Genomic DNA, 65491 nt, shown 5'->3' with positions numbered 1-65491 from the left:
AACCCACAGTTTTGTCATGGATGGTTCACAGGTGCTCTGGCTGACAAGAGGCAGAGTGGATTTGTAGTACTGGGACACCAGTTAAAATTAGTTTATCCACTGTGTGCAGTGCTATGTAATCACAAAGCTGCTCCCCCTCTGTTCTTGAGGTAGAACAAAGCCAGTGCTGGTTTAACTGAGTGCTGTGCTGCATGATGAAGCAATTTGGGAGCTGCTTCAGCCATCTGTGAGTCCAGGTGAACAGTTCTGGGGATATCCTAACTGGTTCATCCTTTGCAAGACATTCCTATTGTTCAGAACAGCCAAGTATCACATATGCACAGATTAATCCAGCCTGGATGGGGCCCTGAGCAACGTGGAGTAGGGGGAGCTGTGCCTGCCCATGGTGGGGGACTGGAACTAGATGGTTTTAAGGCCCCTCCTAACCCAACCCAATCTAAGCTTCTATAAAGAGAAATGTTTCAGGCTTTAACAGCCTATGAAATGATGAACTACAGACAACTTTGTCTCAAACTGCTACCTCACTTTGACTTGCTTCTGCTAAGGGCACTTTCTCTTTCCCTTCCTTAGGGTTTAAGGCTTCCCTACAGGTTTTGGGGTTCAAAGTTGATAGGTCTAATGTACCATGTGCATTTATTTCAGGTTACAGTAGGCATGAAACAATACCTGTTAGACTGAAACTATTCAATTTATTTTGCATTCTGCAGTAGAATAGGGGATTGTGTCCATAGCGAGTTTGCAGGTAATTTAAAGCAAAAAAAAAATTTCTCAAACCTTGAAACAATTTTTTGATATTATGCCCTTTTATGGCCTCCTCCTTCACTGACTAAGCCCTTTATTTCCTGTAATTTAGGTAAATTCATGGATAGACTTTTAAAGTTGCAAAGGGCTCCCAACATAAGAGCTAAAGCTGAATAGCTATTCTTCAGGAGATTTTCCTCATGTATAACTTCTAAATTTTTACAGATGATGCAAGCAAGACTATAATCTAAAAATGGGTAGCATAAGCCTGAAACTAATATTGTTACAGAAATGTATTCTAGAATAATATTCAAGCCACATCTCTCAAGTTCCTCCATTTCCTTTGCTTTTCTTTGATACTTATTTCTCCTTGGAATTCAACAGCTTTGGAGGACCCTCTCTTAGATGTAAATGCAGCTGAGATTTGCCTAACAGACTTAACACAGAGGGGTAAATGCTGCAAACTGACAGGAAATGAGAAACACCTATCATTTGTTTTGCCATAGATCAACACTGTGAGACAGCTGGTGAAAAAGCATGTACAACTATTATTTTTTGCACAATAATCTAGTAAAGGCATATTTCTAGGAACACTTGTGCTTTAGCTATGTTTTCATGTGAATAGTGACTTAAGAACAAATTTCATTTGTTTTAAGAATCAAAGTCCCACCTTTCCAGCAAGTATTTTTGGTAACCAGGTTAAATACTGCAAACAAATCCTGAACCTTAACAGAGTATTTCGACCTCATTTCTATTTAAATAAAGCACGACTGTTTTATATTGTAATTGGAACATAAAAAACACCCAAACCAATAAAATAGTGTAACATCCTGCTATTATCTGTTTTAAACAGAGCAAAGATGAAAGGATATTTTTTATTTTCTTGTTTTGATTTCACTTTAAAATATCACACATATAACCTATCTCCATAATTCCCACTATCTGAATTTCTTTCTATCTTGAGATTTTTTTTATACAATAATATTGGTATGGTAATGAAAACATATTTTTCCTTCATACTTTCACAACCAATACTACACACATCTCTGTAATGTGCCAGTCTCTGTATGTCTCCTCCTGTGTCTCAGATTTTTTCTTTATTCTGATCTCTTTATTTCCTCCAGAAGCAATCTCCTAACCTGCAGAAGGACCACCTATTTCATCTTTTCATTCTAACCAAATGGACCATCTCTTTCATCTTTTCCCACGGATTTCTTCTTTCATGCATTCTAGTCTGTACTTTGAATTCTCAGGTAGGCTTGGAGGCTGATTCTGGAAACATTCCTGTACTCTGTGAAAGCACCCCTTCACTCTAAGTTACAGAGACACATAAACACTTGCAGAATCACATTTCATCCCAGCAGTCCTTTCCTGTCCTTAGCTCATCTCTATGCACAACAGTCTAGAGATGAGGACTACTCAGAATATATCTAAACCCCCTTTTTCTTTCCCTGAGGCTCAAACACTTATCCAATCAATTCATGTTCTGATTGTAGTATCTTCAAACTGGTAAAATTCACAACCTCTCCTCGACAAAATCAACATCTTAGCTGATTTTAGGTCTGAGCTTGTGATGAACTGCAATTGGGTATAATTTCCCTGAAGCCCTGCAAACCCCTCTAACATGAGAGTTTTTGATAGTGCTGTTCAGGCTAGTTTTACTTTTCATTATGCAACATGTCTTCTATGGTAATATCTGAATAATCACATATCTACTTCCATAACAGATCAAAGTTGAAGATATTAATTATTAGACATATTGTTAATTAATCTCAAGATAAACATATTTACCATGTCAGAAAAAGATGCCTATGATATTAAATCACTAATTGAACTTGAATATATTAATTACTGTATTATTAACAGATTTTATTTGGTATTTACTTGATAAATTATATTTAATCAGTAGTATTGTTTATGAGAGAATTTTTTTCCTGTCTGAGCTTTTTGCATGAACTTAGATACTCTTGTATGCCAACTGATGTTTAACCTTTTCCAGCATTCTTTGATAAGGTTCAGCCATGCCCTGTTGAGGTTCAGCCTTGCCCTCCCCTGAGCACCCCTCAGCTGTGACTGCTGACACTGTGACAGCTGAACTGCTCTGGAACAGCGTGGGGACACTGTGCACTCACATGGTGACTGCAGGGCACTCTGCTCTGGCCACTGCTTCAGCTCAATACCAGCTCTAAGCAAAACCAAGCCTGGGGGAAATGTGTATCAGAATCTGTGCTACCTCCTAAACCATTCTAAACTGGGAATCTTTAATCATGAATACCTTTACTTTTAAAATGCAACCACTCAGTGTGACATGTCACAGTCCACAACAATTTAACTCCATGGGAACAAGGATAAATTTTGCCTCTCTGCCTTGGGCAAAACACCTGCTCAAGTTACCCAAGTCAGAACTGGGGCTGGCAGCTCACTCAGAACTCATGGAACCGTTCATCCATCTTCTGCATTTTAAAAAATTCTTATTTTTGTTTGTTTTCTTGAGATAAACTTTCCAGCAGTAAAATACAAACTGTGTATTTTATTTTAATTCCTTTTTTAGTTGCACTTCCCGTTTCTATGAAAACTTAATAAAATTCAAGTCTGTATTTTTATGGTACGCTAACTGAATGTAGAAGCAAAAATAAAATAATGTTACAAAACCTGGTCACCAACTGGTTCAATAAAACATGTCCATTTTATTTTGCTTTATTTCCATGAGGATATGACACTAGGAAAAGTACTTATGTTCACAACTGTTTGAATACAATTCCACTCCATTGCTTCTGAAGACCACCACTGGTTTATAGTCTGTATATTTATATTAAATTCATGTTGGTCTATGGAACAACTTGAGTTTTCAACCAATAAGGTGTAGAATAAACCACATATACTTAATTTCTCAATGATTTGATGAATTTGTTAGACTGGGAACCAGTGCAGAAAAAAAATCATTATCAGATCTCAATATGCTGTTACTGTTTGTAAATCCTTTTAGATACTGGGGACATCCCAAAGTCATCTATGTCAGTGCATAAACTCAAATTCGGTTGCATGCAGGGCTGGATACACTTCCTGTAATTCTTCAGCTTTTATGTCCAAATGAAGTTCTTCCCAACCTTCTCAAAAGGCATCAGTCAGCATGGATGTCTTGCATCAAAAAGTGGGGTTGTTGGAATGATGGAAAATCTAAATGTAAAGGGTAGATAAGCCCCGAGCTGAGATGAAAGACAAAGGAATTGAGCAAACAGAAAAAGTGAAAGCCAGCATGCACTACTGACATCAACTCCTGCTCTGTGCCCACAAATGCCAACGCTGAGAGGCTGCCCAGGGCTGTTTTCTCTCATTTGCTCTAGAAGTCAAACACTGTAAATAACAAGTCCCTCCTGTCCTTTGCTTAGTTTTTTAATGTAATGCCACACGGTACGGAAAATCCCTTTGGTTAATTTGTGTCAGCTGTCCCAGTAGTATCTCTCCCAGGATCTTGCCCACTGATTGTCGCAAGGACAGCGCTGATGCCGTGCACACCCCGGTGTGTCACCAACACCTTCGCAGGCACCGATGCAAAGCCGTGAGGGAAAACGAGCTCCGCGTCAGCCTGATCCAACACAGGCACACGGCCCGAGAACTGGCACTGACCGCGGCCTGGGAAGGAAACTCGGGGCCCAGGAAGCATCTGCTTAAAAGCGGCGGTTCCAGGCAGCCGCACGGAACGATTTTGTTGTGCAACCAGGTCGGTGCTAAATTTCTGACACAACGTCAGCGGTTAAAGGGAACCCCGTTACGCTCTCGTTACTGAAGCGCTTCCACAATGCGCTTTCATCTTGCCACCACAAACGACTTTTATTCCCCCGCGCAACCTCCTGATCGCTGCCAGCGAACCCTCTCCGAAGAACCCACTGAAGGAAGCAGGTGAGGGGAAATTTAACCAGAGAAGGGGGACCCCCCGTGGCGCCCTCAGCCCGGGCCCCGCCCCTCAGCCCGGGCCCCGCCCTCAGCCCGGGCCCCGCCCTCAGCCCGGGCCCCGCCCTCAGCCCGGGCCCCGCCTCTCAGCCCCGCGGCGCCCTCAGCCCGGGCCCCGCCCCTCAGCCCGGGCCCCGCCCCCTCAGCCCACCAGCCCCACTGCGCACGCGCGCAGCCCTGACGCCCCGAGCGCTGCCCCTCGCCCCGGCCCGTGACGTCATGCCGCCACCTGCCCTCGCTCTACGCGCCTCCCGGAAGCGTCCGCCCGGGCAGCAGAGCCGGTGGGAGAAAGGTTCCGGGCCGGTTGGGTTCCGGGGCTGCCGCGCTGAGGCGCGGCGCGGCCCGCGATGATCCCGGTGCCGGTGGTGGTGACCGTGCTGGGCGGCTGGTGCGCCGTGTACCTGGCGGACACGCTGCTCAAGGTGAGGGCCGAGGGCGCAGAGCCGGACGGGGCCAGGAGGAGGCAGCGGCAGCCCCGTTCCCCCCGCGCCGGGCGGCCCGGGGCCCCGCTGCCGAGCCCGGGCTGGCGGAGCGGCCGCGCCCGGGCCGGGCCCGCTGCGCCCCGCGGGCTCTGAGGCGATCCCGGCCCCCGGCGCCCCTCCCGCCCCGCGGGCCGCCAGCCCCTGCTCCGCTTCTCCCGGTGCTGGGCTCCAAACGCCGCCCGGGAGAGTGCACGGGCTCCGGTCTGTGCTAAAGGACCGGGACCGCGGAAAGTTGGGGAAAACAGCTTTTAATAGACTGCTTAAGAGGCTCCGTGGCAGTTTAACGTGCTGTCTGGAGTTTATTATTAATTAAACCTAGCATACAACCTTGTAAGTTTGCGGTGTAGAGAGTATGTGCTATATAATGATGATTTTCCTAAAAAAATGTAAAAAGCAATGCATATTTATTTCTTTTGGATGTCTTTAGTTTTACTGGAGAAAATTTGAGACAGCACTCGATACAAATACTTCTTTAAAGAAATAAACTTTGGTCCTCGGAGAGTATTCGGAGACTCATTCTTTTCCTTCTGATATAGAGGGGAAGTTTTAAAAAGAAAATACACCAAGACATCATTTGTTAAATCTGGGATGCATCTGTGCATTGCTCAAATTTCATTAAGTGGTGTGGCATTGTTTTGGGTTCTTTTTTTTACAGATTTAGAGGTATGATTTCTAAGACATGACCGAAATTGCAAAGAATGCATACAAAGTAGGCTGTGTGCTGGTTAAATATGAGGAAAAATTAAATGAGAGGTTTGATCTGTAATTCTTAATTTTACAGTCCAGGAGCTGCATCTGTTTCTGCCAAGGCAGATAAAGCTTAGTGATACGAAAGTACAAAGTGTGCATTTTTTCACTCCTGTAAGATATAGGAAGACATACAAGAAAAATCAGGTGCTTAGAAAACTTGGAAAAGTGTCTCCCCCTGCAGCTAATTGGGGAGCAAATGTAGCTCTGTTAGTGATGAAAGCTGATAATTGCAAAATACAGTTTGTACATAATGACAATAACAAATGCAGTCATTTACCTGAAGACTTCTCAAATTTTCTTGCAGCAAATCTATGTTAAGTATTAAAAAAAACAAAACCAAAACAGCATTGTTTTGAAACACATGAGGTTAGCCAGGTACCAGAAGAACGTGCTCTGACTGAAGGTCAGCCAGGAGGCTGCTGCTTCTCTTTTGGCTGCAGCTTTGTGTCTGGTGGAGGCTCTTGGGCTGTGAAGCAAGAACTGAGCTCAGGTACCAAACCAGCTGTTGTGCCATGGTGCTGAGACCATTTGCATCTCTGAGATTCTGAAGATCTCTTTCTGCATTCGACCATAAAATCATTCTCTTCTGTACATAAGGAGAGCCACTGCATTTCTTGCTGCAGCAAGAGAAGGAAAAAAACCCGCTGCACTGGAGCCTACTTAATGCCTGATTTATGTTGAAAAAGAAGGGGGCATGCCTAGAATTATATAGCAAGCATGAGAATCCAGGAGTTAAATTTTAATTCTGATCTTTTAACTAAAAGTTGACCAAGGTTATTAATCCTCAGGAATTATGTGGGAGCTGTTGAGTTGCAGTGGTAGATCTCCTGTTGTACGTCTCAGTTGTAGGTTTCACTGTGAGTACCACAGTTGGAATGGAATTTGGATTAAATAACCAGATTTATATCATTAGGAAGCTCAGGTTGCTTGTTTTTCTGCTGGTACTGTGAATCTCCACCACCGTCGCAACCCAAGGCTGCCAGCAACCACAGCAACATTGTACTGTTTAATTAATTGGACTGTTTGAATCTCAAATCACTTTCAGTGTAATTACACCAAGAGGATATACAGAGCATGAGTGAAAAGTAATGTGGGAGCACTTTTCCATGAGTGATCCTGTTGATATTTTTGGCAAGAGAAGGATGTGTACTGTAACTTGAAGTTAATGTTTATTCTGTTTATTCTGTAAACCTGTTCAATGTGCAATTTTTTTTGCTCAGTTTGTTCCCTTACTGGTTTTGTTCAGATTTTCAGTATTTTATTTTGGCAGTCTCACTCCTAGACTACAATATAGAAATTATAATTGTGTATAAATGTATTTTTGTCCAGCTAAATCCACATTTTATAATATTGCTAGAACTAAAAGATACATGTGTGTCAGGAAACTAAAGCTATGCCAAATCAAGCTGGAATTTTGAATGTTAAGTCTCCCTTGTTGCTCCTCGTTGTACTACTGCCACCAATATTTTCACTGAAGTTTGGATTCTGTAAGAGAGAATCACTCAGACCCCTAAATTCCTTCTCCCCAGCATCCTAAGTCATCACATTTCATCCTGCCTGAAAGATCAGGAGCAAGTGAAGTGCAGGAGGTTGTCCCTCCTTCTGCTGTGGGAAATAAAGGATGCATTAGACACGTTCAGTCAAGGTTGGCTCTCAGCTTTTAAGGTCAGGAAGCTGAAATGATTCAGAGCTCTTGAACAGATTTTGCTAGCAGAGAAGAATGTTAAGGACTCCTGCTTGCTGGCAGGTACCTGTGGAGCTCCTGTGTCCAGCAGGTGTCCAGCATTTTAAAGGCTGCATAAATAAATAGGTGTAGCCTTTATAGTAAAAACTAATCTATCAAATTAACTAATCTCTTAGATCTCAAAGAAGCAGGGCCAAGGCCTGTGTGGAAGCAGCTTGAAATGAAGCATACAAGGGCATGAGGGTGTGTGTTTAATGTGGTGATCCCACTGAGATCAGGACAGAAGTAGCAAAACTTTGAAAAGATATTTTTAACATATTTTGCAAAAGTTTGCAGCCATTTAGTGATCATGAATAACATTTACACAACATATGAGGAAAATACAAAAGAAAAATTTTTGGTACTTTTCCACATTTGACAGCTGTGTGGTCAGTGATTCCATATTCCTCATGGAAAACTTTGTACTTATTTATGTCTTGCTAGGACAGTGAAGCTGTGATGTTGCTGGAATGAATTCTAAGGGATGAATTTTTGGCAATTCTAGGGGAAAAAAAGTGGGGTTTGCATGAGATAGAAGGAACACATTTTCAAGTGTCAAATCAATGTATCTGATTAACTTTATTAGGATAATGTATTAGGGTTGTTCTGAGGGTTTTTTTTGACTGTGTGAATGAATAGGACTTTGTTTTGTATTTCACAAAAGACAGTTTCTCATATCAGGGATTCTTAATGATGTATGTATTTTTGTTCTTAATTATCTGGTAGATTATGTGAGGTCTTTTTCTTTGTTTCCTTGGCTTATGTATCACTTATTGTGTACAAGTCTAATCATCTTTGTGATCTCTTCTGTTATCATTAGCAAAGGCTGATATGATTGTGGACACTAAACTTAATGATACCACAGGTAGTGAGTGGTATTGATGGGAGTGCATTACAGTGAAAATTTCTGTTGGTGTCCTCAGCTGACAGAATGAAAATGTGGCTGAAATCAGTAGGGTGAAGAAGAAGGAAATGATACAGAAATATATAGGCAGAAAGGATAAATGGTGTAATAGGTGGTACGTGAACAATGGCTCAAGTAAATGGGTCTCACAGCTGAGGAGATTTGTTATTTGAAATCAACTTTTAGTGTTCAAGATTTAATTAATTTGACAAAATGAGAAAATTTGACAAAATGACAAAATGAGAAGTGTGCAGTATGAGATCCTCAACCCCTAGCACCACTGTGGTGCAGGGCAGGAGGAATGCAAGGAATTGGCAAGTGCTAAATTTGTTCAAAGGACCACAGACAAGAGCCAGAAACTTGTGGAGTTCCTTGTTGGGGAGGAGAAGGGAGCCTGTTGTGAACTGCACATTCTGGATGTCTTCAGTAGGTGCTGCTGCTTGTGGGGATCCTTGGGAACAGTGCTCCAGTTCAGACAGCTCCAAAGACTTGTCTGGATTTTATCAGAGACACTCCTGCCTTGGGAACTGCCCAATGTCAGAAGGCTCAAAGCTCACGTGTGCTTTTCCTGAGCTCTGAGTTCCTCGAGGAAAGCATTCCTTCACCTGGGTTTCTGACACAAGCTTCCATGAAGCAGGTGACTAAAGCCTATTGAGAATGCAGGCACCATAAAGTAAAGTTAGCAATTGCAAAAACCATGTCTATTGGTCTATAATTTAAGGTAATGCTGCAGATAAGTATTCATAGGTCACATTTCTCATCAAGAGAAATCTTTGGAATTAGCGGAAGTGTCTTGAAATGCTGTGAAGTTACCATAATGAAACTGCTATTGCAATACAGGTGGAGAATTTTAAATTCCTTGTGGTTTTTTGTTAGCCTGATCAGATATTCCAGATCCTCTTTAGGCATAGTATTTGTATTTGAAAAATAGACCTTCTTTTTATCCTTACTAACAGGTATCTGCAATACTGAGCCATATCTCATCTGTATTAGAAAGTTTTTTTCAGCTGGAGACAAAATGTTTCATTATAGTGGTTTTTAAAATGTTTATTGTAATATAATTACATGTTGAAAGAATACCATCAACAGTCTCTAACCTTCTAACCAGAAAGTAGAACTACTGAAAGGGATTTAACACTAGGAAAGATGATGCAGGACCTTGTTTGTCACATAACTCTGGATACCCAATCTCTCTCACAAACCTACAGATGTTGGAAATAACATCAGAACAGTGACATAACTTTTATGACGTTACATGTGACATAACTTTTTCACATTACATGTCACACCTACCTATATGTCAAAATGTAAATAAGGTGTAGGACATTTACTTGAAATTATGTATCTGTTTTTATATAAACAGATCACCTTTACTGCTTGGTCACATTACAAAATCTTCCTAGAATGTTTTGGTCAAACTTGGTTTTCTGTTGTTTTGCAGTCCTCCAACTCTCTGAAGGCGTCCTACGAGGACTGGCTGCTGACGTACGGCCTGAGCGTCTCTCCCTTCCACCTGCGCTGGCAAACCGCGCTCTTCAACCGCCAGTTCTACAACTGGGGGAGATGGAAACCCAAATTTCTCTACTTATGGTACCAATTCAGCCTCCTTTTTCTTCTGTCAGAGTCAACAATTGAACAGTTGTGCCTTTCAGCATTAGAAGGGCAGTGGGTAGACATAGATATTTTAATAGGCTAATGATTAAACCACTTGGAGTGGTTGCTCTAATTGTACTGTGCCAGTATAAGTATTTAACCTCTTCTAAAAAATACATAAATGTAATACAGGTTGCATATTGAGATTCTATAAAACTAGAAATCCTTAAACTATTTTTATGTGTGGTTTGAAGTATGCATAGTTCTGAAGAGTACTGCTGTTACATGCAATACTGCAATACAGAAGTAGGTCTGAAAGCAGCTGCTCAGATCCTAGATCATTCCCAGTGCTGTAGATTTAGCTCTCCCAGTCGCTACAGTTTACAAAGTATTCAGAGCCAGCCATGTACCTGTAGTTAATCATTGCCCAGACATTCAGCAATGATACCTGCTCAGGAGCACCTTGCTTACCTTCTGTCTTTTATCTGCCTACACCTTTCCCTGCAAAGGTGCACAGTGCTGGGAATGGGTAGATAAGTAGGGTGGTCTAATATGGGTGCTCCTGGACTAGTATAGAAACTATTCTTCAGTTGCCTTCCTAGCATTACTTTGTATCTGAAAATATAAAATTAGTAAGGTTTGAATTTATTTTCATTTCCTGTATTGCTACCCTCAGTGAGATAGTAATAAAAGAGAGGTCTGCTTCAAATTGGTTTCTCTAGTATGTAATGATTTTGTAATAATCAGTCTGAAATAGCTCTATATCAATTACAATTTTTAATGTGTATAATTTATTACAGTATAATGTTTCCACTAGTCTCTTTAATTAACATTACAAGTACATGTTGCTTAAAATAAATCTACTAATTCCCAGTGAGCTTCATTAAGGTTGATACGAGAATAGTTGAGCTGTTAAGAGAGGAGGAAGGATTGGTAGTGAGGTGTATGTGCTGGATTTGCAGCATGGAAGTTTTTTTAGTTAGAAAAAAAAAGAGTTATCACATCCTTCAGCTATAGGACAGTGTAAAATAAAAATAATAATATTAATGCTGAATAAAAATTTGTCACTAGGCAGAGTGACATGAATTGAAATTATTTTCAACATTGATTTTAATGAAAAATTGGTGAGGAGAAGAACAATGTAGCTTAAGAAATTGGTGTTAATGTGGTTTTGCAGTTGTACTTTTTTAGTTGCTCTTTAATAAAGGTTCAGTCTCATTTATTGTTCTTTAGCCCGTTTTATTGTTTGTTGGAATGATGCAAAACGTACTGAAGAACATAAGCTGCCCCGTAATTTGATCCAGGTCTGTATTTATGTGATGCTGTCATGCAGCATGGCAAATTATACATTGTTAGTTACAAGTTTCTATATTCTTATAAACTTATATATTCATTGCTGCAGGCAAGTTACATGTATTGGGTAACTGAATAAAAGTATTTGAAAATTGATCAGGATATGGTTTGGAGGTAGAACATTTATTAAACAAGGAGAATATAAGTTACTAGTGTTATTAGTGTATATTATTGTTGATAGTTTCCTTAAGTGTTTTTGTACTAGATTGTTGGTGAATTGTGGTAGCATCAGGTAAGTTTTGCCCTGTGTTTTGTGCAGTAGCTTGTGCTGTAAAGCAGAGATTTACATAGCCGGAGATGACACCTTTTTCTCTCAGCTATGCATTGCTGAACTCTTTGCTTCTCTGTATAGGTTCAGCATAGGAATGGTGTTTGGAATAGTTGCCATGTTTGGCTCTGTTATTCTGCTTGGGAAGACCCTGCTGCAAACACTGACCCAGATGCTCACCGAGGCTCCAAAAGCCCAGAATGATCGAATGTTGCAAGTTGTGGTGAGTGTTTGCTCCTCAGGTCTTTGTTTGAGAACTGTGTACAGATATAAAGCAGCTTCTTAAGGGGGTATGGGATGCTAAAATATTCCTATGCAAGAATGACCCAGCTCCTGATGTCCATCTACATGAAAATGTGCTGGTTTTTTACCAGCCTTAAAAATGGGAGAGTGGGTATAGAAAAAGTGAAAATGAAGGCAAACATGTGGAAGAGTTTATGTTAAAAATCCTCAGGAGTGGGAATTGGATAATCATTTTGAAAAGCCCTAAATTATAGTACTAAGAATAAAATTATAGTACTAAGCATATAAAACTGAGTTAAGAACTCATTTCCTGCAAGCTGTGCAGTAGGCTCTGGTGACCTTACAGTTTGCAGAGCTCATACATAATTGACAAGAGGAGACAAGTTCTGTTTCTTTTAATACAATTGAAAACAGCAGTGGAAAAGGAAAGAAGGGCAAAAAACTTCATGTGATAGTAGAAGCAAAGAATCATTAGTGAGGAGGTATTTTTTGATTCTTCAAGGACTTGTGACTTAATTTACTATGTGAAATTTCAAGTGCTGTTTCTGGCAGTATCAAAGTTCAATGATATATTTAATTGTTCTGTGCATTTCTGGTGCTGGACAATATATTGTGTGGTTTTAGAATGGAATGTATTTCACAGGATAGGGGAGATTGCAAGTACTGTCTTTTTAATCTCTTTGCATGGCAGTAGTGGAAGAACTGACATTGCTTTGCAACAGTTTTAACCTGGAAGGATTCCTAGTCACCTTTATTATACCATGAGTGCAATGTGGCCAAAATGTATGGTCATTTTCCTAAAATTCAGAAAGTGTTATTGGGTTGCTCTGCCTTTTGCTACATGGCTTAGAGCAGAGGTGCCCAGCCATGTTACTCTATTTAAGTACTCAGCTCTTCAAGTTACCACATGTTGGGAATTGTGTGCAGACACAACTGACCTTCCTGTAAGCACTAAACTGACTGCATGCAGCTAGACTGGCATGAGTGCACGAAGCCTGATTTAGCATGTGCCATAAACGCAGTGCCTTTGGGTGGCTGGGTCTGTTTCCCACAGGCAGAGTGAATATACAGAGTTCAGTGTGTGTTGGAAAAAGCAGACAGTGAGACCTGAAGGGGAACCACTGTCACTGCCACTGCTATCCCCTGTCCAGAGCCTGCTCCTGAATTACCTCCAGGGGCAGACAGGAGTGGGCAGTCTGTGCATCTGGGAGGGCATGAGCTGAACATGAGACAGAAAATTTTGTAATTTACATTCCTACAGGATCTGTCCTAACATTTCTGGAGTTCCTTTACATCTTCATTTTCTGAGGTCATTGTATGGATCCGTCCACTTTTGTGACCCCAGAGTAAAGTGGTCATTGACAATATATTGCTCTTTGGAGAAAATAACACAGACACAACCAAAGTAAAGATGAGCCTTTGGAATTAATCTGGTGTAAACTGGAACAATGAAAGTAGAAAAGTAGGATAATGTTCACAATTTCAATGTGGACTTGTTTCCTCAGTGACTGCCTCCTGGCAATATCACTGCATTCAAACCAAGGATTGACTGGCTCTGAAAACAGTTTAATAGATAGGAATAAAGTCATGCGTGGGGATAAGGTTACTTCTCCTAAGTTGTGGTTCTCTTCCTTTCTTACCTCATTCTTTCATTTTTGAATGGTCACGGTTGTACAATTCTGCCTTTAGCAAGTTTCAGGTTTTTTTTAAGGGGAATGTGCTAGTGTAAATTGCCACCAAAAAGAGATTTATGTGGTTAGAGGTGAAGAATGACTTAGGAGGATCTTCCCATTAAAATTGTTTACCTGTATTTGGCTGCCTGGAAGAGAGCAAATTAGTTTTAAAAAACCCAACAAAACCTCACTTTTTCTTTGTAAACCTAATTTTAGCCTGTGGCTTAAAGCTGTTTAGCCTTTACCCTCTGGGTGTGGAGAGAGGGAGAAACAGTTGTACTTATATTTTATTAAGATTTTTATATGCTTCCTCTTTTGTTCAGTCACGTACTTGATGTAAAATACCTGTTTATAGGTAACTGGGCTCTTTCTCTTCAGCTGCCCCCTCCTGTGTTGGTTGCCTACTGACAAAAGTAGGAAAGAGGCAGATTAGTTACAAGCAAAGGATCTTCTTTTACTAAAGGCATTTCCAGAAGGCCATAAAATACAAGCATGCTTTTTAACAAAATACTGCTATTGATTGCAGAACCCTTCATGAGAGGTAACTTCTGTTTTAGGTGAATCTTAAAATAGTTTCTTTGACGTAAAGTCTGAAAGCATCTGGTTCTGGTTCTAGCAGGCTGTAGTCATGATGGAATGGAGATGGCAGCTCTTGCTGCTGCCATCTGTCCTCCCACTGCAGAGGCAGCACCACTGAAGTGATGCATTAGTGCCACCAGCTGATGCTGTAATGCAAGCAATGATGTTTCAGAAATGAAGTGTGGCTGTCTTTCATGCTGTGAGATACCAAGCTGAGCCAGTTAAGGTAAATTCCTTGGTCACCATCACACTGGACAGAACTTGTGAGGTGATTAACATTAATAAATCCTTTTGAAGGATTTAATTTAGCTAGATTGTCTCAACCAACTCTTGTAGAGTTCTGCTACATGAGTAGGTAAATGTATATAAGTGAAGAATGTGCAGGACTGAACAAAGGTAGAATACAGCCTACCTAGTTGGATGTGCTGCCTTTTGTTTTCCATGATGCTGGGTTTTACAGAGTTCTGTAGACAGGCCAGGAGTTTTTGCCCACAGCATCTCTTTTGTGAGGCTGGATTGCAACTGATGTTGTGTTCACATCACAGCATACCGGAGTGCAGCCTGCCTTGAGTAGAAAAAGCTGTAGATCTGACAGGAGAAATGTCCCAGAGCAATCCCGCTGCAGCTCAGCAGCTGAGGGTGATGGAGCTGAGCAGGAGGAAGGAGGAGATGGTTCCTCGTGCTTTGACTAGTGACCGCTTTGAAGCTTGTCTGGAAGCAATTGGTGTCTCATGACAAGCACAGTGAAGGACCTGGGAGTGGTGGGAATCTACAACAATGGGAAGAATATGAGGGGCCTGCATATTATGTCTTAGGTAAATTAAAATAGTATGCTCATTTCAATATGGGTTTTTTTAAGGTTAAATTGCCATGTGTAGACTACCAAAACCTGAAGAATAGATGAAAATTACTTTTTTTTTCTGATGCTGTAAACTGCAATAATTTTGTGATTTGTATAGGAAGAGAGAAGGAAGAGACGGACTGTTCAGCTGTCAACTCATTTTTGAATTTTTCATGTTCATACTTTTTGGAGTGCCTTACAATTTTTATTATTTTCTTTTGAAAGGTGGATCTCTTCTATAGCTATGTGACTGGCTGCAGGAAATTGTAAACTAATGCTCACAGTGTCAAACCTGTTTCATTTGAATGGAAGCCTGTGTACAATTTTATAAACTTCTCGAGCTTGATATAGAGTAGGATTTGTTTGGTCAGAGCTGTGGGGAATATATAGGGCAGAGAGAAGGCTTTTGTGCCTGGAGAGCTTTTTAATGTTCCACAAAAGAATATATATTTAATATACTTTAAAACACAGTGAATAAGTTGGTAAAAGAGGTGCAAACTGATCGTGCTGCATTGAGAACAGCCCCTGTTCTACCATGGGTGTGAAGAAGTGAGTGAGAGCAGCAAATTTAGGAGCAGAATGATTTGTTTTTGTACCTCTTGTTTTCCTCCTGTGTTTTGTTTTGTTGTCATGCCCACATCAACAGGTGCCTGGTGTCAATTTGCCCATCAGCCAGCTGACCTATTTCTTCTCTGCAATCCTCATCAGCGGTGTGATACATGAAGTCGGCCATGGGGTGGCAGCTATTCGGTAATTTGTTTTGCTTTTGTGCTACTCTGACAACAAAGCCAAATATTCCAGAGCAGTTACCTAGCCGTGAATGTTGTTAGCCCTGCTTTGTTTTATCTAGAGAGTCTGTTTAGTCTGTAATTCCTTCCTTAGATTTGAAGTTTGGAAGGGTGTACAAATTAGGGATAGAGTTTTAGTACAGTGTCTATTATACAGATCATGAGAAGGGACTTCTGCTGTGCAAATATAGCATCAGGTTTAAAACTATTTTTTTTTTAAGTGGCCCTGTTTCTTATACAGCAATTTAATTTCTGTGCTTGTGGAACTTGAACTCATACTATTGCACAGTGATACTTTAAAACAGATTTTTAATTGATTTGTTTAAACATAGCTCATGAAATATGGTATGAACAGGTTGAAGCAATAACTTAGTCAAATGTGATTTGTCCCTGTTAACCTCAGTGATTTATTAGCTTTGATCAAAAATTATATTATTAATGTCCTTAACTATGATAATTACTTCACCAAAATTATTTGACAGGTTAGTCATTACTGTTAAATGCCACTTTATCATAAGAAGGTTAAGCAGTGATTACTGGGATCCTCCACATTTCTCCTGGGCAGTGTCATTCTCTCTTCTTTGAGCATAAAGCCCTAAATTGTTTCTCTGATTTTCCTGAATATAGGAAGTCATGACTGCATTTTAACCCATATACTACCTTTTTTGTAACCCCAAAGGTTCTCACTCAAAAGAATGGTTTGAGAACCTCTGTGTTTCATACGCTCTGCTTGTCTTTCAGCTTTCTTCCCTCAAATATTCACAGGGAATTTTCTGTGGAGGATGAACCTTTTGCTTATGCCATCACAGGAAGAAGCAACAAAATTTTCTTTCTAGTGCATGTTGCTGGCAGACTGCAGAGAAGCTAGGAGTTACTACATAGCTCTTTTTAAGCAGAAAGAAAGAATAATTCTTGTATCTTAATGGTGTGATATCTTTATTCAAGGTCTAGAGCAAAGGCTTTGAATATTCAATTTTGGGTTATATTTTTGTCAAAAAATTATTTTTCCAGCTATTTCCAGAGGAGAAATTAGTTGGTCCAATGTACATTGGTGGCCAATGTTGCTGCTGCTGTTTTCTTCTTGACTTTTTTATTCTCTTTCTGGCACAGGTTGGGTCTATAGTGCTGTTACTGTAAATTCTCAAGGTTTCAACTTCACTAAAAAGCTGTGCTCTGGACAAATTTTAATATTCTGGCAAGTCACTTAGCCTTCCTGAAATCTAATACATTTTTGCCAACTTCAGTTCTAGAAAGCAATACCTGTGAACTATAAGGGCTTAAATATTTGAGCCTTAGCTTAGTCAAGGTTCATACCAAACAAGTCTTTTTCTTCCTCCCTGTGTATCTTCTACCCAAGTCATGAAATCCTGAACAGGCATTAAACTGCCTATTATTAATTGGTAGCATGATATGAGTTAGCTCCACAGTATTAGTGTGAGACTTAATTCTGAATAGTTTTGTATAATTCTTTGTCTTCTTTTGGTGTTTATACACATTAAATAGATAAATGTAAACAAGGAAAAGGTTAGATCCAGTATATTGTCTTAAGTAAAGATAGGGGATGAGCTGATCTCTGCCTGGTTTGTCTTGGAACATGATTTTGCCATGACTCTCTTAAGTCCCTTGTACAATTTCTAGCTTCAAAAAACTTTAATGTGTATGTTCCAAAAATTCCATTTAAAAGTAATTGCAAAACCCTTGGAAAAAATATTATCTGTATAGTAGTGTCAGCTACTAATATATTTCAATAGAATCATGGAGTGTTATGGTTTGGAAGGGCATTAGCATATGTCCTTTTAACCTCTTGACTTGTTTTCATTTTTTCAGATGACATTTCCCTCATTTTTGTTAGTTTACAATGTACTCTAAGGTCCGTTTAGGAGAAACAGAGGAATTTAAATTTCCAGAACTGTGGAAGTATTTCTTTAAAAGGAAAGCAATTGATTCTTGCAAATATTTTTACATAGATGAGTTTGAAACTGCTTTTTACAGGCTACCATTTTTTTTCCTTATAAGAGCAATTACCCCAAATTTTGAAATATATGTTAACATGGAAGTTAGCTAGGTTTTTAAAAAGTATTTTGTATGTTACTGTTACCGGGAGACAGAAAAGAAGTTGAACTTGCCCTTTATGTTTTTACCAAACTTAAAAATGTGTAGTGCTTAGAAGTGGCAACTACTGCAGAAAACGTCCTTTAGTTTAATTATCTGTGAATTACTAATAGTATAAAAAGTAAATTAGTTTTATAATTATAATTTAGTCATTCTTGTTGTCAAAAACTGTGTGCTTTGTAGAATCTCTCAGTTACTCGTTTGTTTGCAGTTACATCACTTCACTTTTCTTCTTTTAAGAGAGCAAGTACGATTTAATGGATTTGGAATTTTTATCTTCATTGTCTATCCTGGAGCATTTGTTGACCTCTTCACAACTCACTTGCAGTTGATATCTCCTGTTCAGCAGTTAAGGATATTTTGTGCAGGTAATAGTTTGTGGATTTTTATTAAATCTTTGCTTAGCACCATTCTAAGGCATCATTGTGAATCTTTGATTGAATATTTAAGGTTTAGAATGAGTAAGTACCAAAGCTTCTCTTTACCTAATGGTGATCCTTCTGTTCTTGACCTGTGTTGGCATCTCAGAGAATCATTTGATCATTTCTGTCCTTATTGAGCTACTTTCTGGGCTAGAGATGTCACTTTCTGGGATCTTAAATGATTGCAAATTTCCTGACTTGAAGAACTTTATTCTATTCCAGATCCAATTCAGAATAGCTGTGCATAAGAAATTCCAGTTGTGTGGTTGGGGAAAAACCGGTTTCTGATGTTCCTCTCATTAGAAAGAGCTCTTGCATTAGGTGTAGGAGTTCCTCTGTGGTTTTTGTTTCTTTCTTCTTTGGGATGTTTCTGCACATTGTATTGCCTAAGTAGCAAAGCCTTGGAGCACACAAGCTGGGAAATACCGAGCCAGAATGGTGCTATGAGAAAAATGACTTCCTATCAACACAGGTCAACGTCCTTGAACAATTCACTACTGTTTTCTGCAATAGGAACAATCTATTTTTCAATAGTATTGTGATTTTCACTGACCTGTGAGTTGTGTTATTGTACAGGTCACTGTGTTTTGATGTTGCCATCAGGAGGAAATAAAGGTTAAAACACAAACATCCAAAGAGGGTCGTAGCTTATGGTTCCAGATAACCTCCAGATGTTTTTGAATTGATGTTTTCTGAAGTCTCTGGCTACTGTTGAGTAGAGCCTCATTGCTGTGAAAAGTCCAACTGAGACGGTGTTGTTCTGCCTGAGCCCCTTGTATGACTATTTCTAGAGACAAGGTGGCTCCCAAAAAACTGAAATAGAGATAGAAAAGTTATCATCTTGGTTCAGTTCTTGATGCTGATGTTTTTTCTGTTGCAGGCTACTAGCCAGCCTGTTGTAATGTTTAGTTATTAACTTTGTTTCTTGAATATTGTATCTAAAACATCATATAGAGGGTGAGCATACAGAAACCTTTAGTATGCATGTTTTCAAGCTTTCATAAATCAAGTAAATAATTACAAATGCTAGGTAAGTAAATATATCTGTATTCCAAATACCCAAATCAACAAAAATCATTCACATAAAATAAGCTAACTTTTAGGAAGCCCTGTTTCTCAAATTAATCTGTTTCCATTTCCATCTACTGGGAACAGAACTGAAAGAAAAGGCATACTGAATTTCAAAATGGTTTCCTTACATAGATTCCTGAGACATTAGCTAGAAAAATAGAATTCTAAGGCGTGATAGAAAATAATTGTTTGCGTGTTTGATGACAAGCAAACACCTGTAATTGTTTCTCAGGAAACCTGAAATAGGGGAATACAAGGCAGGAGCAGACATGTTGCAAGACTGGTCAGCATGAATGGCTTGCTTTCAGTTAGGTATAAGAAAAAAATGCATTTTTTCACAGTTTATGATAGATATACTTCAGAACTAGGATGTTTGATAATGATAAAATGCAATATTCAGTAAACAACCAATTTCTTTTATTTGTCAGAACAGTTGAATGAACCTATTCCTGGTGTTCAGAAATTTGAATTTAGGGAGATACGCTGATATTTTTGTATAGCAGCTAAGTAACAGAGCTAGACTAGAGGCCAATACCAAATATTCTTTTTGTAGTCCAGCTATAGTCTGGAGATTAAAGATATATTTTTTGTACAGCAGATGGCATCATATCTTCAAGAATAGGAAATGAGTGTTCTTGTAAGATTTGTGATATTTATAGCATAATTCCATGCCTATTAGATAGATGAAAAGGGATTCTGTGCAGCACCTTCTCGTAATTAGTTCAAATATTTGTTTTACTTTTTGAGATAGTTTTTAATACATTTAATCTTGTCTTTAACAGGAGTTAAATGTTTTTGGTTTTCTTAATTAAATAATAGTTAATAAATTATTTTAAGGTGTTTTAGGGTTGTGTAAAGTGTCTCTTCTCAAATGTAAGGAATTAGATGTCCAAGGATGAGGCTATTTTAGCAAAATGAAGTTGAAGGTAGACTGAGCAGTGTGCCTCTACAGGTATTCTGATTTAGAGCATGTTTATTTTTCTGTGGATCACCTGGGATGAGCTTATAAACCTTTCTATTTTAGACTTCTTGCCGTATTCCACGCAGCAAATGGTGTCAATTTTGGTAGCAAGGCCCTTTTTTCCTGTTTGAAAATATTCCTTGTCACTCTCTAGCAGTCCCATCACCTCTTGTTATTTTAAGGGTTGGGATTTTTTTCAGTTTACTCTGTGTAGCAGCCACACTGTTGAAAATAATTTTGTTTCCATTTTACATTTTTTGTCTTTTGTTAAGCTGAAAAAATATTTTTAAGACAAAAAGGTTAAAACAATAAAGTTAAAATATTTGCTCACTACTTCTAGATTTGTTGCAAATAAATGTGTGTATGTGAGATAAGGAGAACGGATTACAAAAACATTTCCTCTATCTGAGTGCCTTTCCATGAGATACAATTAAAACTATAGAAAAAAATTACTTTAAGAAGCATGTACCAGTGGAAATGGCAGCTTACTTCAAGGACTCCAAAAATGTTTCTCATTTCTCCAGCAATACAAGTGTGAAAGAAGATGAGGTTAGATGTGGAGATAGACAGGGGACATAAGTCTGCCATATGCTATGATTTCTGTGTTATAGACACTGCAGGAAAGATAGGTTTAATACATTTGTTAATGTATATTTAGTTGAATTCCTGTGCTGTAACTGCGCTGTGAGTACAGAATTGAATCAAACTCCTCACAACATGATGAAGGAAGAAGGAAATAAAGACTCTTCAACACTGAAAAGCGTTCCTGCATTGTTCATACAAAACTGTTTGTCCGAGAACACAAACTAATGAGAAAATTTGTGTAGTGCTGAATGTAGAAAGCCACAAAGCTTTGATGATGAGCACCAGCTGTGTCTTATAATAGTGGCTCATTGCTTCTTATGGAGAACCACATACTATAAAGATGGCAATTGCAAATATGTTCCCCAAAACAACGTGTCAGGAAGTGCTGCTGTTTGGTTTCTTGATGGGATTTTAGGTCCATATTTTCTTGTAGAAGAAGCTATTTTTTTCAAATAGTTTCCTAAATTCATTTGGCACATATACATGTAATAATTTTAATTTAAATAATATAGGTTACCATCATAAATACTGAATTACAAGTAAATTTCAGACATCTTGCTCTCTAGGACAAACAGTATTTATTCAAAAATAAGTCCATTTATTGAAATTCTTAATTTCAACAGTTTATTGTGGTAGAAGGTAACATGTAATTCCACTGGGTTTTCTTTAAATATTTATGATTGAAGACAACTCTGTATTTTAATAATTGATTCAGAAGCCCAGTTTCTCTTCTAGGTACATTACCCTCTCATACTTAAAAAAGCAGTGGTACATAAATCTTAATCTGGTGGAATGACACCTTAGAAATGGATTTACTGCTCTCCTGTCTTTTTTGATAGTATAATTCTCAGGGGCTTAAGAGTTTTCTCTAAAACTCCCTTACAAAGGGGCATTATAGAAACTAAAGTTTGTAATCTATGTACTCTTCTTTTATGCCTATGTTCACAAATTAACTTTTCATTTATTCTCGAAGTAATAATTTCAGGAAAGTTAATCAGAAGGCAGCTGTAGCATCATTTAAAAAACAGCTTTTTGTTATTAGTGTTTATTTAGAAACTTTTTTTGCCTTCTTTTTAGGGGTGTGGCATAATTTTGTTCTTGGTGTTGCCAGTTTCATGGTGTTGTTTCTGCTGCCAGCCATTCTTTTCCCTTTCTATTACACGGGTGTTGGGGCACTTGTCACTGAGGTAGCAGAGGTAAGAAGGATATTTGCTGTTTCCATGTTATATGCTTTGTGATCTGAAATGTACCTGTATCTCTGATTATCACAATCAGAATTGGTCAGTGCAGCTCTTTGCAGAATCTGATATACTGAATTTCTTGCTTAAAGGGTTTTCTTTCAGTCTCATGTATCTTAGTATTAGTAAATAAAGGAACATGATGTGAATAATCATAGACTAGTTAGCATACTATAAAACTGTTGAGACTTTTGTGATGAGTTTGCAGGTTTATTTCTGGTTTTAACTGTTTTTCAGTGTTGGCACAAAGCAAATCTACTGGAAATTGTGTTATCACTCCAGTTACTGCTATCTTTTTTCAATGTTAAAGATTATTTTGAGCTGATTTCCTTGTTTGGTCAGCTGGAAGCAAAGTAGAGATAGACTTCTGGGATTCTGGAAAGGAATGATTTTTTTTCTGATGTAAATACAGCACAGTTGAACAGCAGACCTGAAAGGTTTCAGTCTTTCTTGGACCTAAAAGTCAGTTGATAAAGCTCAGGAGAGAGTGGCATTTATAATGCTTTATTACCTTTGAAAATATAGTTACACCTGCTTTCTTGAAAAGTTTAGGGTATTAATTTAAGTTACTTGAACTTAATATGTTGTGAGTTTTCTTACCATTTTGACCTACATGAAAATACTCAAATTTTAAGATGTGTCCAGGACATCTGAAGACTTCCCTTTCCTTCCCCCCCATTTTTTAGTGTCTTAACCTAAAGATTTCATAGTATACACAGAACAGTAAACTAATCCTTGTTTATCCTCCCATAGTAATATGACTGGCTTCACTGTTCTTCTCAGGATTCTCCTGCCAATGGACCGAGAGGTCTTTTTGTGGGAGACCTTGTCACTAACCTACAAGACTGCCCAGTTTATAATGTGGAAGACTGGAATTCCTGTCTGGGAGACATTTCAGAGAAGTCACAGGTCGGCTACTGTGTAAGTGCAGCCACCCTACAGCAATTAAGCTTTCCAGCTAGAGGTATGACTTAAGGTGCTCTCCTCATTATTTTGTATGTTAATTAATCTATATTTTAATTTAATCATGTCTTAAAGACTATTTTGGATTTAGAATTTGTTGTTGGGGTCAGATTTATTGTAAGTCAAATCTGGTGTCCTGTCTTAAGCAATTACCAATGTGTCATGCTGTTTTGTAAAATCTGAGAGGGCTACACTTAGGAATTTCTCTTGTCTTTCAGTCATCTTGTACAAATATCCTGTATGATCTGAATAATAATATTTGCTTCTTTAGGATATTGCAGAACTTTGTTCTTAGCAGTAGTACAATTATCTCCTCTGTTTTAAGTTCTGTAAAATGGATCAAATCGGTGATCTTTTGCAGATGTAAATTTCATGTTACCTCACAGCTTTGATCAGCATGACATTGCAAATTATATGATTTAACCCAATGATGTGCTTTATTATGGCCATTTCTTCAGATGTGTCTCCCTATAGGGTTTTATGTCATTGCCCATAAACTCAGTTTTGTCTGGGTTGCACATACTGCTTCTGGAAGTCAGTCTGCTTCCTTCTGTTTCCTTTTATACATTAGAGTGCTTGTTACTCTAAGGGCTTATCCCCAAGAAACTGGAAAAAAAAAAGAACTGAACTAGAACAATAAACAAAAATTGAGTAGAACAAAAAAGAACAGTCAAGTTAAATTAGCTGAGTGTCTTGTGACATGCCCTGAAGCTCTCTAAAGTTTCTTTCATGCAAGCACTCATGGAAGCTGAATTCCAGAAGTAAGGGGCTGCTGCTGAGCAAAGCTTGTGGGAGGTTATTCCCACAGCTTGAAAATTGTCACTGCATTTTTCCATCATCCTGGAAATAAACAGGAGGTCTGGCAACTCGACTGTCTTTGGTTTTGATGCACTGTAGAATTTCTGTGACTCTGAAACAAAGTTGGGGTTTTTTTTTAATTATGCAAAGAAAGTGATCATATAGCTGATACTGAGATAAATATTTGAACTGGAAACTAGTGGAGTATGGGTAAGAACCTGCTTTTAGAGGTCTGACACTTTGAATTATGCCTCTGAAGAGGAGTGCAACTTTGGCCCATGCTTTCATCTGGGCAGGGATGGCAAGAACCAATTCTCAGATGTTGTAGGTATATATATCCTCAGATTCTGCTGTTCTCTGAAGTGCAATTTTGGAGTCATGGGTAATAAAACTGCATATTTTGCAGATGAACTAGTCCTATTTAGATTGGAACACTAGAGGCTTAGTGCTGGAGATTCAATATTGCTTCCCAGCCTGGTTGCTGTATTGTGTTAGCAGTCCATTGTCCCCATTGCTGCCTTCTAATCAGACCAGTCTGTCTGCATTTTCAGAGTCATAAGCCTCCAGCAGTGAGAAATATTCCTCTGAAATTAAATGAATTCTGTTTGGTCTTGAGCAGCTGTCATTTATCAAAAACTTGACAGTTCACAACTTGACATAAATACAGAGTATTGATAAAAATGTATATAGCAAATGGACTCCATCTAGTTGACTATAAAACAAATGGAGAGTGAACTATCTGAGTATTGAAGCTAGAGAGAAAACAATGCCCTAAGGAACTTTTTTAAATTAAAAGAAAAGTGGTTTCAATGTAGTTTATAAGAATACTAATTTCATGGTCATTTGCTATTCAAAAATATATGTGGTTTCTTAGCCTCAGGGTAATTGAAAAAAGGTTTGTACGGTACAGTGCTTGCACCTGTAAGCCTCAGGCATAAAGTTCCATGTCAGTGGATTGCAGGTTGTGCAGTGATAAATCAGCAGCCAGTATCACAGGCTTGATCTGCCTTGCTGTGATACAGGTCCTTACCCTGACCATTCTTCTGCATCTGTGTGTGTTTAAGCGGCACAGCAAGTTAGGCTTAATTCATTTCAAGAGCATATGTACAAAGGTTCTTTACCAGGCTAATTAAATCAAGGTCTAAAACATCATTTGTTCACTGCTGCAGCCTTCAAGGCTTGGAAGGCCTTCATGATGTAAAAAGTATGTTTTGAGTCTTGGCCATTTCCACAGCCAGGCAGTGAAATCAGTACAGTGGTAGCTAACAAATTTCTAAGCCAAATATTGGTGCAAGTTAGGGGCAATGGATATGGAAGTGTTTTGCAACTTGTAATATTCAAAATAATGCAATGTTAGATCCCCAGTATCTCAAGGAGATTTATAAAGGTGAAAAAATCAGTATGTCACGTGACTGAAATCATGGGACATTCACGTGTTGGTGGTGAAGCTTTATTTGTAGTTGTGACTGAGCCTCAGCTAGACTGTGAATTAGTGTAATTCTATGAAGGCTGCAGGACAATTAATAATAGTAATAATAGTTTTACTTCATTCAGAGACTAATTTTTTCAACAAATAGTATTGATTATTTGCTCTATGCCTATGTTCTTTAGTTTACAGAAGACTTGATGGCACAGTAGAATGTTGTAGTAACAACAGCCTCACAGACATTTGCTTTTCATACAGCAATAAGTTGGACAGCCATCTGGTAAGTTACTTAAACTGCTAATTCTCTTTGGCAAATCTATTTTTTTTTTAGAATTTAATTAGTAATATTTGCCTACACCTATACAGCATACTCAAGTGTTTAAGAATATCTACAGTTTGTAATAGAGCTGTGCATGTATACAATTTTCCCAATTACAGCTTAAAAAACTACAAAATGCTAGTTACAATTTTTCCCATAATCAAACAGGAAGTCTCTGGAAGAATCATAAAAAATCTTAGGCACCTCATTCCTTTAGGCAGAAAGACACCTCAGTCATTTTCAGTATTCTGAATGCACAATACTGGTGGGAAAAAAAACTTTTGAGAAGTTGAAATTGCTTATTTTGGTGTTTCAGTCTTTTAAAAGTATTCAGCACTACAGGGAAAGCAAAGCCCTGTACTGTCTGTTCAGTTATTTTGTCTGAAGCCAGCAGCACTGCTCCCTAAATTTAAATAAAAACATGCAGGAGAAGGTCCTAGAGATTGTCCAGTTTCTCAACATAAGGGCCCATACTTAATTTTTTTTTCACTATGTTGATTTTCTTGTCGCATAGAAACCAAGTTTCTCAGTAGGATTTTGCCTTACTCCCTTAAAAAAGGGTTTAGCAGCATTCCAGTGCCTAAAAGTGTGCCTACAACAAAGCTGAGGAGAGACTTTTCACAGGGGCATATAGTGACAGGACAATGGGGAATGGCTTTAAACTGAAAGAGGGCAGATTTAGATTAGACATTAGGAAGAATTTCTTTACTGTGAAAATTCTGAGCCACTGGCACAAGTTACCCAGAAGAACTGTGGATGCCCCATCCCTGGAAATGTTCAAGGCCAGGCTGGATGGAACTCTGGGTAACCTGGTCCAGGAGTAGGTCCCTGCCCATGACTGGGGTTGGGAATGGGATATCTTTAGGGTGCCTTCCAACCCAAGCCATTCTATGATTCTGTGAAACTTCATCAATGTTTTTTAAAATATGTGTTCCATACTGACAGTGATGGAATATTTCTGTTGGTTCTTTACAAGCAGAAGAACACACAAATCAACTGTGTAAACTTTTCTACACATACCAGTTTGTTATTGTTCTGACTCTAGTGATAAATATCTGAAGAAATTAAAATAATTTTTTTCCAAATCTGCTATGTTTACAGTTTCTGCAGTGGTAAACTTCCCACTCCAGGGTATTTAACCACTAAGAGCTGAACACATTCCAGTGGTTCATTTGAAATAAGGCGGTGTCAAGCAAGATTTGATAAATCACTATTGCATTGAGCCTGGGCGTTCTTAAGCTTGTGGTTGCTACTTATGAACAGGGAAGAAATAAAAGCATCAGGAAGCTTGAGACCTTGTGACTTTCAGGTGTCTTTAGACTGGCTGCAAGTTTTGAACATTTTTTTTAGTGGTCTTTGCAGTGCTATGCAGCAGTTTTTGAAAGTGTGTCTTCTCCTTCATTAGAGTAGAAGGAATTTGTATCAAGGTTAATGGTGAGGGTCTGACACGTGTTATGGGGAGTGCAATGATCAGGCTGAGAAGGTAGAAATTACTTTTGCTTTTCCTCCTAAGGCAAATAGTAGATTATGATTCCTTGCTTCTATTTTTAGAACAAAAGGAAAGGTGTCACTGAGATTTTCCAAGAGACATGAAGGGGAAAACTAATTTCCTGTTCCCTTCTGCTGTACTGTCTTTGGCCCATGTGGAGCAAGAAAGATCTGGTCTGTCAGACTTAGGGAGTGGAAGAGTGTTACAGGCAGGGGTTGGGGCACAGCAGTGCGTAGAGTCCTGTGTTCATCTTAGTTGAGAATGATTTCTTAGCTACCACACACCAGGTAGGTTTGTTGGTTTATTTGCTGAAACTTCATTTTGAACAGATCAGTCACTAGGATGTTGATACAGGCTCTGTCCATTAGAAATCACTGACCTATGTTTAGATGCCATGATTTTTTTGTTGTGCATATATGTACTTTGCTAGAAATAGTTTGCTTTTATTTTGGTACACGTACATACCCTCTCTTCCACACTACAAAATATGGAATGACAGGTTGAATATGCGTCAGGTAGAGATTTGTGAGGATTTCACAACAAAAAACTAGGGGAAAAAAAATCAGATTTTAGCTCTTCATGGGCTTGTATCAGTGAGGCATTTCTTTGCTTAAAAAGGAATCTTTTGTTCCCTTTATTTTGATGTGCTGGAAAATAGCTTACCTTTACCTTTCATGATGATTTTAAACACCCTTTGCAGTATGCCTGTCTGCCAGCACGAAAAGTTATTGAAGCCAGCAAAGTTTGTCGAACCAACATGGACTGCCATAAGGACTTTGTTCCAAGCTTTTGTGTGACTCCTTCTTTGGAGAACCAAACAAGGCTCATCAGGGTAAAGCATCCGCCCCATATTGACATGCTCTACGTAGGACACCCCATGCATCTTCAGTACACAGGTTGGTATCATTTATTGGAAGTTTAGCAAAAGCAATCTCTAATATTGTTTCCTTTGCCTGCCTGCTTAAACAAGGTCTTAGAGTGCTTCTCAGTTAATTTGTTTAAAGCAGAATCCATTTCTTGTTACAGCCAGTGGAGAGACATGGACTACTCAGACCTAAAATAAAATGTTCACAGTGCAATGAGTTATGAAGGCAATAGAAACCATATGTGATATGAGATGGTTGTTTTTTCAGAAAACTATGAAAGGGCTATTTCTGGAACAGATCTTATGCAGGTTAGTCATAGGAACCAGGTGCATGCATTTTCCTAGCACATAAATGTCTCAAAATGCTATTTTAAAATCTCTAGGGCACCTTGCTCCAATGCCTTGCCTGGAATATTAGCATGACTGGTTAAATCACACCTAATATCCAAGTATCTGTGACAGATTCCCGTGACTACTGAGCCACAAGTGTTATCACAACATAGTTTTTTTCCTGATTTATTTTTTCATTTGACTGCCCTAAATTAAGTAACATATAAAATTTCAGTTCCTTTCTTTGAAGTTCACTGTGACTCTCCTTTGGGCATCTTATATAAATAAAAAGTTATTCTGCTCCTGAAGTGAGTATGGAAAGAATGAACAAATTCATCAGCATCCGACTTGATAGCTTGAGTGGCATGGTGAAAATTAGCTGCAGATGGGCTTTAAGAAATTTGAAGTGTTAAATTACCGTCCCTTCCTGTGAGGAAGGTATCTGTTCCTCACAGGCAGCTGAAACTCTTGGGGTGATTTTAGAAGTACTGCCTTGGAAGTATCTCCTTAGGAAGGCATTGTATTTTTCTGAATAAGCACTGAAATTAGGTACAAAAGAGTTTTAGAAACAGTGATGAAATCTGATGAGGTAAATCCAATAGCATTCTTGGATACCATATTTTTAACTAATCTATCAGTCTTTATTTTTCCATACTGGTAATTTGATACTCTGTGAGGAGTTACTTATTTCAACTTTTTTTATAATATACTCTAATTTAAGCCCAAAATATAATCTCTTCATTTCTTACTTCTGGCCTTATGCTATTTAAGAGGAAAACATTTTTGACTTGTGTGTTACCAACACACACTACTGTATCTGATGATATTTATTTCAAATGCAGCAACATATTTTAAGAATAGAATTTTATAATTATTCAGAATTCCTTTTCTTGGACTTTAATAATACAACCTATTGGTACTGAAGAACAATTGATGTTTTTCCCTTTTCAATACATTGGAGCAATGGAGTTTTCATTGGTGTTTCCCACTGTAGTAATTCTTCATAAGAATTGAACCTGCCAGTCTTTCAGAAGTTAGAAAAGAATGTTATTGCATTTAAAGGGGTAGTTCTTCTTTAAGAAGTTATTCTGTAAAAATACTGTTTGCATACACGTGTAGGAGTAGAATTTTAAAGGGATTTACCCTTGGAATTGTGCACTTAATGTATTAATTTGAAAGCTAGAAGTTTAATTTTATTACCAGCTTTGCTGCAAATGTAATCTATGCTCTTATGTTCCCTTTGGAAAAACACTAGACCAAAATGATAGGATGCTGGCTTGGGTAACAAGCAGTCTGCTGTGCCATTGTAGAGTTTCATTCCAGTGAAACAACTTCTAAATATTTCAGGCTTAGCATTGCACTGTGCAGGACTGGCTGGGGCCAATAGGTTTGGTGTGGCTTTTTGATTTTTTTTTCCCCAAATGTGACTGATCAAAATGTGGTAACTGGTTTTTACAGTTAAAAAAAAAGAAAATAATTTCTTCCTGTACTGTATGAGCTTTGAAATAGGAATATGTTTTAATGAAATGCCTTATTCTGTAGTGTGATCTTTCTGCCTGCAGGAAACATTACTTTTTAGAGTGGTGCTATATTTAACACACAACATAATATGGGAGTTGTAGTACTAGTGTGTACTATGACTATACTTTCTCTAGAAATGTCACTGAAGCAATGTTTGAATAACATTCTAAAATTATGCAGGCATTATTTTCTGCTTAGGCTTGTATTGTTGTCATGGCAGTCCTGATTCATGGAAAAGCAGTAATTATTTCATATTTTCATTTGAAGGTAACTTCCAGGTGACATATATTTTTTTAAAAAGTATATCTGTATTAGCTACTTAGAAGAAATAAGAAGAAATAGATACTTAGAAGACTATTAGAAGAAATAGTCTTAACAGTGTATTTCTATTAAATCTGTTGCCTCAAATTTAAATATCCTAGCAAAAATATTTTTGTTGTTATGGAGGTAATAGATACCACTTGTTTCCAGTATTTAAAAATAGCAAAATTTTAAAGAATTATAATCCTAAATGAACTTGCAGGGATGGAGATTTGGCCAAAACTAAAACAGAAGCATGATTAGGAGTGCATGTTGTTTGGGACAGACACATTAATGCTTTTAATTAGCATTCTTTCTGTAAAAAATATTATCTAATATAAACTCATACTGCCAGTTCAATACAAATGGTATTAAGTCTTTTAAACTCTTCCTATTGCAGGCCAGTTATGTTCTAAAGTCCCTTCCTCTGTTGGACTGTTGCTATGTAAGGTTGAAATGGAGAGTCCTGTCAGTACTGCCATGCAAATTTGCAGTGTTTCTTCTTTATCATGTATGAGGGGTTTTATTCCCTCATGTCGTTTCTAATAGTGCAACATTTTTGCTTCCTTCTCTGGCCCTTGTTAGTTGGGAAGAATCTAGTGACTAAGATTTATATTAGGAATTCACACTACTTGAGGAAACATCATATCCCTGAATCTCTTATCCATCTCTTATCCATCACAGACCAAAACTGTAAGATTTTCTTCACAAAAAGAAGGAACTTACCTAGAGATCATTTCCTCAAGCTTGACCAGCCTCCTACTTCTGTTATATCCAAGTCTTTTAAAATAAAAAGGCACTTCCTGGCTTTGGACATGTTTAGGAGCAACAGCAATCCATGGTGAAGGTCTTTCTGGTACAGCCTGCTCTCTCAGTATTTCCATGCTTGTTTACCCTTCTAACTGAGGATGGTCCTTCATTGCTTTTAACCCAGGTTTGAAGGATTACACATAGAGTTCTTTAGGAGACCACACAGAAATATCTCATGCCGTGCTGTCTGTCTCCTCCATGGCATACATGCCCTTTCCCCAATGAAGAAGTTTTGAAAATCTCTTTGGTCAACCTAGTCTCCAAGTCACTTCCAATTAAAATTGTGTCTGTTGTGAATCCTTCTCAATATTTGCCAACACCATCTAGCATGAGCCAACAAAAGAAACATTATTTCCAGGTCAAAGAATTGTTTAATTAGAGTGGGAAAACAATGACTGTTTTCTCTCACCCAGGCTCATTGCTGTTCACCTCTTCCCAGCAGTGTCTTTGAAGACAAGCCTGTAGAACATAATTTCTGTAATTCTTTTGTTATTCTTCAGTGGACAGATTTGCCCACTACCATTAGGTTTGATCCATTACAGCCACAAAATTCATTGCTTAATATTACAGTCTCTAAAGGTCAGTCCAGCAACTTCCTGAAGAGTTTCTCTGTGTTTGGAGCTTGCTTCAGCAGCAAGGTTTGGAACTTAGTTCCATTTCTAGTGGCTGTCAGTGATAACACTTTATTGTAACAGAGAGGGAAGAAGAGCAATGATCCATTCTCAATGTAGGCATAATTTCAGGTTCAGGATGGTAGTGGCCATTAGGTGTTTGTCAGGAGACAGTCAGGCTTTAAAACTACAGTGTTTTGCAGTGTGTGTCTTTTGAAACCTTTGAATACACTGGCTGTCTCAGACATTTTGCTATTTTGGCTCATGAACAGGAGTTTTGATCAGATGTTCTGATACCAGCCTTCAACTTGACAAGTTGTTTGCTTTGGGTATCACTTGACCTGTGCATACAGACAAACTGGGTAATGCAGGGCTGGAGAGCAGCCCTGCAAGAAGACATCTGAGTGTCTTGGTGAGTGGCAAGCTGAACATGAGGCAGCAGTGCCCTGGCAGCCAGGAGGGCCACCTGTGTCCTGGGGCCATCAGGGGCAGCATCGCTGTCTGGGCAAGGGAGGGGATTGTCCCACTGCTCTGCACTGGGGCAGCCTCACCTCAGGTCCTGGGGGCAGTTTTGGGCACCACAATATAGGAAAGATATAAAGGCATTAGAGTGCATCCAGAGGAGGGCTACGAAAAGGGTGAAGAGTCTAGAATGGAAACTGTTTGAGGAGCGGCTGAGATCACTTCCTCAGCCTGGAGGAAACTTCATCATGGTCTACAAACTCATGAGGGGAAGTGGAGGGGCAGGCATTGATCTCTTCTCTCTGGTGACCAGTGACAGGACCCCAAGAAATGGCCTGAAACTGTGCCAGGGGAGGTTTAGATCAGATATCAGGAAAAGGTTCTTCACCCATAAGGTGGTCAGGCAGTGGAACAGGCTCCCCAGGGAAGCAGTCTTGACTGTCAAAACACCAAGCTTGACAGAGTTCAAGCAACATTTGGACAATGCTCTCAGGCACATGGTGTGTCTCCTGGGGATGTCTTGTGCAAGGCCAGGAGTTAGACTTGGTCTTTGTGAGTCCCTTCCAACTCTGGATATTCTGATACTATACAAATACTTGTGTGAAGACTGTCCCTTTTATTGAGACAAAAAGCCAATCCCTGAAGCTGTTGGTTGTGTTTCTGTCAGCCCAGCCCCTACCCTGGCAGGCCCACCTTCAGCTTTGTCCAGAGGGCTGGGCCAGCAGGTTTGGGGGTGGAAGCGGCAGTTTCTGTTGTGGCTGGGGCTGGGCAGTTCCCACAGCTGCTTGAGGGCAGCCAAGGAGGGGCAGGGGAACAGGGACAGCTCCAGGATTAGATGTGTGAGTTTCTTAGGGCTACTGCAGTGGCAGGGGAGGTTCAGGTGAACTGGTCTGGCTGTCTGAGTGTGTGATCAGGCGGGCGCGTTCCTGCTGGTCTCCAGAGAGTTCCCTGTGGAGAGAGGAGGTGGCTAAGCTGCGGGTGAGACACAGGGACTCTCCTCCACAGCGGGGCCCAGACCTGGCAGAGCTCACTGCTGTGAGTGAAGCTGCTGGCACACCAAGCAGAGGGACTCCTCCAGGCAGGTTCACTGGTCAGCAGGAGATGCCAATGCATCTCTTGCTTTCTAGAGCAGTATTACCCCCACTCTTTCTCATCCTGACTTTGTTTTGCCTCTGCCTGTCACTCATGCGAGCTGCTCTTATCCAGGCAGGCTCAATTTGAGCAAACACTGGCTCCAGTCCAAGTAGGCTCCCCAAGAGAAGACCCAGAAAATAAGAGGCCAGTTAAAGCTGCTGACAGCTGCAAAAGCCTCAGCAGGGTTTTTCAACCAATCACTAACTTGCTCCTGCACAGCAGCCTGACTAGAAGCACTTTGTGGCTGTGAGCTGCCTTTGAGGGAAGCAGGAGCTGTGAGGGGATTGATGACTCACCGTTTTCTCCCACACCAGCAGATTGCGAGAGAGCACATCAGTACCCCAGCTGTCACAGCAAGCACGACTATCACTATGCCTACTATACAGCCTGTTCCACGACAGAAAACACTTTCTATGTGCTCGTGGGCATTAGGAGCTTGTTTGGTTGTTTCTCCAGCCTTTTCTGCAGAGCAATTCAAAGTGTTAGCCTGTCTGCTGCCAGTTTACCACTTGTGAACTTGCAGCATGTTTGATACCACCAGAATGTTCTGTTTTCCCCCCAGTGCAGGTCCTGGAGGCATACTCCCACCCTTTGGGGATGGTTGCCCCTCTGAACAGATCTCAGATGAGCAGGAGTGGGGAGCACTGCTGCTTGGCCAGTCACTTCTTCGGCAAAAACTCATCAGGAAGTTCCACGTGCAATTCTCCCTCTCTGGGCCAGCTCCCACACCCCAAGGGGATGGAGTCAGGCCTTCACAGGAGACACTTGAGCCTTGCTCTCCCTGTTTGCCCTTTCCCCAGCATTTACACCCCTTGCAGCCACTCCCAGGTTTCTGGATGTGTTTCCCCATAAGGGACCCCAGCAGGACTGCTCAGTACCTGAATGCTTTTGGTCTGCTTGAGGAGATTCACCAGCTTTCACATTCTCTTTTTTTTCTCCAGACTTTGGTAGTACTGCCAAAGAGCAGATACAAGTAAAGCCTCAGCATGGCACAGGCATGGAGGATGCAGGAGGGTGGGGAGGTTCCCTCTAGCTGCCTTGCCCAATATATGAGTCTGAACGCTAATGTGGATCTCAGCTCATGAGAGGGATCCTGCCTGGGGCTACTTTGGTAGCTTTGGTCATCTAGATACTCAGGGCAAGCTCTGGGATGGAGCTGCAGGGGAAGCTATGTTTGTGCAAGAGTCCTGTTTTGCATTGTCTCTGCAATGGGATCCAGATGTCTTGAACCTAACACACTTTCAGCTTAGTTGCTGATGTGACATCCAAGAGTAGGCACTGGGAAAGAGCCTGCTGCCACACAGCAGTCCTGTGCTGACCATAGGACAGCAACTACCTGGCCATGCCAGAGGCTGGCATCGGCCTTGGGATGAACGAGTTGCATTTGACATGGAAGGAAGATTAAAAGGTAAATGTACTTTCTTCTAGCTAACTTACCTGTGGGATTATGCATATGCTTGGTGGCTGGAGATTTCTGCGAGCCGTCAGCCTCAACATCTTAAAGAAAATTGCTCATTAGTAAGCTATTGACACATTAGTGATAATTACTCTTTCAAAGGAAGGGACATTGAGAACTTACATGCTCCAAGCTCGCCCAAGGGCTCCAAACCATCTTTCTTCCAAGCTGCCAGAGAATCTGCTAGAGAATCAGCTAGAAGCAAGCACAGAGACGTGTTTCCATTGTGTGTTGGGATCTTCTGCTCTTGTGTACAGAAGCACTGGATGGGGGTCAGGTAACAACGTGGGAGCCAGGTGTCAGTGGATTGCCAGAGCTACAGAGGACCTGGGGACCTCTGAGCTGGCAGTTCAACACTCTTCAAGCACAATGTGCAACATCCCTGGAGGAGAGATGAGCCCTTGGGACTCTCTTAACAGGAGAGTGCTCACACAGAGGAAACCCTCACTAAAGCACTGGAGAGAAGACCCCCCTAGCCCATGAAAGGCTGGACCAGTGCTGGCAGCTTACCTGCTTCCTGTGATATCTGTCGAGCATAGTTGGCAGCCAGAGAATCCAGGACCATAAAGAGAATGAGGAGGGAGAGGAAAAGACGCTGGACAAGGGCCATGGTCCCCCTTCCACCACACTGCTGCTGCTGCAGTTGGGGATGGGGGCTGAGCAGTTGGTTCTTATGGTCAGTGCAGTGCCATGGAGTTCTGTGACCTCATGGTCTCGTGCAGCCAGGGCAGGGCTGTGTGGGGGTGGCACGCAGGGTGCTCATGGAGAGCTGCTGGAGCACCATGGGGCTGTGTGACCTCATGGCCCTGGAATGAGCGGGCAGCCAGGGTGGGCCTGTGTGGGGCTGGAACTTGGGGTGCTCCTGGGAAGCTGCCCTCCCAAGCAGGGGAGCACGTCCCATAGGGCAGCCCCACCCAAGGGCTGGGACATGGCCTCTCCACTGCAGGATCAAGTACACCTTCTACAAGTCTGCAGACAATACCAAGCTACGTGGTGCAGTTGCCACACCTGAAGGATGGGAAGCCATCCAATGGGACCTGAACAAACTTGAACCCTCATGAGGTTCAATAAGACCAAGTTCAAAGTCCTGCACCTGCACTGGGGCAATCCCCTGTATCAAGCTGCAGCAGGCTGTAGTGTCTGCTTGGTTAACCAATGTAATTTTTAAAATAAGACTGAAAGAGTATTTTAATAAAATATTGCATTTAGTTGAGTAATTCTGTATGTAGAATAGGTATAAGAGAAAAAAAAATTGTATCTTTGGGGCTTTTTTGTGGTTCAACTATTTTTTTACTGCAATGCCTTGGTACTAAAAACTGCTCAAAAAACACATAGAATGTTTTGAAGAACTTCCCAGTTGTATCTCTGATAGTCAGTGGCTTATCATGCAGGCTTTCTTCTAGAAAGAGATTAGATACAATGAAGAAATTCTTCACTAAACACGGTGAGGCACTGAAACATGTTGCCCATAGAAATGGTGGCTGCCCCATCCCTGGTAGTGTTCAAGGCAAGGCTGGATGGGGTTTTGAGCAACCTGGTCTAGTAGATGTTCCTGCCGATGCCAGGGAGGTTGGAACAGAATGATGTTTAAGGTCCCTTCCTACCCTAATCATTCTATGATTCTGTGATTGACTTGACTTTCTGACTTTCTGAGCTGGGTGGTGTCCAGGATTTCTGTCTGTTGTGGTCTTCACTCTGTCATCCAACAGACTTATTTTCTCTCAGTTCCCCTAAGTCAAAGGTCAGTCTTAAGCTTTAAGCAAAAACATGGCTTTCAAGCATAGGTAGTTTGGATACTGAATAGCTCTCTGCTTGCTGCCACACCAAGCCCATTCTTTTTTTGGTTCTCCTTGCTGTCCATATCTTTCCAACCCATGGTGTGTTTGTTGGCTGGACTTCTCAGAAGAGCATCTATTAACAGAAGAAAATGTCTTTATGTGGCTGAATGGACAATAATTCTCTGCCTTATGTGACTTTAGAACTGCTTTCCCCTGCCTTTGTTACTGTGTCCTTGAATTCTTTAGTGAACCTGAAGAAGTCTGATCTCACTCTTAAGGCAGACATACTTAGCACTACTTTTGGTATGTTATGTTCCCAGTGTTCTCTTAGCCTATGGTTAAAATTTCTCCAAGGGTGGGTTAAACTGCCCTTGGAAGTTCCTTTCCCAAGGGGTGTTTGTATTGAGTGGGATTTGAACTCTTGCCTTTCAATATCTCTGTGAGGTATGTATTTCTTATGGTTATAACTATTCTCCACATAGGTAGGGAAAATTCAGGCCATCGTGGCTGGCAACTCACATCTAAAGTTATTCTTTAAAGACAGAGAGTATTGGTGATTCTCTGCAAGTTTATTCTCAAGGTGGTTTTCTAATTCTGCATTAATTTACCCTAACCTCTTTCTTATGGGGATAAGAGTCTGCTGTGCCTTCCTTTTAGTATGAAAGGCATTTTTCTTGCAGCTATCACAGAATGGTTCTCAAATGGTCCCTGGTGCTGGCAGACCCAGAATGGGTGGAACATCCCTGTACTAACATAGTGCCTTCTGGCAGGTGTCAAACTACTGCACTTGACTTGAAGAATCTCTTAGAAACATTTGACATGCAGTCTACTGAAGGTTCATGTACACCTTCAAAGACCAGTGTGTACAGTAATAAAGTATTCAAGATCATGTGGTCCTTGACACTGCAATTTTCCAGTCACTATTTTTGAGGATGCCAAGTCCCACCTCCAGGTTTTTGAGTTGCACCAAGCTATATCTTGAAGTCACCATCTGAACACAGAAGAGAAGCTACTTATGTACTGACTATGATGCCTTGTGGAGGCTGACCTAGAACAGAGGTTAGACAGAGTTAAAGAATAAAGTAGGGATTTATTAAAAGGCCTCAATGGATACACCTTGGGCAGTACAAGAGGCCAGCCAGGGCTACACCCAAGAAGAACCTAAAATGGTCACAAAATGGATGACTGGTTACAAGGTCTCTCACTTTTATGAGTTCTGGTCCATTGGCATATTGGAGTTAATTGTCCAATTATTTCTTTAGGTTATGAAGTCCCATCCTTCTTGGGTTATGAAGTCCCATCCTTCTTGTTTGTCCCTCTTGATTCCACCATTGTTTATCCTCTTGGGCCTGAGATTTGGTCCTTGGTCCCCAGCTAGAGAAGGAATTGTTTTGTCTACCTACTCTGTGAAGAGAGCTTACCATCCCCTAATGTGAAGCCCAGACCCACACACTAAAGCAGTACAGAATCTGAAAAATATAAAAATAAAACCTGAGGCATCAGCTAACTGGTATTGTGTGATGCAGCTGTGAATTCCCTCGTAGCCTTTGCCTTCTCAGAGGGACTCCAGGATTCTGCTCCCCATCTCCCCCTCTCCTGTACAGCATGAGCTCAGCCTCAGGTTAGGGGGATCTTCTGCAGGTACCGCCAGAGAAAATTTTTTCTGGCCAAAAAATACACCCACTGTGTGCACCTGCTGTATGCATGTGGACTTGCACATGTTGAAAAAGTCTGGTAACTATAATCTCTTTTCTTTGAAAAATACTGGAATCGTACAGTGGGGTCTTTATGACTAAAGATGCCTCTGAAAATATGTATTTTAGATCTAGTTTTACTGAAATGCTAATTGTGCTTTGTGTAGTGACTTTACTGTGATAGTGGCCACGTTTAAGAAAAATATAATAGCTGCACTCTTGTAAAAACAAAAACACACAATCAAACCCTTATTGAGATTGATTATTTGTCCTGGAAGAGGGTCATTTCACATGTGATTTTTCTGCAAAATTATAATCTAAAATTCATAATGTTATAACCCTGGAATGACTTTTCATGCTTTGTGTATTTTCATTTCAGTAAGTCTCAGCAGTTTTGTACCACGACAAAACTTTCTAAGTATCGATCTGCCTGTGGTGATAGAGACATTTTGCAAGTATCCTTTGAAGTATGTTTGTTCTTTTAAGGTAAGAAGGGAACTGTTCACAATTTAGTAACCTACAAAACTTCAGTTGGATGTCATTTTAGACAGGCTGCCCTAAAATATTTCTGTAGAGATTTGACATCTTTATCCCATCTCTGCATTGATTATTGTCCATTTGCCAAGCTAAAAATGAAATCTCTCACTTTCTTGTGCTAAAGAGCATATTTTTGGTCAGTGCTTTTTTAACTCTTGAGGGTGAGCCTTAACAGATGTGACAAGAAAGCCAAAGTAAGCCTGAATTTAAGTCGGGAAAAAAGAGATGTTCTTGCTGGTTTTGCAATATCAGAGTTTTATTTTTGTGTCATTATACTGAACTAAATAAGAGGATATGGCAGTTTTGTTTTTGTTTTTTTTTTCTTCAAAAGAAAAGAAAATAGCTGTTCAAAAGTAGGGTAATTGAATTAATTCTTGGTTATTAATGAACAAGATTATATATATACACATACTTATAGATTAGTAGACTTGAATGTTGCTAATCTAGGAATCCTTGGCCTTAGGAACTGAAATGTTTATGCATGGCCATAGAATAACTAAACTGTGTGGTTCAGTTTAATAATAAATCCATAGAAGCAGAGGAAAGGTATCACATAAGCTCCTGCTTTCTGAGAACACATCAAGGTTCACACTGCCCCAGCTGCTTTCTGACTGTGTGTTCTTGCCAGGCCGTTCAGGATGGAGGTAGGTACTGCAGTTAGCAAGCCTTTAACCAGCAGTGAAATTTACCTGCCCGTGCCTCATTCCCACGTGCACACACATGTACAGAAATCCACTCAGCTTTTCTGGCTAACAGGGAGGTAGGAGAGATAGGTCAGATTTCTGATGATATTCTAGTCATTTGCTAGGGAGTGTTTTGGAAAATATTCCTAATCATGATTTCATACTTGGGTCTAGAATACCTTCTTAGTTCGGGCATGGCATCAGCTATAACCTTCCTCCAAAACCACACAAAGCAAGTGAAGATGGTGGTTTTGCTGTCTCCTGCTTTCACTCAAGTTGTGAGGAGTGCAGGTTTAAGTATCCCAACTTATCTCTTAAAAAATAAAAAATAAAATCTGTAAAGGCAATTCCCTGAGTGGGTATGTTATGGCATAAAATTAATTTTACTCCTATGATTTCTGTGAAACAGAATGGTAGCTAGAAAAATAACCTTTGTATGTCTCTCTCTACATACTAGAAATACAATACATATATCTTTATTTTTTATGATTTTTTTTTTTTTAGCATTTTCTCAAATACTTTCAATGAACCTTAACTACATTCAACCAGGTACCTCATCTCACTATCAGGAGCACTGGCAGTTATCAACGCTGTGCCCTGCTTCGCTTTGGATGGTCAGTGGATATTAAATTCCTTCCTGGAAGCCACACTGAGCTCCCTAATTGTAGAAAAACAAAACAGAGAGCTTGTTGGCTTTATGATTTTGCTTGCTGGGAGTGCACTTTTGGCTGCCAATGTTGCACTGGGACTTTGGATGGTGACAGCGCGATAGAACATCAGATATTCTTCCATAAGTTCTCAAAGTACACAGAAATAATGAATGCATTACCTTTTAAAATTTGTCCAGTACTGAGATTGAAATAATTCCCTTAATATGACACTGAAAGAACAATCAACTGATGGTTGCTGTTTTAATTTAAAACTTCATAACACCGTGCCTGTGGTCATGGGAAATGTAGTAGGAAAAAGTTGGGGCCTTTTTATTTACTCTTTGAGCACTGTATTCGTTCTGGAGAAATTTCGTTTTAAGATTTCATAGGAAAAATCAGACTTCATTAATTCAGATCTCAAGGGAATTATTTTGCCTCAAACATTTGTAAAGTGGGAGAAAAAACCAGTTTTATTTTATAATTTAAATAATTGTCTTTGTGAGCTCTGATAATTTCTCAATCACGATAGTCTTCAGTGACTTGTTTTGGTTTTTTTAGTCTGGTATTCTACCAAACTGGATTTTAAAAAGCCCTAAAGTCTGGTCTCAAAATGGGGAAAAGCTAGGTAGATGCTTACCATATGTTAATGGGGAGAGAGCAGCCATTTGGGTTAATAGTTTTCCTTTCCACCTGGCCAAAATGACTGGAGGAATGTTTTCCTCAGGATGTAGATGAGGAGTGCCAATGTCTGCTAAAAATGAAGTATGTGGAAGAGTAACAAAGCCCACATGTTTGTGTTGCTTACACTTCAAGTTGTATGTTATCGGACACAGCTGAAGTTTTTTTAAAGGCAATATTTGTCAGCAATAGCTACAAGATAACTGAAATTTAGTTTCTGAGTGCTGAAGTATGCTGTGCACAGTTTTCCTAAGTGATATGTAATGTTTGTGGTGTTTTACTCAGAAAATAATGCTGTATTCTACCTGTTCACAGTTGAAAGTGAAACCTATTGTTTTTATGGTGTCTATCTTCTAATGCTATGCATGCAATATGTACAGTAACTCACTGATGATTTTCTGTATTTCAAAGGGTAATTTTCCTTTGCTAGGATTCATTCTGTTCAAAGATAGCTAAAAAAGATATTTAGCTTGTCTTGGATATGAATTATTTAGAGGAAGAATATGATTGTGACTTGAACTATTTAAACATTTGGCTTTGCTTTCTGAGATGAATACCCACCATATCCTTGTTCTTAAATCAACAGTGGAAGGACAGTCAGTGTTTTACTGACTGAAGTATGTCTGATGTGCTTTGAAGTTCTTTAGGTTTGTAATGTTTTGTACCCAATAGGATTATATATTTCATGTCTTTTCCTCCTGTGATATATTGCCTAGTTTATCTAAACCAGGTTCAGTCAGAGCCTTGCCTCAATATAGGCTGATATTTAAACAAAAATGCTCTGGTTTGGGAGCCTAAATATTTAAAATAGAAAATTTTAGAAAAATACCCTGCAGGTTCTGCCTCATACAGTGTTTCTCATAGGAACTACTGCAGCTCAGAGTTCCTTTACAGAAATGGCCTTTCCACCAGGAACTGAAGTGGAACCTAAGCTCCCAGATCCTGGCCTGCAGGGAGCACTGAAACATCCAGGACCAGGTAAAATAGATTCTTCTGGCACTTGAGGTGAAAGCCTGGGTAATTTCAAAGGAGGGCTGAGCCCAATTCCTGGTGTTGCTGCACAGATTCTATGATGTTTGCATTTGCCCACTGATGTGTACTTTTGCACAGCAGCTTTCACACTTCAGATGCACTCCTTTCTTATGATGATGCAAGCCGTAATGAGAAACCATGTTTATTTATTTGTTGTTGGCTAGTTTAAATCCTCTTCCAGTGCTGCCACGGGGTGGGTGGGCCCTTGAGGTTCACCTCTGTGGGGTGGCTGGCCTGTGCCTCTCCTTTTCAGTCATTTCAACCCAGGCAAACTGGGACAGGTCCTGGTAGGAGAAGGTGAATCCTTCAGTCCAGTGTGAGCTGGCCCCTTTGGGGACCATTAAAAGTAAAACAAAGTGCAAGAAAGGAAAAGCAAACTACACCCTGTAAGTCTAACTTTTCATCACTCCTGGAAACACAGAGAGTTTTCAGAGTAGCAGCTCTGGAGGGCCACTCTGCCATCCCTCAGTGGGCAGGAGGACAGGAGCAGCCTGGTCCTTGCACAAGGCTTGGCTCTGAGACTGTTCCAGACTGCCCTCTCACCTCAGTGGCTGTTTACTGATCTGAGCTCTTCCTTTCAGTGGCTCTATAACACTTTCCTCTGTCACATCCAATCTACAGTGCAAAAAATTAATTTGGACTTAGAAGTTTTAATGTAGTTTAGTAAAACAGGATATTGACTTTGAAAACATGTCAAGTTTTGTATTTATTTATTCATGTTGACTACAATGGCTTGGAAGAATCCTTTAGCATAGTGCCTCTCATGGAAATGTAGGCAACAGATTTGGGAAAACCCAAAGCTTCTGAATTGGCCTGCACAAATTTCATCTGCTATAATGAGGCTGGCTGGCTGTTCCTGGTTATTTAGTGTGCTACCAAAACATGAAGTTTTATCAAATGAAGCTAAAGCCAGTGTACTTTACACAGTCAATGAAAGCCACAGTTCTACTGAGTAGAACTTCAGTCTGTGTCTGACCTCATAAGGAAGAGGGTGGAGAAGACATTGGGTCATGGCTTTAGCAAAACAGACCCATTAGTGCACTGTAAAGACCCTAGATACCATGTGTGGAAGAGAGAGTACTAGAAGTGCTTAAAAATAATTCATGAATCCATTTCTCCACATGCTAAAATTTGACTGAGTAAGGGTTGATTTAGGTATGTACAGATTCTTTAGAGCAAGACTTTAGGCAAACTGAGTATGAATGGTGACCCAGCACATCTTAGATTAGTGTAGACAAAGGTAATAGTCAGGTTGGACTGCTCTCTTAAGAGGAAGTTGTTCAGTGGGTCCATTTCATTCTCTATAATCCTGACATATGGATTACATTCTGATAAGCATGTGCCATATGTACACTTACTGGGATGATTTTTCCTTGGGTTTTGGTCATTTATTTAGCAAGAGAAAACACAAAAGTACAGAGTGATTTTTGTGTGTTGGATTTTTACATCGGTATTTCTGATGTGTGTTTTGTTTTTGTAAAAATAGTAAGTCTTTAAATTAAATCCTTCTACATTTCATTCTAATTAGCCCCTCAGAATTTTTAATACAGAATCCATCAATATAATTTTAGGGCATATTGACTGGACTATAATACACAGCACTCTTAAAGATGGGATGGCTGCTATTATTTATGTATATACTATGCATTTTAAATCTGTATCAGATGGAAAAGTAATGTCTAATATTCAGAAATGTTATACTTAGCTTTTGTTTGAAAATTTCCAGAAGAATTCCATAATTATAATCATTGTTCTACTTTTTTTAAATGAAGTTGTTTTTTATATCAGCAAATATTTACATAGCATTTTCTGATAGTGCATGATATGACATGAAAATGGCAAACTCCTTAGCATGGAGGACGTTATATGCTCTTTGCTAACTTGGGAATTTAAAACCAGCTTGCTTCTGTACAAATTAAATGAAAGAGGCTTCAGTAGAAAAAGTATAGACAAACTTGCGGATTAGTCATCCCAAATTATGAGCCACAGTGGAAAATGTGTTAACTCATCCTTTTTATTTAGAATGGAACAACCATGTTGTTAGTTTCTCTGACAACCATGTTAATAGTTAATGTGATAATTCTACATTTGTGGATATGTGTTTATACATACATTTGTATAACAGATACATACATAGCCATAGGATGGATTAGTGCTTTTTTAGGAATAGTTTACAGTAATCCTCTATCCTGCAATATAGACTTTTGTTTTTCTTTATCCACCTCTCTTTGAATTCTCTCTATGGTTTTCTCTGGATTTAAAAAGAGAAACTTATGTTTTCTTCCCAAAAGCAATTCTTTACTTCTTTATTAACAGAAGACAAGTGATGAGTTCATGATGTAACCATAGCTGCATGAGTTTTGTTCAGCTGATGTTTAAAGCATGTTTCTTATTTCTGTGAAGCCTCAGCTACAAGCATGGTAAACACAGCTTTTTCAGGGCAACTAAAAAAGGTCAGCCTTCACTCTTTACTGCTGCTGTTTGTGCTGTTCTGGAGAACTGGGATGAACAAGGCTCTGTAGAGCATAGTGAAGAAATAAGGTTTACAGGACAGAACTCTCCATGGCAGTCAGGGTGTTTCAGCTTTCTTTTAATAAGGATATGTTTTGTTCAGTTTAGCACATCAGCAATCCCAGAATTCCCATAGCTTCCCATACATTTTACATGATGTCATAGGGTGACCTGCAGGAATATTTTTAAAATAAATTATGTATGTCTTAAAATTCAGAGCTTTCATACAGATCTGGATGTCACTAATGACAGATGAAGAAGGCTTATAAAGAATTATATAGCCTAGTCTGTATTTAATTGTTTTAAAAATATGTGAGTTAAACTCTAGATATAAGTAGTTATTTGTAAAATATGCTTTCTGTACACCTGCATTCAGACCAATTTCCACAACCAGTCTTGCCTCATCTTTGTTCTTGTAATTTTGTGAGTAAGGAATCTTGAATCTTAACACAGGTAAGACCCAATATTGGTATTATTTTATACCCTCTTGATCCTGAATTTCATGTGACGTGTTCTATTGATTAGTTATTTAATGTGACCGAGTTACCTGGGATACACACCCTGCACAGCGCAGCATTTGGGAACATTGCACTGGAGACTGCCACAAAACAGCAGCTCTGTGACTCCTGGTCCTTGGGCTCATCCACTCCATCATGTGAAGAGCAGATAGCAACATTTAAGGGCAGCAAAGGACTTCAGTTCATGGCAGCTTTATGAAACTTTCACACTGCTGACCTGGTGTGAAAGGACAGGAACAAGGAGCAGGATATGACACTGCAATTCCTTTCATTCCATTTACATTGTCATGAAACTTGAAAAGAACTTGTAATTAACATGTCAGAGCAGGAAGATATGTTTTCCAGTCCTTCACTGAATCATTCAGTGACTGGTGGTCAAACTTTTTTTCTTAATACTTAGTCATTCCTTCGATAAATATGCGCTGATAAGTAGCATGGGTAGTTGAAGCATATTTTGTAAAATGGACCTGGGTGTTTCTCACCTTTGGATGTTCATCCTGGGATAGTTTTTGTAGCATCATAGTATAATTGATCTTCATTGATACTGGTTGAAAGTTTGGAGGCTATTTCCAAGCCTATTTGGAAAATCTACTTCCAAGTTGCTTGTTAATATTTTAAATTCATCTTTTCCTTACATTACTTTGGTTTTAGATTTCATATACTCAGTTGATCTTATCTGAAGCCTGTCAATGGAATATGTATTGTTTAGAAATTCACTGTGGTTTTTTTTTTTCCTTCTACATGGCCTTATTTTTCACACTGACTCACAGCTGTGGAATGTTAGATTTCTAGACCCTTTGTTCCCACTATGCATTGTTCATGATCATGGGTTTTTTAAAAAACAGGAAAAAAAGAAAGCTTCATTTTGAAAATGTCAGCTAACAAATATATGGAGCACTGAATAATGTATTGTGATTTTTGTTTTGCTTTTTTCTCTACTTAATTAACCAAACAATAAGTATTGTTTTCTATGCATGATAAATGTATCCTGCAAATAAATTCATTGTCTGATTGTTGATGTGCTTAAGTCTGTTTTTAAAAATAAGGTAGAGTGACATCATTCCTTGTTAGTGGCAATTGCCATATTCTGTCATATATTCTGTTCTCTTCATATGTGATGCATATATTCTCTCTGGGTACCAACAAGATACACCATCCTTTTCAGTATCTGACTACCTAAAAATAATATTAACTATAACTTTACTGTCCCTTATTTATCAGCTTATCACAGTAAGTAGTAGTTGAAATATTGGACGCTGGATGTCATCATCAAGGTAAGCAAAACCACTGCTCTGGCCAGTCCTGTGTGAAGAACTTAGAATGTCAGCTCTTACAAGGTGAACTCACATATGACAACCTCTGATTCGTTTATCCCGGCCAGCCTAGAGCTGGGCACATCCCCTGGTTCTGGACAGGTTTCCTTGGGTATCCAGGTGGTGTCTGGGCTGTGCTGGCACCCAGCTCTGTGTGGGAGGGAAGTGTTGCTGTTCCTTGAGCAAGCTCATCTGGAGCCAGCCAGGTTATTTGTTCTGAGAACTGAGCCAGCCTTTGTTGCCTACTGGACACGCTGTTACTTTATACAAGCAGAGCTGTTTCAGCAATTGTGGCTTTGTTCCCAGATAAAAGATTGCCATGAGAAATGGACACAAAGCACAGATTGGACACATTGGTAGGATTTCCCAGATAGGTTGCTATGCAGTTTTTGCAATTTTCTGAATTGCATTTTTCTGGCATGAGGAGATGAGATGCCCTTTTTTTATCTCTTACCCACGTTAAAGGTAGATACAATAGCATTTTTCTTTCTGAAGCATGTAAGCTTTTAGGAGAGTTCTGAGGTTTTTCAGTTGGTTTTGAAAAACTTATCCTTTACTGTGATGAGGTATGTTCCTCTTGTAATCTGGAAAAACAATCAGTTATATCGTGTCATCCTGAGGAATGTTGCCTTATTCACTAATGTAATTTCAGGGTAAAATTTAAAAAGAAACCCTGTATCTATGAGTCTTATTGCTGGTAACTTTATAAAGAAAGTGAAATATAATTCTTCCTGCGATCATACAAGTTTGAACCACCAAGCAGAAGCATTCCTAAATATCTATAGTAGATCTGTATGTGCTAAACTCACTTAAATATTTTTAAAGTATTTTTACAATCTTCTGATGTGACCTACACAACAAAATAAAATTTAAGGTTTGATTCTAATCTTATGGTGGTAAACAGATAATTCACAACATTTATGAGGACTAAGCTGATAAATGTCTTGTAGCTGGACTAAAATTTCCCCCTTTTTTTTTACCTCAGAGAGAAGTGGGTCTGGTGTTTGCTTTCATACTTTTAAGGCTCTGCTGTTGTTGAAATATAATTAGATATTCTTACCAATTATGTGTCATATTATTTACATTTATGATTTGTTCTACCTCTTTTTAGTTCTTTACAAGTATATTAGTGGCTGCATACTATGTCACTGCCACTTCTGCCTGTCTTGAAAACACATGGTCCTACATACTTTTTTATTCCCCCTCAAAGGAATCTTTCAGACTGAAAAGAAATACTTTTTTACTTTTTTCTTTTTAATGTCATCCTTTTAATTTGTTAATTCATTACAAAAGTTCCTGTCCTTTTACCTTTTATGGCTCTTTGAGGACATCTATTAAAATATTACCAGATATTTTTTTTTAATTTCCCCAAACCAACTGAATTTGATTCAGCTGCCCACGCAGGCATCTGTTGTGGTCTGAGATATCCTAAGGTGTTCTTAGGTTAAAAATCTGACTTGAAAGAACATTTTGAAACTCATCCCCCACTTGTCTCATTTTGTCTCCTGGTGGATGAGTCCCAGGGTTTCTGAGACCTACACATGGGGCTTCCAGATGTGGGTGAGACCCTACTGGAGATCAAAGACATTCTGGACCAGCTGCTGGATACTTGGAAAGGTACCTGAGGGCATTTTGTATCACGCCAGATGCTTGCACGTGGGCAACAAATCAAGCCAAACAGATTCCTTTCCTTCCTTGCATTTTTTTCTTTTTGGCTCATGAATTACAGTAGACCATGAGGCTTTTTGAGTAAGTATATCTGACATAAAACTCACCTAAGCTTTTCTGTTTATGCAGAATAGTGTGATCCAGACTGTTAAAAAAGTCAGGCTAGCAGAATACATTCACTCTCCTCCTGCACTGATCTGAGGCCTGGCAGCAGCGGAAATGAGTGTTGCTGCCTCACCTACAGCAAGAAAAAGGAAGGCTGATGTTATGAGGAAAAATCCCATCAGTCTCAGGCTGTGGAGGCACCAGGTAGAGACGAGGCATGTGAGGGGCCTGTGATCATCTCTGCCAAGTGCCACAACTGTGCATTTGACTGGATTTCACTTGCAGGAGAAAAGAAATGAGACAGTTAAAAATGGGATAAAGTCAGGGAAGGCAGTGATAGAGAGAGGTGGTTTGTTCATTTACAGAATCATTAATAACTCCACAGTAAGCATTTTACTGCTTTTTTTTTCCATTGAAGCATTCATAGAGCTGACCTGCAACTAGAACTAACTTCAGTCATTGGTAGAAACACATTGGTAGCAAGATCAGAGGGGCAATAAAAGCCGCTTCTTCTAGACAGCGGTTCAGGGTGTTCAGACTTCAGAGGTTTGTCCCTCTCCCTGACTGAGGATCAGGACCAATCTGACTTTCAGTTAGTCTGGATGCAAAGTCAGAACTTTTCTCCTTCTGTTTCCAGAGTCCCCCTTCAGCATGAGTTAACCTTACAAATGCAATTATTAAGAAAATCTGTTTTTTAAATGTTTTGCCCCTTGGCTCTGTTTTCATTCCTGTAGCTATTTGAATAACTAGCAGACACTTGGCCAAACCACCTGTATCTCTACCATTTCTGCAAAATCAACAAAGATTATGAATGTGCATTATAAACCACAAGTTCCTGGGTACTTGCCACTGATTATACCAACTTTTTTTCCTTCACTTTGACTGTTTAGACTTTATTAGATGCTTGAATTTATTCCCTGGAAATGTTCTGGCACTTACAGTGCTAAACGTGCTGCAGTGCTTAAGGAAGGAAAAAATGAGGAACCCAAACTTACATAGTGTGCTTTTTACAATAAAATTCACTGTTTTGTTTAATGAACCAACACAGATAAGATTATTTTATCATAGATAAAAGCTCTGGTTATTTTTCCAGCATTTATATTCAAAGGTGCTCCTAAGGAGAGCACTTCAGTAGTTAACCTAACTGGCCTCTGTGTACCACTGACCTCTGCAATTAAATGGAGCTGAACCAGAAGTTAGACCAGAAGTTAAAATATTACTGTCATTGTGAAAACTTCAGCATATTATCATTGGTAATTTTTGATAAAAATGCAGAAATCTACTGTTCAGTTGAGATTTTAACTAAGTGGAACTGCACAATTTCTTTAACCTCTTTTTTCATTTTGATTGAAAATACCAAAAGCCATTCTGAAGAGAATATTTTAGCTTTCACTTACAGGGTTACTTAGAGGAATTCTCTTTTAACATGTGCAAATGATGGTGTAAAAATAAAAGTGCGTCATTTAACAAAGTGATGCTAAATGTGACACTAAATGTATACTTCACTCTTCTCATATACATGGTCATGAAACCAAACCTGTCATGTTCTGATGCAAAATAGCAAAAATAATCCATAAAATTAATGGTCATGCAAGTTTAAAAAATAATATTTTTTATTATTAATTACATATAAATAAATAAATTGAGAGGGAAAGCCCCTTAAATGAAGGCACTCTTCTGGATCAAAAAGGAGTTAAAAGGCAAAATGAATCTCTTATCTTCTGCCATGGCTTTGTGTATACACAGAGTTGTGAATTTGATAAGCACTTGGTTAACTTCTGCTGGACTGCACTAGCATCAGTTGAGATAAAAGTAACGATTGTTGGTGTCCTTAGAAGGCTGTGAACCATACAGGCTGTGCTGCAGTGAAGTGGCACTGTCAGATCCATAAAACACAACTTGCACTGAAGAAAGGTGGTTGAGCAGCTCTGTCTGGGCCTGGGATGTGAGGCCACCCTGCCGGACAGGAATCCATCCTGCTGTGCTCCCCTGTGTGACCCGCAGCCCCTGCCAGGGCCAGCCCCAGAAAGGCACCTGAGTCCTTAGCAGGGACTTAGGCCAGTGGATCTCACTAAGCTCTACCATTAAGACCTTTCTTGCCCTGAGGTCAACAACCCTCCAGAACTAGCTCAGATTTTTACCCAAAATAGCCCCAAGCTCTTCTGCACATGGCCAGCCCTGGCAGGAGAAGAGCTCACATACAACATCCAGGCTGGGGTCTGGCAATGACATGTGCTGCTCCCCTTGCTTGAGGCTCAGCGTAGCACTCAGTGTGAAATTTTATAATCCAGCATCCCACAAAAAGCAGCAGGGGTTAGTTCTGTCTTTAAATGCTGTGTGCAGGGGTGGGAGCAGAATACAGCAGATGGGAAACAGCCTGGTGCAATCCAGTGTCTGTTCACTGAACCACTGAACAGTTTATGTAATACTGTAGGAGTGTTCAGCATCCTGAGTGGCCAGGACCTACTTAAAATCTCTGGGACAGAGCCACAAAGTTTCCAGGAGTGTTTTAAATTGTGTCTTGGTTGATGGTTTTTTTAATCTTTGCTGTATCTGCAGATGCATACAAACCATGTAAGAGTGAGGTTTTCTTGTTGGAGAGGAGTGTTAAAGAGATGCTGCCAATTTTAGGCTTTGGGGAAAAAAGCTTTTATTTTAAAGAATAAATTTGCTTTGATATTTGAAAAGCTATTCTGCTTTTCTACAGAATTTGCTGAAATACCTTTTCAATGTTCAAAATAATGTTTTAACTTTCTTCCAAGTCTAGGGAGCGTGCAGCTTGGGCCACGGAAGCTTATGAACAAAGGAGCTTCGAAATGGGCTGTCTCCTCTTCAGTTGCTCCAAATGTTTGACCTTGTATCAGCCCCAAAAACTTGCTGTTGTGTAGCTGTAAGGCAAGTCAGCTGTCTTAAGAACAGCTTAACTTATTAGTCAGTTGGGCATCTGAAACTAGGAATTTTTGCTTGTGCATCCCAGGCTTTGGAATGCTGTCCTATGAAATCTAACACTGCAGCCAGACAATTTGACCTGATATCAGGAAATTGTAGGTCCAAATTAAATTGAGTTCTTGAAGCAGACCCTGAATATGATATGCATGTGAAAACAGAGCTATATTGTGCACGAGCAGTAAGACTCTTATCAATATGGAAACATGAAGGAATCCTTCCTTCCCTCCTCGTTCACCTCAGACATGGTGTGGCTACACTGACCTTCGTGAGAAACATCCTAGCCCTATGGGGGGGGAGTATGAGTGTTAAAGTGATAGCAGAATAAGGTGGCATGGCCTAAAGAACAGGGTCAGAACTGGACCTACTGAAGGAGGAGAACAGTTGCTTCAATGTACAGAATGAAGCAAGGGGCTTCTCTTGTAGTTAATGCATTGTGCAAAGGCTCTTTACTTCTGTAGTGTAAGACATAGCCCTTTTCTTCAAGCACATCTTGTAAAAGTTATTTTGTATTAAAGCATAAGGATGTAGCAATCAAATGGAATTTGGAAGTTTTTTTTGCTTTGGGCTGTAATAAGCTTTCAAGACTGCTTGTTGATTAAACATGCTGCTGCTGTGAGGGGTGGAATTCAAGGACTGAACCCCACCTAGCCTGAGTCACTTGCTTTAGGCATTTGGAAAGTCACCCTGGCCTCTCTCTAGAGTTAACAAAGACAGACATACCACCACGGATAAGCCATGTGAGGAGCACCAGGCTCGGGCTGCTTCTCACCCAACATACTGCAGACCCAGCCTGGGTGAGCAGCCAGGGCACAGCCTGCTCCAGCCATGTTGCAGAAGGACTACATTTATGGATAGGATTGCTCAGAGCACCCACACAGGCAGTGCAGAGTCAAATAGAATAATAAGTGTTGGTTCCTACACTGCCTTATTCCTCCTTCTTTCTTAGGCAGATTTATGAATAAGAAGTCCTGTGTGAATAAACACTGGTTTGTGGCTGATTACTGCGCTCAAAAGGTCTTTATTCACATGCACCACATTCCTCCAGAGAATGTTTTAGAACATGTTCTAAATCTTGTAAGTATTGGTCTTAATAATTCACAATTTTAAAATATTTTAGTCTAGTAAGACAATATCTCTTCTTATATTTGTGTGTGTCTTTAAGATCACTGAAACATGATGATGAATACTTTCTAAATGCTAGGTATCTGGAGCTAACAATCTCTTCTTTTCTTTAAAAGTAACAATTACAATAAAATGAGTTTTAAAAGTAAACAACAATCCTTAAAAGTACTAATGATGAAGATAGTGATTTAGAAATCAACCTGTCTAGAACAGATTAGAAATAAGCCAAATGTATGCCTGAAGACAGGCATTCTCAATGACATGTGTGGCCTCACATCATCCTTGTCCACTTCCCACACCAAACATATCTGCTGTAGTTGTAAATAATCACTTTCTATCTTCAGAATTGCTCAGTAGCCTTTTCTCTCTCTTTCTGCCAAGATCAAGTTTGAAGGCTGGAAAGCCATTTAGAGATACAACTTCCCTGTCACAGCTGACTGCCCATTCATTCACTGGAAAGGGACTTTTCACAAGGGTGCACAGTGACAGGACAAGGGGGAAAGGGCTTAAGTTGCAAATGGGCACATTTAGGTTGTGTATTAGGAAGGAATTCTCTACTGTGCAGGTGGTGAGGCACTGGAACAGGTTGTCCAGGTTGGGGATGTCTCTGGAAGTGTTCCAGGCCAGATTGGATGGGGCTTTGAGCAACCTGGTCTATGGGAGGGGTTCCTCTCTATGGCAGGGGGTTGGGATGAGATGATTTTCAAGGTCCCTTCCAATCCAAACCATTCTGTGATTCTACGATTACCAGTTTGACAATGAATTCACAACCTGTATTTTTTCTGCCTCCTGCCTTTCCCAGCACCTCCCCCACCTCCTCACTTTGACTTCAGCTTCTCACTGACAAATCCAGAACCATATTGCAGAGTTATTAGTATCTGCCTGCCTTTGTTTTGTCAGTAATACATGACTTTTAAATGAAAAAGTGATAATTTCTCAACAAACCGTTCCTATGCAGCCAGGAGGAAGCAAAGGAGGAGCATGGTATCTGTGTTTTATTCTTGATTTAGCTGGGGACTTAATTAGCAAATGTATTTGTCAGACTTTCTGGTTTTTACATGTCTTTAAAAGAAATGACTGTGCTGATATGATTGACAAGGACTGCTTAGAGAATGATGACTCCCTATGTAATTATGTGCAGTTTGCCAGCTGTGGCAACTATTTGAAAGGCTGCACTTCTGGCCAGAGATTATTAGCTTATATATCCCAGGTTACATACTTTCATACAATCTATTGCTTAATGCTTTATCTCCCTTGAGGTCATTAGCAATATTAGGTAAAAGCCTGGATTCACACTGAAGGATAATTTGCTTTAGGAAAAAAGATGTTTTTACAGTGAATAAGCATTACATGCATCATGTAAAGATCCAGCCAAGATTCTGAAAAGCAATGACTGAACCTGGGTACATTTCTAGAATTCTCAGTCTAAAGGATTTATTTTTCCAATGAAAGAGAACAGAAAATGAAGTCTTCTTAGAAGAACCAGCTTGCACACCAGGACCATTGCTTACTACACACTAACATTTGTGTTTGTGTATGTGACTCTGATTTACTTTCCACTGAAAGAAAAATAAAATGGTTGGAAAAACTGAAGACAGGTGCTAGTAAGGGCACTAACCATATTATCACACACAATCACACTAGTTTCCTGGACTAGTAAAATAATAGCAGCCTGGTTTAGTGCCTTGGACCAGTTTCTACTGGGTGACTGCACTTCACAGTAAAGCCTGCAATGCATCTGTCATCAAAATTGACAGCACCTTAAATGTGATGCTGAGTAACTATGGCAGGTGCTGAGAAAATCTCCACATCTGCCCAGACTTGGTTTTACTCCTTGGAGAACCAGGGAGATGATGGTTTGAGTAACAGAATATTTCCATCATTAACAAACTGGACTAAGATTTACAAGACCTGAATTAAACTTTCAGTTCAGCCCATGTAAAAGAAGAACAATAATGTTTTGGTGCTTTGCTGATCCCTTTTATTTTCAGTATTTGGATCATAAATTTTCTGTGTAGAAACTCCCCTTTCTGAGTGCAATGATATGAGGATATAACTCTGTTTGGAGAGAGGGGCTCCAAGTACTGGTATGAAGATGGTTTGAAAGTAGTGTGCACTGGAAAAATTGATTTTTAGAAAACAGATATTAGGTCTTAAACATGATCCCTGTCACACAGTCCAAACCCCAACAGCAGCATGCATTTTGAAAATTAATTCAGTCAAGAAGTCAGCAACAGTGCAGGCACAGCAAGAAAAGGCAGTTGTAAACAGCAGGGAAATCAGAAACTGAGGGAATGAACATCCTACAAAGGACTCAGCAGGAGAGAATGCAAATGATGGTATCAAACAGAATAAAAGATGGTTTAGGAGAAGAAGAAAGAAAGAAGCACAGAGAACAAACTGCTGCATTCAGAACAGGTTGGGCAAAAGTGGTTTGAATGGGAACATGGAGAAAGCTCTGCTGATTTCAAAATAACAGATCAAGATGCTGAGATGAATGAAAGATATTAAGGTAAATTAAGTATCAAAGAGCTATAGACAGAAGCAGGACTGAAGTAGCATGCAGCAAATGAAAAATCAAGTTACTGAAGGGGAAATAGTTGGAGAGTATTGAAGAACGAGGCCTCCAGTCAGCAAAGATTTAAAATGATAATCACAGGAAAGAAAGAAGAGAGAATGGAACTGAGGGACAGGAAGTTGAAAGGGGGAATGGGAGAGATGACTGTGACTTGAAACTGCAGAAAGAGTGTAAGGATTAGAGAGAGACCATATAGATATCACTGCTTCTCCCTCATTCTGAGGTATTTTGTGGTTTTTTATTATTTCCTTGTCTGCTTACTCATGCAGCACTTTTTGTATTTACACCAGAGTTGCACTACAGATTTTTAAGATTCGTTATTTCAAGCAGACTGCAATATGACCTTAGGGGAGGTTTAAGGTTTTATAGCAACCTTTTACCTATCCACCCCCTCTTCTCAGGAAATTTCCAGTTCATTCCTGCCATGACTGAAATGCTGCATGATAGCATCTTTGCAAAGCCTTCAGAAACAGCACCAGGCCAAAAGCATCTTATTGCTTCTCAGCATTCTCTCAAAGTCAGTTTAATCCCACATATTTAGTGCTGCAAGCAAGCAATTTCAGAAAATTAAACTGGAATTTCCCTATGTGTTTATAACATGGCAGTAACGATAGATTTTTATTTGTAGTTAAATATTATCCTGCAGTGTTTACCAATTAAACATTCAAGGCACACAGGGAAAGTGATTGTGGGCTTGACTGAAAGCCAGATGAAGGGAGAAAATGTCATTGATTCAGCTGTGGTTTAGAATTGATAAAACCAGCCCAGAGAATGATTTGTGAATAAATGTGGTCATTTCACTAATACATTGGAAGTGGAAATGCTTGCTTTTAAGGGCTGGAACACTTATGAGACATTTAACTCCTAAACAGTTTATAAATAGAGCTCTGTGTTGTTTTCAGCAGAAGGATATACTGTAAATGTGTTCCTGGAGGCTACCATTCACACAGAGTGCACATGATCCAAGCAATGGAATATGCCATGCCTGATGGATGTCATATGGATAGGACTACTCTGGCAATAACACATGCACTATCCCTTAAAGTTGAGCTCCATGAGCTATTATCAAGGTATAAAGCTAATTCTAAGATACAGTTTGACCAGAATTACCTACAAGCAGAGAACTATGGTCTCTTTCCCATCAAAAAGTACCATTTACATTTTGAACAAAACACAGGAAAACAAATTTCGTATGTTTTTATCTTGATATTATTCATGAATGAGAAAGAAAAACAATGGGAAAACATAGTTAAGGCTGGAAAACGCCTTTGAGATCCCCAAGTCCCACCATCAACCCAGTCCCACCACCATGTTCAACATTAAACCATGCTCTCCAGTGCCCTACCCACATGTTTTTTGAAAACTTCCAGGGATGGTGACTCCACCACTTCCCTGGCTAGCCTGTTTCAATGCCTTACAATGCTTTCAGTGAAGAAATTTTTTGTAATATCCAATCTAAACCACAAACCATTTCATCTTGTCCCGTCAATTGCTACTTGGGAGAAGTGACCAACCCCCACCTGTCTACAACCTCCTTTCAAGTAGTTCAAGAGAGTGATAATGTCCCCAGAGACTCTTTTTCTCCAGGCTAGAAAACCCCAACTGTCTAAGATGCTCATCATAAGACCTGCACTCCAGACCCTTCACCAGCTCTGTTTCTCTTCTCTGGACTTGCTCCAACACCTCAAATAAATCTAATTGAAAGTAAAGCAAATTTGTTGCCAAGTGGTCGGTAGTCTAAACAGTCCTACATGCATAGTAATAATGGGCTTGTTCTCTTGCTCAGAAATCAAAGAAATTTTTCAGAGTCCCTTGGGTTTACCCTGCAAAACCACAATCATGTGGTCTCATAAGTAGAAGGGATCCAACAGTAGAAATTCTGACAAGAAAGGAAGAAGAAGACTTAAAGAGCAAGGTGCTTACTAGCATTTCCTCTGACCATCTTGGCTTCCTCCTGCAGGTCTATTGCAGCCCCTCCCAAGTGATCCCATGGGATTTGTTTCCATACCACTAGGAAGCACTACAGCAAGTACCATGCCTGGGAGGGACACCAGCATCAGTCCTCAAGCCTGGTTTATGACAGGATAAGCTGTTATCCTCTAGGGCTGAGCCTTTTAATCCATCTACAGAGTTTCAATGCAGGACAGTGAGTGGGAAAGCTGAGCTGGGTGCTGCTTCTGTACTCCTGCAGTGCTGCAGCCAGCAAAGGCTCCACACTAAGTCTGGCTGCACTAATGCTGCCCATAACACAAAGGAAAACTGGCCCCATCGACCAGGAGAGCCTCCTTGTGTCAGTGGCTCTCAGTGCCACAGTGTGACCATGTCAGAGTGCAATAAAATCTGTGGAAAAGTTTTCTGGAAGAATGGAGTCAGGCAACTGCATATTTTGTTCCAAGAAGTCTGCATGACATATTGGTTAAGTTTTACAGCTTTGTTTGACATACCCAGAAGTGGCTGTCACACTGAAAATGTATCTTGTCTTTTCCTGAGCCATTTTTCTTGCAAAATCTGTTATTCAGCATTTGTTGGTCAAAAAATGAATTCATACACTTTGTCATTAGCTCCTGCACACTTCCTAAGCAAACAGTAAAAGTTAAAGGCTGGCAGTTCTGTATTGTTTATTGTTACATGGGGCTCTGTCAGTTTGAGTATGTGATGAAGCGAAATACAATAGTGCACAATTTAAAACAGGAATCAGGAAGAAAATATAATCCAAGAGTTTCATTTTAGCATTCTCAAATATCTTTTTGAATCAGTGTCTTTTGGCATTGACAAGACACCAGCTTGAGCTCTATTGGCACAATGAAACACAGTATCATTGATTATGACAGATGAAGCCCTTGAAAAGAAGGCAAAATAGAAATAAGGTCAGGAAGTAGTGAGCACTCAGAATACAGCAGCTTGAATTCATCAGAGTACAAAAACAAGGCCACCATATCACTGCCTAGATCAGAAGAGAAACCTAACCAGGATTTCTAGTACCCTGCAGGTACAACAATACATTCTTTTCTTCTGACAGCTTAACCCCTGCATAGTAGCAATCCCAAAACACTGAAAGCATAGGAGCCAGACCAAACTAAATTACCATGATTTGCTTTAGGTCACAAAAGCAACCTTTCTGTCAAGTTTTAATTGAAAAATTAAAATGTTTCCACACCAGAAATTCTAATGACATTACCTATTCACTTATGTTTTTAATTTTGCATGTCATGCTGGTCTAGTTGGGATTGGAAAATGACAGATTCATGCTCTCACAAGAGTAAGACCCTGAATTGATAAACTTTAAAATAAAGAAAATACAATTGCATGTTATTCCACAAGATACTTGAAGTTCTTAAATTACAGAACCCTGTATGAATAGCCTTCCTTTGTGTAGCTGAACAATCTTTGTCTATTGGAGCAGCTGGCATCTTCAGTGCCTAGGCTTTGACATACCTCTCATAAAGGGAGTTTTTTGCTTCCTATTTTGTCCAGACAGAAGAAATTAATGACGATTTGAATTCTTTATAACAAATTATTTTGCTCTTTTTTTCCAAGTCTGCATTTCTTTCACCATTTTCAGCCCAAAAGTCAAAATAGGTACAGTACTCAAAGGTCCTGCCTTTGAAAATTATCCTCAGGTGTTACCAGTAGCTGCAGGTTCTATCGGAAATCCCCTTAAAATTTTGAAAATCTTCCCTCTCAAGATTTTCACCTCTCACCTCTTTGAAGAAAACCTTCCAGAATTCTGATGCTGGGAAGAAAAAAAAAACCACCTACATTTGAACTTTGCATGTGGTAAGTATTCCTATCTGATTACTTTTCTGATTTTCTTGTATTTGAGGTTAATGTTGCTGGCAATAATAGTCATTATACAAGTGTTGCAGCCAAAAGCTCTAAGCAAACTACATGTTATCTTTTGAACAACTGCTCACTCATTGACAATATCTTTACATGACATTTTGTGTTCAGCAGGAGTTCTGTCAGTTTAAAATTAACAGAGCAAAGAAGAAGACCTAAATAGGAAACCTGTTAAATAACTGGAGAATATATTAAAGACTGTGTAAGGAATCACTCAGATAATATAAGGCAAGTAATAATATAAGGCAAATAATAAAGAACCATTATGGAAAACTTGTGTAGAGTGCCATATACATTATTCACAAGAGGAATTTAGAGCTACCTGTTGAATTTGTATTTTTAAAATGTCACAGCTGAAACGGTTTTTGTCCTCATGGGTGTACAAACTAACAGAGAAAGAAAGTACTGTTACCACCACTTTTTGGGTGGAATAAGCATTAGCAACTTAAGAATTCAAACACTGACCTCCTGACTCCTAACCTACTGCTCTAGTTTCTCTCAAAGTATCAGCTGAGACATTTTAGTAAAGACTGAGCTGGTACCAGTGGGGACTAACTTCTGCAACCAGTACATCTTACCTGACAAACTTCTGAGTTGCAAGGATACATAAATTTTCTGATATTTACAGCAGTCTGTTTCAGACTGAAAATTTTATGCCATTTCCAAAAGGCACTTTGCTGTAATTACTGCCAATTACTACTTTATTAAGTTCTGGTGAAATTTTGGTAACAGATTGCAATACATTATTATTTTATTACCTTGTTAATGGAGTCAGTATTTTTCCATAGGTTTTGGAGGATTAACTACTTAGACTTTTGTCTTTTTCTCCAAATTTGGTTTATCTGTTTTAGCTTTAATTGTGAAAGTACTTAGATGAGCTACAGATCAATAACTTTGGATTATATTCTTGGCTCTACCTTTTGATTTACATTGCATTTAAAAAACATACCTATTTATGATCAGATGTTACCTGACAACTTCTTAGAGGAACTGACTGTGAAAAACCACAGTCTTTCACAAGAAAGACTTTCAACTTTTTTTCTGTGATGTTATTTAATGAACTCAAAGATGGTCTGACAGCAAATAAAATGAGATCATGGCCAGCTGAGTTGATCAGTATTATCTTACTGTATTGTTTTTTCCCCTAGGAAACTCATCTCCCTTTCCTAAGCATATGCTGTTTCTTATTTACAACAGAAAATGGAGAAGTTGGTACAAAAGTTTCTGCTAAGGAGAAAACTTGGGAAAAAGTAATCATGGCTCTCATCCCCACATGGCAATTCTTATTTCACGTTGACAGTATCACTGAATAGAAAGGAATTAATTCAATCTGTTCAAAGCACTCCAAGAATGTGGAATTCACCTGAACTGTTCATACGCAACAGATAGGAGCAGAACCCATTTTATCTGATCTGGTTTAAACTGCAGATGAGATGAACTACATCTTAAAACTGGCTCTCTGCTGTTTCTGAATGCAGTCAAAACAGCCAGATCAAATACAGGCTTCTAGATTGTAGACATCTGAGTTAGAGGAGATAAGTTTCATGAACAGGCTGCACAGGAGAGGCTGATGTGCAACAGCTGTTCTGCACTGGCATGTTGGCCTCTTTAGACAGGCACCTTTCTTTAATCTGGAAATCCCTTTCTGACTTGGAATTCGTATTGCACTTGCAATCAAAAGGTTCACTCATGACAGGCATAATATAATACCTTAGCTCACAGTAAGAAAGCTGAACTCATCAATACAGTAATACCCTTTATAGAGTTCTGAGGGGTTAAGTTTATGACTTGATTGCAGCTAGTATGAGTTATTGGCATGTATTTAAGCATTTTGTTCATTCTCCTTGGTTTTATATTTTGAATCCTGTTATATACAATTCTGCCTGAAAAGTCAATGACCAGGTAAAAAAGAGTATTGTTCTAACCTTGTCTGCAGTGTACCAGACAAAGACTGACATTCTGGATCCCCTGAAGGTAGCATTAAGTCTGTCTTTGACTTCAGTGGCAACAGAATTTCATGTAAGAAGCTCTGAATCCAGTATACAATACAGGTGTGAGAATAAAATTCACACAATAATTTATCAGCATTTCTCACAGAGTGCACGCTGAGGCATCATCACTCAAAAGAGTATTGGAAAAGGTAACTAAAGAACAACTTCATGAGAAATAATATTGTAAAACATGCATATAAAGTACATATTACTGATGTCTAGTTAAGGTAAAACATCCTTTCTATTGTATTTTTTTACACTGCCTCTCTTTTACTCATTTGTTCTACTGCTTCCATGCTGTCTGGATAAATTCATTACTCTAATTTTAATCAATTTACCATCCATTCTTCTCTGTGCAGGGATTCCCTCCCTCCCTAAAAAAAAACTTTGATCAGAAAGAATTTTAATTTCTTCATGTTATGAGAGGCTAGGATTACAAATTATTCCCCCATGTATATTTTTCCCTAATATAAAGAGTGTTACAAGGTATAAAATAAATGATTTCACCCAGATCAAGTTTTCTATAATATTTACATTGTTTCAACTGTAGCTGCAGAAAGGAGAATGGTGTCCACTGGATACAGAGCACTGTGATGAAAAAGAGGGGATTTACCTATTCAGTGTGTTTTCTGATATCGAGGGGTAACCTCTTCCTGAAGCACCGGCATACAATGGGAAATTCTAATCAATAGACAGGATGCTGTAACTTGAAGGGATTGGGGAAACCTGCATTACTGCTCTTGTGACAGCAATTATTAGGACATATAAACAAAACAGAAGGAGAACAGAAAAACCCAAACAAACAAAAACCCAAGAAAACAACCAAAACCAGCTTAATGTAATAGACAAATGATTCTGTTGTATTGCTGCTGGAAACAAGGGCTATCCTGAAGTCCCAACCATGTCACACACAGCCACCCCTAGCGCTCGTTATCTGACCTCACCTGAGTCTGACATCATTCTGCTTTGTGTGGGGGGAAATGAAGCATCAGAATCCAATTTTTCCTGTTGTGTTCTTTTTGATTATGAACCACAAGTCCTGTCCTGTACTCTGAAAGTCACCACTTGGGAGTGGTTTAGATATTCTAACTAGCTGATGCAGCCATCAGATGTAACTTCTATAGCTTAGGTCATAAAGGAAGATTAGAACTGGCAGGCCCTATCAATGCCTGAGGAGGTACATCCAGACAATGTGACAGGCACCACAGAAGGTGGACAAGCCAGACAAGTCCTTTGGTTGCTATCCAAGAGGATGATAATCTGATGTGTTACTGGGAATCACCTGATGGCCTGCCCATGGGATCAGATGATGACTGGGGACCAAGAGCCAATAGGGGAGATTATCTGATAGGAGTTATAAAAAAGGTTCCTCAAAGGCTATTTTCAAACACCAAGAGGGACTTCCTATAGGCTGTAATTGTTCTGAGAGATGACACAGATGTTAAAGAAAAGGTTGATCAAATTTTGCTGCATCATGTGGTAAGTTCACAGGTAAGACTGTGGTTGGGATGGAAAAGCAGTGTTCATCTAGCCTTTCCTTGCATTTGGTTTGGGGGTGAGGAAACACTCATTAGGATTCTGGGGAATTCCATTGAATGGTCAAATGTCACCCTGTTTTTTTAAGATTTTCTAAGCCTTCTGATATTGACATTCTTGTGGTGAACTTTCTCAGACACTTTCTGTAAACAACTAATTGTTTTGTCTTCTTTTATGGAGGACGAGAAAGTTGATGGACTGTTGGTTTAACCAGTGTCATTGGAGACGTGGCACTGTCACCCTCCAATCCGCTGTCACTTTTGGAAAACTATAAATGTTGGAGTCAGAGAATAAACTTCCTCTTTCTTCCTTCACCTTGAGAAGGTAGTGTGCTTGTGTTCTTTCGTGTCATATAGTGACAGTCAAACACCTACAGAGAAACATGGAAAGAAACTCTGTCAGGTCTGTGGCATTTTGGCAGTCAGGGAAAAAACCCCAACCCCAACCTCCCAATATGTGCAGGTTAGAGGTACAACATGGGCTAAGCTTAGAGGATGCTAAGGGAGGGCAAAGGTAAGGAAGGGTCTGTAAGTGGTTTCTGTGGCAACTTCTCAGTGTTATCAAAATAACTCATTAGTTTCTGTCAAGACTGAAACCTGATTAGTGAGTGTTTTAATGCAAGTAAGGTGTCCCTGAAGAAGATGTGCAGGATGGACAGGATCCTGGAATTACTGAACTTGAGGTCTCACCTCCATGGTAAACAACCTCTGGCCAAAGGAAACAGACCAGAGTCTATCTGGACCAAAGGAAATCCCAAGGGTTCACACACAGCACTGGCTAAAATCCAGCAGAGGGTTCTCAAAAAGTAGGGAGTATAATAGCTGCTATAATTTATGGTAGCACTTATTTAAGTAATTAACTCTTATCTGGGTTTGCTAACTTCCTGAAATTGTTCTCTTGTTCTGTGAGAAGTCTTACATCCTATGATATAATTTGACTCTCCAGGGTCTTTGCAGAATTAAAAAAAAAAAAAAAAAAAGAGTCTTTATTCATCTTGAAATCTACCTAAGTTTCCTGTTGAACTCAATATGCTTGTTTTTAAAGTTAAGAGATTTTTCTCGTAATTTCCAGTAAGATGTAGACTCCAAACTGCCTAAATTTAATTTGAAATGGACAGTTTGCTCTCTTTTTTTTAAGCCTCTAGAGCTATGCCTCAGCAAGCCTATATATTAGATAGAAAGCATCCAAGAGAGGGGGGATAAACTGTATTTGTTTTAGTAAACAGTAACATGCTCAGGCACAGAAGTAGAAACAAGAATTAAAGAAGTAAATTCATTACAATAATCAGTTCTCATTTTCTTAGCTGTATTAAACAGTTGCTCACATCTAGAAAGCACAGATTTCATTTTATATAATAAGATAATGCTGTTTCGCGAAGTGGTGAATTTCATGCTTGGTCACAATTTTGATACCACATTGTCACCTCAAATAATTTCTAAAACAACCATTAACTTACAAGCTCCTTTCCCATCCCACCCCACCCATATTTTTCTAAAATGAAGTATTATCTTCCACCTCCTACCTCTCAAAATTTATCATGACTTCTGTCAATGATAAGCAAATACTTAAGAACTAGAGCTGTGTTCAAAAAAAAAGAAAATTCCTTGGGAGAAACTGATCCAGATGCACAAACAATGAAGAGGATGAAAGCAGTTTCAGGGGTTTGTACCAAGTTCTACTCCTCTTCTGTTTGCATCCCCTGCTTTTCCCCTTTTAGTAATATCTTCTAGCAGGCACTTCAGCTTGGGGTAATATGTTTGAACATGTTTTTCTGCTTATTTAATTGTATTGTATTGCATTAATGTTTAACAATACTTTGAATATACAGAACCAGGCATGGAGAGAGAACTCATGTGTATGTATATTTTAGATAGATATGTTTAATTTCAATGTTTCAATTAGCATTGCCAGATGGCCACATTATTCCCAAATGATAAAGCCATGAGATATACAAGTGTTTCTAAACAAGGGTGAACACAACCTTTGAGAACTCCTGTCTTAAATGTGTCATCACTTTTGAAACTTTTCAGCCATTCACGAGAAAAAAGTCTACTATTGTTAAACAACCCTAGTGGGCCCTAGGCTGGACTCAGAAGGACCAGAAGTTATGAATTTCTGAACAGGTTATAAGCACAAGGAAAACAAATCTTTTTCTTAAAGGATGTTTCTTAGCTGTGTATGAGAAGAAGTTTAGTTATCTTTCATTCCTGAGGTGAATTTAGGATTGAAGCAGTTGTAGGTGAAATATCTTCAGAACAATGAACAGAGAAGGATGTAGTCAGAGAGGATGAACAGGGAACCAGTGGTTAAAAATTACACCCTGCTTAAAAACACCTGAGACTTGAAACACTTGGTATTTCAGCTGCTGTGGTCCTGCATGAAGAACAGAGGTTATGCAGGCTGAACCACACATCTAGTGCAGGTTGTTCCCATCAGCTGGTGTCTTTTATCTAATCTGTCCAATCTATCTGTAGAGGGTATGTTCTCTGCCCTTGATTTTCAGCACAAAGCTTTCAAACACTGGTGCCTCAACCTTTTTTCCCCGCTTTTGCAGTTTCTACGAGTTTCAAAATACACAGGTAACCTCACACTGAATAAACTCTTTCTAAACAGTCTGTGCTAATCTTAACAACGTGATGTCATCCAAACTCCACAGCATTTGTGAAACATGTTTTAATATTCCAGATCTTTTGATCTTGTCTCATAAATCAATCCCTTCATCTCTTTAATTATTTTAATTGCTCTTTTTAAAATTCCCTTCAGTGTAATTTTCTAACAGGAAGATTCCCAAAAATATCCCAGGCATGACCTAGTTAAGTAGTATGCACACAGTAGTCACACCAAAGAAGTGGTAGAGAATGGTGTTAGTTCCTTCCTCAGCAATGGGATCCTTCACAAGGAGGCTTAAATTCTGTGGGCTTTGTTTTTAGTTTTTCTGTAAAACCATATGTAATTTACTGTTTGCTTTCACTCCTACATACTGATGTTGAAGGTTTCTTTCTCTTGTTGGATGTTTTCTTACAGCTCTACCAAACTTTCCAAGATGAACCTCTTATTTTTCTTCTTTTCCACTCTTTATTGAATTTGTTCATGCTGTTTTGCCAGCTTTCCCAGTTCCACCTAACCCAATGAGCAGCTGTAAAAGCCATTTATGCATAAGAACTGTCCTTTAAGTCAAAGTTTAAGAAAGAAAGTCTTCATACTGTTCTTTGTAATAATTCATTAGCCTTTTCAGCTCTTCAGCCCACTACAAAATCATAAAATTCTCATCATATAAAAAAGGACACAGTAAAACCACTGTTCTTTTTTCCATGGCAAATTTAATTAAATAGATGATGTTTCAACTTTCTTTAAGCGCCAGTCTGAAATGGTTGGCCTTCAATTGCAAAACTAATGCCAGGAAAAGATCTGGATGACATATTGATGTTCCCTTTTTTTTTTTATTTCCCTGTAAACCCAGGAAAGTTGTTCATGTGTATGTAAGGGCATAATTTAGCAAGGCTCTTAGCACGTATGAACAAATACATTTGAAGGTACTTTGGTGGC

The 65491-nt window shown here is 39.3% G+C and overlaps 1 protein-coding gene across 1 annotated transcript; it reads left to right on the top strand.

Moving 5' to 3' along the window:
• The first annotated feature begins 4941 nt into the window (after window positions 1–4941).
• On the top strand, window positions 4942–45859 carry MBTPS2 (membrane bound transcription factor peptidase, site 2). Its single transcript, XM_030949273.1, has 11 exons — window positions 4942–5114; window positions 9993–10141; window positions 11850–11988; window positions 15748–15851; window positions 18242–18369; window positions 22118–22236; window positions 23062–23242; window positions 25651–25745; window positions 27974–28169; window positions 38614–38689; window positions 40004–45859. The coding sequence occupies exons 1-11, from the start codon at window positions 5040–5042 to the stop codon at window positions 40224–40226; spliced, it is 1485 nt and encodes a 494-aa protein (XP_030805133.1). The 5' UTR covers window positions 4942–5039; the 3' UTR covers window positions 40227–45859.
• Window positions 45860–65491: the final 19632 nt, after the last annotated feature.

The sequence above is a fragment of the Camarhynchus parvulus genome, chromosome 1 (genome assembly GCF_901933205.1).
Source record: "Camarhynchus parvulus chromosome 1, STF_HiC, whole genome shotgun sequence".
Lineage (NCBI taxonomy): Eukaryota > Metazoa > Chordata > Aves > Passeriformes > Thraupidae > Camarhynchus > Camarhynchus parvulus.
This window is presented reverse-complemented; position numbering and strand designations above follow the sequence as displayed.

What these genes read in the sequence shown, in the direction of transcription:
- MBTPS2 (XM_030949273.1), top strand. Translation starts at nt 5,040, where the DNA reads ATGATCCCGGTGCCGGTGGTGGTGACCGTGCTGGGCGGCTGGTGCGCC. An exon ending in ATCGAATGTTGCAAGTTGTG is followed by an intron (nt 11,989 to 15,747) that starts GTGAGTGTTTGC and finishes CCACATCAACAG; the next exon opens with GTGCCTGGTGTCAATTTGCC. An exon ending in CATGCATCTTCAGTACACAG is followed by an intron (nt 28,170 to 38,613) that starts GTTGGTATCATT and finishes TTTTCATTTCAG; the next exon opens with TAAGTCTCAGCAGTTTTGTA.